The sequence below is a fragment of the Citrus clementina genome, unplaced genomic scaffold (genome assembly GCF_000493195.1).
Source record: "Citrus clementina cultivar Clemenules unplaced genomic scaffold, Citrus_clementina_v1.0 scaffold_5, whole genome shotgun sequence".
NCBI classification, from domain to species: domain Eukaryota; kingdom Viridiplantae; phylum Streptophyta; class Magnoliopsida; order Sapindales; family Rutaceae; genus Citrus; species Citrus x clementina.
In genome coordinates, this window is record NW_006262201.1 from 22,160,203 (window position 1) to 22,232,291 (window position 72,089).

Genomic DNA, 72,089 nt, shown 5'->3' on the forward strand with positions numbered 1-72,089 from the left:
GAAAAATGGCACTATTCACATGTACGGTACTATTCACGTATATGGTACTGTCTACGTTACTGTTCACGACACTGTTCACATAGACGGATGATGACGTGGCATTGACCGATGATGTGGCATTGACTGATGAGGTGTCACGATCCTGTTGGACTAAAATTCTTATGTACTGTTGATGGTGACGTGGCAGCATATCAGTGGACGAAAAATCTCGTGTACGGTGCATGCATCACACAGGATTATTTTCAACCAAACCGCGTTACTGTTCATCCGGGTCAAACCGCGTTACTGTTCAAAGTCAGGTCAAACCGTGTTACTGTTCATCCGCGTGGTCAAACCGTGGACTGTTGACTGATGACGTGGCGCAATCCTGAGCGTCCAAACTGTTTTTAATCCGATGGCTATGATTTACTCCATGTATCTATAAAAAGGGGGCCTCTCCCCCCTAATTTGATATCTCTGAATCCATTTTTGGGATCCATTTTCTGTAATTCCTTCTCCATCTTGTATTTTCTTCGTATTTTAATAAATTCCCATTTTGCCCCTAGTTCAATTATGAGTGGCTAATTTTCTTTCAAGCTTGGGTTGAAGGTGAAGTCTCAACATGTGTCATGGGCTTTATTTGGTAAATTTATTTTCTCTTCCCCTCTAGTTTTTGTGGATGTTTTGACTTTTCGTCGACAAATAATACTAATCTTGTCTAGTACCGCCTTGGTTTCACCGGCCCTCTGGTACAAGGTTATTATTATTTGGCACGATAAGCCCTTAGCACCATATTGATTAGAGCGTGGTTCATGAGGTGTGGATTCCCCCCTCATGATTTAATTGGCATTAATACGAATTATTTAGCCCATGATGCATGTTGATACGGATCCAGATACCCAAGTACATCAATTTAATAGATTTTCTCTTCAATTTATTCTCTCCATTGCAATTCCAATTTTAAAATTTATTCTCGCCATTTTAATTTAAGTCTTAGCATATTCCAAATCATTTCCACCATAAATCCAACAACCCATTTACAAAATTAATTCTATACACATAATTAAAATCCACCTCCTCGTGGGATCGACACTCGTCACCATTAGTCTATACTACAATAGATTCGTGCGCTTGCGAGTACATTAAAATTTGCACAACAGGAAGCCCTCGAACTATGACATATAACAATACTAACCTTTCTTGCGAAACTGTAGTAGTGTGAGTGGTGGGCATAAGCCTAGATTTTAGAAATTTCACCCACACCTTAGTAATAGGTTTCAAATCTATCCTATTAACTACACGCCCTTCCTCGTTAGCCTATGATGCCCCTTCGATTGTAAGAGTTGTAAAAATCGTGTTCCACGTTTTCGGGGTTAACTTATCAAGCAACTTAGCATACTCACAAGTAATTTCAGCAAGTAAGTTATAGAAAGCATTGATAACTGGGGAGTCTAATAGGACATGTGTATTTCTTACCCAAATGTTGTATTGATCAGGGCTTACCAAATTGGCTTAAAATTCTTTGACTACAGGCAGCACAAGATCTCGAGGGTGATTGCAAAACTCTAGCCATCCTTGCTTTGCTATAGCATTATGAATTATTTGCACAATTCCCGTGAGTTGGTCTGGAAATTGAAACCCTTTTTCTTCCAGAATCCAACGCGGCTCTATGAATTCTTTATATTTTTCTTCAGCGTGGTAACTCTGGAAGCATGATGGATCTTTGAGGCGGCTTGCTGTTTTCTTGTATCTCGGCATTGTTGTAGCAGTAACAAATTGAGGCTACTGTTCATGAGAGTAAAAAGAGAAGAAGAGGTTAAGAATTAGGAGAGTTGGATTTGTGAAGGAGATGGGGAATAGTGGCGTAGAGTACTAAGCATAGTGACTCCTTTTTATAGTGGACTTGTAATTGGAGATAAATACGGTAACTTGAAATAATTTAGGGAATAAAATATTTTGAATTAAATGTGCATATCCCAAAATCATCGCCCAGTGAATGTAAAACTTTAATTTCGGAGACTTTTTCCACAATTTCTATCCATATCCATGCGTCCATCTGTCACAATTTTATCTCCAATGGTAAGTGAAAGGCTCCAGCTTTTAATTTACTGTAACAGTAAAATTAGCTGTTGTAGCATCCATTCGCTTATTCTAACAACGGATACATACTTCCCACGAAAGCTTATGACACGTGGTTCACCTCTAAATTCTGCCACCATACACTCCCACGTGTCAATATGGAATTCAATTGTCACACTTACTAAAATTAAGTCTAAAGTTATTAAAAGAAATAGATATATCAAATTAAAGCGAAAATAAAGTATGCAATAATGGAAAAGGATAAAAATAAATGGTTAATATGGAAAAGCAGGATTAAATAAAATGTAAAAGAAGAAGAGCTGTCTACAAAACCAAAGGATATCAAAATTAGTTTGAAGTGGCTATCTCCTCAATGGGCTGCCTCTCATGAAGCGCTTGATTTAAGGTCCTTCAGCCTGACTTTCTTTCTTTATTCAATAGCTGGGTTCTTTAAGGAGTAACACCTCCTTTGAACATTCTGCTGCTAGATGTATGTAATGCTTAACCCTGTGTCCATTAACCTTGAACTCATGGCCTGTTTGTTCATCTAGAAGATCAACAGCTCCATGAGGGTAAGATTTTAACAACTTCAACGGGCCAGACCATCGTGACTTGAGCTTTCCCGGAAATAATCTTAGTCTTGTATTGTGGAGCAACACTAATTGACCAGGGGTGAATTTCCTATGTTGAATATGCTTGTCGTGCCAATGTTTTGTTCTCTCTTTATAGATTATTTCATTTTCATATGAAAATAGCTGTAATTCATCAAGCTCACAAAGTTGAAGTTTCCTTTGCTCTGCAGCAGCATGCATATCTCAGTTTAATTTCTTCAATGCCCAATGTGCTTTATGCTCTAACTCTAGTGGCAAATGACAAGCTTTGCCATAAATAATTCGGTAAGGAGACATGTCAAGTGGAGTTTTGTATGCTGTTCTGTAGGCCCAGAGAGAGTCATGCAAGTGTAAAGACCAATCCTTCCTTGTTGGATTCACCACTTTTTCCAAGATCTTTTTAATTTCTCTATTGGACACTTCAACCTAACCATTGGATTGTGGGTGATATGTTGTTGCTATCTTGTGTCTGACTCCATATTTCATCATTGCTGCAGCAAAGATTTTGTTCCAAAAATGTGTGCCCTCATCACTAATAATTGCTCTAGGAGTGCCAAACCTGGAAAAAAACATTTTTTTGAAGAAAAGTCACCACTGTTTTAGCACCATTGGTAGGTAATGCTGCAGCTTCTACCCACTTGGAGACATAATCCACAGCAACAAGGATATATAAGTTCCCAAAGGATGGGGAAAAAGGTCCCATGAAATCTATTCCCCAAACATAAAAAATTTCCACTTCCAGTATGTTAGTCAATGGCATCTCATGTCTGCTAGTTATGTTCCCTATCCTTTGACACCTGTCACAACATTTAACAAATTCATAAGCATCTTTAAAAATAGTGGGCTAATAATAACCTGATTGCATAACTTTGGCAGCTGTTCTGTGACCACCAAAATGTCCTCCATATGTTGTAGCATGACATGACTCCAGTATATGAGGTATTTCTTCTGCTGCAACACATCTTCTTATTACTTGATCTAAGCATAGCTTATATAAATGTGGGTCATCCCACTGATAACTTCTAACATCATGAAGAAATTTCTTTTTCTCTTGAAACTTCAGTTCAGGTGGTAGCAACCCAGTTACTAAGTAGTTAGCAAAGTCTACATACCATGGAGATTCTAACTGCTACAACATTTGTGCTTGCTGTACTACCAACAACTGTTCATCAAGAAACGTTTCGGTGATGCCCTTCCTTGTCAATGTACTAATGTCTGCTTCTAACCGTGACAAGTGGTTTGCCACTTAATTCTCAGTCCCCTTTCTAACTTTAATTTCCAGATCAAATTCTTGAAGCAGTAATATCCATTTGAGTAATCTTGGTTTGGCATCCCTTCTTTGAAAATTAAATATTTGATGGCTGATTGGTCTGTGTAAACAGTTACTTTAGTACCCACCAAGTAAGCTCTGAATTTTTCAAAAACAAAAACTACTGCTAGCAACTCTTTCTCTGTAGTGGTGTAATTGATCTGAGTTGGAATGAATGTTTTGCTTGCATAGTATATGGAATGAAAAACCTTATCCTTTCTTTGCCCTAATACTGCTCCCACAGAATGATCACTAGCATCACACATCAATTCAAATGGTAAAGTCCAATATGAAGATATAACTACTGCAGCAGTGATCAGAGCTTTCTTCAATTCTCCAAATGCTTGAAGACACTCTTTGTCAAAGTGAAATGGTTTGTCATGCTCCAGCAATGAATACAAAGGCTTAGCTACTTTGGAAAAATTCTTAATGAATCTTCTATAGAATCCATCATGACCCAAAAAACTCCTAATACCCTTTACTGAAGTTAGAGGTGGCAGTTTATCTATTACCTCTATCTTGGCTTTGTCTACTTCAATACCATCCTTGGATATCTTGTGACCCAGCACTACTCCTTCTTGCACCATGAAATGACACTTTTCTAAATTGAGTACTAAGTTGGTCATCTCACATCTTTTAAGAACTTCTTCCAAGTTGTGTAAACAATCATTGTATGTTTCCCCAAAAACTGAGAAGTCATCCATGAAAACTTCTAAGGTCTGCTCTACCATATTAGAAAATATAGACATCATGCATCTTTGAAAACTCGCTGGAGCATTGCATAGCCCAAATGGCATTCTTCTGAAGGCAAATGTCCCATAAGGACAAGTAAATATAGTCTTCTCTTGATCCTCTGGAGCTATAGCAATCTGGTTGTAGTCTGAATACCCATATAAGAAGCAGTAGTATTGTTTTCCAGCAAGTCTGTCCAACATCTGATCTATGAATGGAAGTGGGAAATAGTCTTTCCTTGTGGCTTTGTTGAGCTTCCTGTAATCCATACACACTCTCCATCCAATCACTGTCCTTGTAGGAATAAGTTCATTATTCTCATTCGCCATTACTGTTATCCCTCCTTTCTTTGGAACACATTAAACTGGGCTTACCCATGAACTGGCTGATATTGGGTATATGACTCCAGCATCTAACCATTTGATGATTTCCTTCTTCACCACTTCTCTCATAATAGGATTCAGCCTTCTCTGGTGCTCCACCGAATTGCTGGAATAATTCTCTAACAGGATTTTATGCATACATATGGATGGGCTTATCCCCTTTATACCTGCCATGGTCCATCCAATTGCTCTTCTGTATTTTCCCAGCAAATCTACTAAACTCTGTTCTTGACCTGCATTAAAAGTAGAAGAAATGATTACAGGGAGTGTGTTGTTTTGACCAAGATAAGCATACTTTAAATGTGAAGGTAACAATTTTAATTCAAAACTATGAGGTAATTCAATAGATGGTAAACTTGTTTTTACTTCCCTGTCTGAAAGATTCAGGTGTTCAATAAACCTATTGTGTCTATCAGATTGTTATTTGTCCATCTAATCTATTTAGATTACTACAACATCTTCCTCTTCAACATCCTCAAAGGTGGTGACTTTGTCAAATACATTATTGCAGCATCTGTTCATTCTGTCTGCTACAACAAGATCCATTACACTTAGGAAATTGTAATTTTCTACTTCATCAGGGTTCCCCATAGCCTCTAGTACATTAAATGTGACTTGTTGATCATTCACTCTCATGGTGAGCTCTCCTTTCGCACATCTATCAGAGTTTTTCCAGTTACTAGAAAAGGTCTTTCAAGTATAATGGGTACCTCTTTGTCAGCTTCAAAGTCCAGCACAATGAAATCCACTAGAAAGATGAATTTGTCAACCTTCACCAATACATCCTTTATCTTTCCTTCAGGGTATGCATGAGATCTGTCAGCTAATTGCAGAGTGACTGTTGTTGGTCTGTACTCCCCTACTCCCAGCTGCTTAAATACAGATAATGGCATCAAATTAATACTAGCTCCCAAGTCACAAAGTGCTCTGCCAGCATACCTAGTCCCTATAGAATAGGGTATTGTGAAACTCCCTGGAGCTTTCAATTTTGTGAGAATTTTATTCTGGAGCATATGACTGCTTTCCTGTGTTAAAGCAACAGTTTCAAACTCTCCCAGCCTTTTTTTTCGTGCCAAGATGTCTTTTAGAAATTTTACATAATTTGGCATTTGCTCCAAAGCTTCCACAAAAGGTATATTTATGTGCAGTTGCTTCAGCACTTTCAGGAATTTGCTAAACTGCTTGTCTTGTTTTTGCTTCTGGAACCTTTGTGGGAAAGGTGGTGGATGTCTAAACTGCTGGGTTGCTTCAGGAGATATCAAACTTTGTTTGTTTGATTTAGTGCAAGTTGTAATTACTGGTATTGTGACTTCTTTTTCAGCATGTTCTGGTTGAATTTCCTCTTCAGTTGCTGTAGCTTGGCCCATGTAACCAGTGTCTTGAAGAGGAGTTTGCTGTAGTAGGCTTCTCTTTTGAGTTGGTTTTTGTGCTGAATTGTATTCCATCCCATTTTTGGTCACCTCAACTGGGATATCAACATTCTTTCCGGATGTCAAACTAATTACTTTGCAGTGTTCTTTGCTCTCTCTCCTAGGGTCTTCTGTGTTGCTAGGTAGGTTTCCTTGAGTTCTACTGCTCATTACTGTAGCTAGTTGTCCCATTTGGTTCTCAAGGTTTCTCAAGGACACAGCTTGACTATGCACAATTGCTTCATTCTTTGCAATATACTCCTTGATCAGTGCTTCCAATGAAGTGATTGGATCCTGACTAATATGCTTTTGCCCTTGACTTTGTTGATGAAAACCAGGCGGTTGTGTGTTTCTACTCAGTCCATTCAATGCTGGAGCATTTCGATTCTGACTGCTCCATGAGAAATTTGGGTGTTGTTTCCAGCCTAGGTTGTAAGTATTTAAATATAGGTTGTTCTGAGGTTGTCGATTGAAGTTGCCCACATAGTTTACTGAAGCTGGATTTCCAGGACAATTATCAAAATCATGTTCTTCACCACAATAGATACAAGAAAGTTCAGTAACTTGCTTTACTGTTGCTGGAGCAACTGTCATGGCTTTTACCATGTTAGTCAATGAGGTTACTTGTGCTGATAAGGTTGTAATTGCATCAATGTTATGTACCCATGCTGATCCTCTTGCTGCTGGTTGCCTGGTTGAAGCCCACTGGTAATTATTTTTGGCAATTCTTTCTAGAATTTCATAAGCTTCAATGTAAGATTTGGATAATAGAGCTCCATTTGCTGAAGCATCCACCATTAACCTTGTACTCTGATTCAACCCATTGTAGAAAGTTTCCAATTGAATGGAACAAGGAATACCATGATAAGGACACCTTCTGAGCAATTCCTTGAATCTTTCCCACGCCTCGTACAAACTTTCATCTTCCAGTTGATGGAATGAAGTAATCTCATTCCGCAACTTTGCATTTTTTGTTGGTGGGAAATATTTCATTAGGAATTTATCAGCCAGTTCATTCCATGTAGTGATGGAATCAGATGGTAATGAATTTAACCATACTCTTGCTCGATCTCTTAAGGAATAAGGAAAGAGCCTCTGCCTTAAGGTATCTTGTATTGCTCCAGCAATCTTGAAAGCATCACTTACTTCCAAGAACAATTTAATATGGAGATGAGGATCTTCATTAGGCAATCCATTGAATTGTCCCACTGTTTGTAACATTTGAAACATCACTGGTTTTAACTCAAAATTTGCTGCTTCTACCTCAGGTATGATGATTCCATGGTGTACAACTTGCAGGGTTAGTACAGCGTAATCTCTTATAGCTTTGTCTCTATCATTAGCCATGTAAATAATATTGTTGTTGCCTGGCTGTCTCCTGTTGGCATGTTCATTCTGCTCTTCTTGAATGTTGACTGGTTGTAGGGGCCCGTGAGGATTCAAATTTTGCGCATCCTGTAAATTATTCATGCTTAAAGTAATTTCTGAATTCCTTTCAATCTCAGGATCGAATTAGAATGCGGTAAATCTGTCTTTGCGCATGCATGTACCAATCTGCTAATAAATAGTACAGCGTAATCTCTTATAGCTTTGTCTTTGTCATTAGCCATGTAAATAATATTGTTGTTGCCTGGCTGTCTCCTGTTGGCATGTTCATTCTGCTCTTCTTGAATATTGACTAGTTGTAGGGGCCCGTGAGGATTCAAATTTTGCGCATCCTGTAAATTATTCATGCTTAAAGTAATTTCTGAATTCCTTTGTTCTCTTCGTAGTCTCCTGATAGTCCTTTCAACCTCAGGATCGAATTAGAATGCGGTAAATCTGTCTTTGCGCATGCATGTACCAATCTGCTAATAAATAGAATGAATCAAATCAAATTTGGCACTATCAAGATTTACTTCACACTTAAAAAATAAACAATCAATCCCCGGCAACGGCACCAAAAACGTATTGATTGATTTCTATAATCAATTATCATCAATGCCAATGTGCAAGTATACACAACAAATAATAAAGTGATGAGTATTCAAGATCGTCTCCACAGGGATTGATGTTACTCAAAATGCTAAAGCAAACACGATAGTGCAAATAAACTAAAGACCTAAACAAACAATTGTCAAATAATTCTATCACAACTAATAATTGTGAGAGATGGAGATAAAACAATAATGTAATGGAATAAACTAAGTTAAATGTGTTTAAGATTCAATTGAGAATATAGTAGTTGAATTATCAAACTCTCCTAATGGGGTGATTGTTGTTTACCAAATTAGCACCAGTTGTTACAATAAGTGCTGCAGCAATGGGTAGAATAAATCTGTTTCCGCAGCTATCGCATATTGGAAATCTCATACCTTTAAATCTACTAACAATAACCAGTTACTCATATATTTATGGTACGACATTATAACATTTAATCTCTCCACCCTACAAGGTGAACACCTATGTCTAGAGTGTCACAAATCTTAACTTCAAGTATAGCCCTTATGGGATTCAAGGTAACCTAATCCAGGAAACTCGACTTAAGAACAAATAATACTCTAATAATGTCCGTTAAAACATGTCATTTTGCTGCTCTATCTTAACTGAAACTATTAAATGGGTGGTCAACCGAAATAACAGTTGTATTCATAAAAACTACTAGAGTATAATGCCACAACATTACCATAACAACATAAAAGAACAGCCAAGAACCCATTGGATTATTTATCACTCAACCACAAGTAATTTTAGTTCATAATCTGGATGAGAAAAGTAAACACAAATATATTAATCTCCGAATACATCAAAACAATCCAAGGGAGAAGAGAAAATATAAGTTGAGCACGATGAAAGACAAATAATTCTGCACGATTCTTTTCTTTGTTTCCGAATAGCACTCCTCAATCTTGATCTCCTTCTTCTTGCCTTTGTAATTATTTTTTATGATAATTCCTTGCCGTCTTTCTATGTGGTGCACGCCTCCTTTTATATTGAAAATTAGGGTAAAAGACCCAAAGTCCATGCGCGTGCATGCGTTTAAATTAGGAAACATGCAGATCGCGATTTTATAGCTGACCCACGCTTTAAGCTTTCTACCGCATTACTCTCTGATTGCTGCAGCACTGCATTATTCCCGATTGTGCTTGTCTTCTTTTGTGGCCAAATTCTTTCCTCCTCTTGCTCATCTAATGTCTCAGCATCCCCTTATGAATTTAAAACCTACAATTATGCACCTGTTTTTTAGCACAAATTACTTGATTTAAACAAAACTTATTAAAACCCAACTAAAATGAATGTTTATGTAAAAAGTAACCAAAATGTAATAAAAATACCTTATTTGCTCTCTAAATGATCTTGATTTAAGTTTAGAATTGATGTAATAACTCTCATTTCCTAGAGTTATGTGTCCAGGATTTATGGCACCTTATTTATGAGTTTTGTGATTGCCTTTTTCGGCCACCACCATCCAAGGTCCAAATTTATGGTTGGCTGATTGCACCGTTGCTTCAACTTCTTCCATTCGATCAAGAGAATTGTGTTTATCCTTTTTTATCACCTTATTTGCTATTTTCTTTGGGCAAGATGAATTAAGTTGACCGCAAGTGACACATTCAAAACATATGGTGGGTAAACTTTCATATTTAACTTGTTGAATCTTGCCATCAAGGAGGAACTGGGAGCATAATGGCTTATCTAAGGCAACTTCAACAGCGATCCAAGTGAATTTAGCCCTACTAAAGGTATTTTCTCATTACCACTGTCAAAATGAGGTGACCACGACTGTACCGTTAAATAGTGCCAAGCACAATCCATGATCCTTAAGTAAGCACATGCTATGCATCTGAATCCCTTTTAAACCCAGACAAGAAAATAATTATTCTCTAGATCTATCACAAAGAAATCGTGAGACATATACCATAAAGCCTCCAATCAATTGCACATAACCTTGTATCCAATAGATCATTAAAAAAAAGGATGGAACTTTATGGACACTGGCCTAGAAAAATCCTCTCCTCCTCTGATTGAAAACGACCAATCTACGAAGAAGGCGAAGTTTAAAACACAGGGTGTGGATGGGGATAACCCACCCTCTGGGTCTTTTAAAGACAAATTGTTGGAGACTCAAATGGCGGTGGAGAAAGAATTCATGAGTAAGGAAGAAGACATTGAAATTGATATGGGGGATGTGGTAGTTGAGACGAAAGGGCTTTTACTGGCTATATCTTTTTTTCTAGAAAGTTCATTCACAACTAGTGAAACCATGGCAAACAACAGTAGTTGTGAAATTACTAAGAAGATCTATAAGAACAAGGTTCTTTTAATAGAGAACTAATCTTTGATTAAAAAAACAATACCTTAAGATTAATAAAAGGGATTAGAATCATCCATGACATCAGTCAATAAGTTAGCACAAGGAATTGCTAACATGATTAAAAGAAGGGAAATTATCAGCCATATACCCTTAAATGACAGCCGTATCAAATTTGCTATAATATTTTTCAAGTGTATCACTCGTATACCCTAAGTTGACAAAACACTTCTGCCGTCCACCAATCCTTTAACGTCGGTTATAAAGTTAACAGAATTGTGGTAAATTGACTATTTCGCCCTTGAAACTCAAAATGAGGTAAAAAGATAAATTTACCCCAAAAATTAACGTAAATTTCAATACACAATTTTTTTATTTTGTTATTAATAATACATTTTTATTAAAAAATATGAATTATTAAGGGTACATATTATTAATAATTATCCGTAAAAAATATCCATATTATACCATAAAAAATTATTAACAATATATTATTTACAATTATACATATTATACCATAAAAAATTCCAGTTGGAACTTGGAGAAGTAGATCTTCAAAAATTTAGGTTAAATTTTGGAGAAGTACATTCAGTTGTAAAGTAGTAATTTTTTTTTATAGCAATTTTTAACAATTATTCTATAAATGAGATGACATGTCATTTTTATCAATATATATCATATGACATGTCATTTTTTACTAGGTAAATGGAATGACATGTCATTTTTTTAAAAAGACTAGATTACCCTTATGATGTCAGCGCTTGCAAACGGCAGTTAACGAATTGGTGGACGGCAGAAGTGTTTTGTCAACTTAGGATATACGAGTGATATACTTGAAAAGTGTTGTAGCACGTTTGATATTGGTGTCATTTAAGGGTATATGACTGATAATTTCCCTTAAGAAAAACCATAATGTATTTCAGTGCTACAATGCGATAAAAACCTAATGAAATTAGGTATGCTATGGGAAATACAAATATACTATTATTATTAGAGTCTAATATAGAAGATAAAACCAATAAGATAAAATCTACTGACAGACCTAAAATTGGATATGTTCATATTGGAGGAATCTACGTCATAATAAAAGCTCATTTTCGATAAGGCATAGATAGTCTACTAAATTTAGCAGTACTGGATAATAGAATAAAAGATCGAAAACATGCACTCCTTGAAGTAATATAAGAAAACTTGAGTTTAAAAAAATTAAAATTAAAGATATATCCCAAATATTCTATAAGTCTTAGAGACAAGAATATAAATAAAACATTAACCTTATGTCATGATTTTAAATACTTTGATATAATGCATGATGGATCTTATCCGTATAGCATAACATATGCTATAGAATATGCATTAACAAATTCAGCAAATAGTGAAATGTTTGTTGATAAAGATTTTATTGAAATTGATAAATTATTTAATAAAGTTAGAAAGATACAATCTCCTGATATTTTGAGAGAAACAGATTTACCAGAAGAATGAGAAATGGATCTAAGTAGTCAACCTACTTTGGTTGGGGGAAATACTAAACCCATAGAATATACTCCAGATGGAAAATCATCATAAGAAATAGGAGATCATTCTCTATACCCAAAAGAGAACTATAATTAAGTAGAACCCAAAGTTTTACTAGATGTAGCCATCTTGTGATACCATTATCGCATGAAATATTGGCCACAGTTAGAAATAATAATCAAAATCTACAAATTAAGATTGAATATAATAATGGAAAATCATGGCATGAGACGTTTACTATCCTTGATACAAGAGCAGCAAAATTTTATGCAGATGCCAAAATGATTAAATATTTAAAAAGATTATAATTGAACCTTATATATATGTAGGATTTAATGGAGAAAGAAAGACATTAAGTCAATATTGCGAAATACCATTAAGAATAAAAGGAATAGAATTTATCTCTCCTAATTGCATGGGAGATAGAGAAATAAGCATAACCATTGAAGGGATTAAGCAAATCATATCAAGATATATCTAATCCTTTTATAGTTTATATAAAGGTGATTATACCATATTATAAGCATAAGCTAGAATGGTTTAATGCTTTAATTGATATTGATTTAGGAGTTAGTTTAGTTAATTCCATGATTTATCCAAAATCATATTAGAAAGATTATAAGCCTTTAACAGGACAAAGGATAAATGGTGAATAGATCACCTTCAGGACATGTAGGATTAAGACTTTAATCCAAAAGGAAGGTTACATCCTAAGTATCCTTATATTATGGTCTTATGATCATATGGGTGCAGATATAGTTTTGGGAGTCAATTTCCTTCGTTAGTTCATTCATATAATGATTAATGAAATCATTACTCTCAAAACACCATGTAATCATTCCATTACTACACCAAGGATTTATAACCCTATTAGGCAAACAACTCAAAAATTACATTTTCGACACAACCAACGTGGTGATTACATTATAAAAATCAATCAAATCATATCAGATTATGACAAATTTTTAGAAAAACTTCATAAAATGTTTTGTGAAAACCCAATTCAATTATGGAAATTTGATCAAACGTATCCTAAGATCAAATTAAAAGATCCAAATGTTATGATAAGAGTTAAGCCTATGAGATATGGGTAAGAAGATAGACAAGAATTTGATAAACAAATTAAAGAGTTATTAGAACTTAAGATTATTCGAGAATCTAAACGTCCTCTTAGTAGTCCAACCTTTATGGTTAGGAATCATGTAGAGATTAAATGAGGAAAAGCTCGTATGGTTATTAACTACAAAGAATTAAAAAAAATACTAAATTCGATGGATACTTTTTACCTTATAAAGATACATTAATTACCTCTATAATTCATAAAAAGACATTTGGCAAGGTTGATTGCAAATCTGGATTTTGGTAAATTAAACTTGAAGAAGGGAGTATACCACTTACTGTCTTTAGTACACCTCAAGGACAGTATGAATAAATTGTGATGCCTTTTGGATTAAAAAATATACCACAAATATTTCAAAGAAGGATGGATAAATTTTTTAAAGAATTTCATGAATTCTGCATTGTTTAGGTAGATATGATATTCTAGTCTTTTCAGACAATGAAGTAGATCATATTAATCATCTCATATATATGTATATATATATATATTTACAGAAAAATGAAAGAAACCTGAAATACTACTTTCTAAAAAGAAAGTCGAGACAATGAAAACTAAAATAGAGTTTTTAGGGTTAATAATAGATGAAACAAGAATTGAAATGCAACCTCATATTTATGAAAAAATATATTTATTCCCAAATAAATTAGAATAAAAAAAAAATTCAAAGATTGTTAGGATGTCTCAATTATGTTGAATGTTTCATAGAAAACTTAACTAAAGAAAGACAACCTTTACGAGGATTATTAAAACAGAATGATACAAAATCATGGGAAGTTCTCCATACCAAAGTGGTAAAAAGATTAAAAGAAAAATATAAAAATCTACCAAGGTTAGGATTCCCTACCTCTAGTGATAATTTAATTCTTGAAACAAGTGCTTCAGATAATCACTAGGGTACAGTCTTAAAAACGAATCAAGAAAAGATTTGTAGATATGCCAGAGGAACATTTAAGCTCGTAGAAAAGAATTATCATAGTAATTAAAAGGAATTGTTAGCTATTAAAAATGGAATAGCTAAATTTACTTTCTTTTCGTTACCAAAGAAATTCAAGGTAAGATATGATCACACTCAGGTCAATGGATTTATATTTAATAAATTGCCTAATCCCCCTCAATATAAAAGATTAATTAGATGGCAGCAGTTCTTTACTGAATATGATTTTAAAATTGAACATATTAAAGGATCTAACAATTATATTGTAGATTTTCTAAGCCGATAACATAATGGAGAAGAGTTTTTACAAAATAATTAATGGCACAATGATGTGCTTGGAAGGTCAAGAGTTGCTTCTTAAAGGCAATAGTATGATTTATGATGAGCTTGCCATGATGGATGATGCCCATGGGAAATTGAGCACATTTTGCCCAGAAAAATCTTCGTAAAATCATTCAGAAGTCCAAATTTCAGGACAATATATTAGTAACATCCTAAAAAAAAATTATTTCAAGGATAAAACTGAGGGCCAGATCGCTCAAAGTTCCTCACAAAACTCAAAAATCACACATCTAAAGAAATTTCTCACAATTAATGATATCAAAGAAAAATATATGAAGAAAGAAGAATCTTAAAGGTCTTCATTGAGCCTATGGCCCCAATATGATAAAATCAGACAATCCATTTTTTTGGTTAAAATTTCATTAGGCAGCAGCTACACTTATGATTATAAAAGAATTGGTAAAATAGCCTATGAGATTTGTCTTAGCCAGGCAATAATACCAGATCATTCAAGGTTATTACCAAGGATTAACTTTGTTCCAGGAGCTGATCCAAAATTGATAAAAGATATGTTTGAATATGGTTTTCTTAACCCTGTTTGTGTCAGTGATGATTGTAGGGAATTAAAAGAGCTCTAAAAAAAATTACAAAGGTCGTCAATGACCTCAAAAGAATATCCAAAACAAAAGAAATTATTTTTATCAAGATACTCACTGCATGTTAGGCCTTGTTTGTTTTTTGAAGATTTTATGAGATAAAAAGTGATAAGAGTAGTTCAAATTCATAAAAATGGAAAGATCTATTAACAAATTTTTAGATTCAATTGATAATTTAAACTTTAGCCAAGAATATCAAATCATTTATATAATTTCAATTGTTAAAACTAGATTGAATGCAAGCAAGCGCTTATATGAAGAAATGAAAAGGATTAACATCAATAATGACCAAGAAGTATTTGATTCCTTTGAAAAAGAAAATAGGATGGCATTAATGGAGTCAATTTTATCTAGTCTTGAAATAATACAAGATGGGCACAGAACTAATAACATAACTCAAAACCAACCATAAATATGAATAATGATAATATGAATACGTTGATTCAGGAAGCTGAATTTAGATTACAACCTCTCAGTGAAAACCTTGATGATATAATCTTTAGTTGTGAAAATAGATTGATTATATATATATAGAGATGTTAAAAGAAAATTTTGGTCAATGTCCCAAAGGAGGCAAATAATCATAAATACAGGATCTCATCTAGAATTTATAGATCTATACGAGTTTGATAATCATTTAGAAATTTATAAAATAATAGTTAAACTTTAAAAGGTTTTAAGAATAGATGTAGGAGAAATGGAAGAAGATATGATTTATTAAGATTATAGGTCCCTAGGATGAATATAAAAATCTTTGAATAGTCAAAGGAATTAATAAAATTTAGCATATTTTGCAAAAAGATCCTTGTTATACTAGATGTTGTACACATTGTTGTAAGCATATTATTGTTGTATATTTTTTAAAAGAGTCCAGCTATGTTAGAACAACTTTAAGATAGAGCACGCCTTCATATCCACATAATCAAAGTTATAACATATTATTTATTATTTATTATTTTATATATATGATTGTGATTTGTAATGTACTTTAGAGCAGCTCTAAGATAACCATTACCTTGTGGAAATCACTCCTCTTTGTTTATGTATTTTGGATGGCAAAAAAATAAAAAATAAAAATCTGCTGAGATGAATTGAAAATATGTAGCATGCATGTTAAAATTTATTTATCCCATTGGGAAAAAATAAAATATAAAATATTTGCTTAGCCAGATTAACTGTCAGAGTTGACTAGAATACAATAATCATAATAATAATAATAATAATAATAATAAATGGATAGGGGACATTGCTATGTTACAGATTTTGTAACAAACAGACATTGAAAAAGACATGTACATTTATAAGATTTTGCCACGTGGTAAAGGAAATGAAAATTAACGGGTTTTGCCGGTTCCTATCCAGTTGCAAAATTTCACAAGGTCAAACGATTTGCAAAAATGAAACTCCCTCGTCGTTAATGCGTTAAAAGGGAAGAGGCCAAAAAATTTGAACTCTTCATCAACATATCTTTTTAATTATCTATGTCAAGATATTTATATTTTTTAAATTTGATAAAGAAGATGATTTATTTCAATTATTGACTATTTAATATGATTATTGAATAACTAATTATGATGTACATAGATATAATAGATGAAAAATAAAATTCCTTCTGTCGACATAGATATAATAATTAAGACTGTATAACTCTTATTAACTAGTTTATTCAATTTTATAAATTAACTTTAAAATAATTTTTAATTCATTTATAATTCTTTTTTTCTTATAAATGAGTAATGAAAATAAATATTTTTATGTAAATAAATATTTTATAGTGTAATATCAAGTAATTTTATTAGTAATCATCAGACAATTTATTTTATGATTTTTTTAGTACTATAATATTTTACATTGAGTCTATGGATATTTGCAATTAATATCTATTGAGACTAATCTAAATTAATTTTTATTGTAGTGCAGCTTAGATATCTACTTCCACTAATAATTAGGAGTATGTATCTGCTATGCTCTACCTATATTTGTAGGAAAAATAATTTATTCCTACCATTTTATACATGGGTTTGACTCCCATGGCATATCTATGAGACTCTAACCAACACCCTCATTCTAGTCTAGGAAACATGGTGGCAACTTATCTTATATGACCAGACCTAGGACTTTTTATTACATTGGGCTAAATTTATCGTAAATATTTGTATAAATACTGATTCATGTACAAAAGTAAAAACAACATATATATCAAGCAACACCATGTCAAAACTCTTAGTTAAACGCCTATATTTAATAAAAGAATGACAATAAATACAACAAATAAGCTTATAGTGTAAATTATTAAATTTAAAAAATTATTTTTGAATTTTTTATTTTAATGATAGAGAATGTGATATATTTGAGTAATTTGATTTAATGAAAAGAAAAAAATGATTATGAAGGAAATAAGCAATGAAATTATGAAAATATTATTAATTTTTAATATATTATTTTATAACTTTCTAATACTAGTGATAATGTTATAATGTATATATTGACATATATATATATATATTCAAGTAGGCAAAATCATAGCATTTTTTATAATAAATTAAAGTAGTACTAGGATTTTAGACCCCTAATTAATTCAATTTATTCCATAGATATATGACATAATTATTTTATAAAACAACTCCCTAATTCTAATTGAAAAAGAAATAGTTGAATTGGGGATATATTTGAAAATAAAATAAAAAATCTATTATTATATAAAAACAAAAAGGAGTATAAACGAAATTTTACAAGCTTAGGTCAGCCTCCGATCGTAGGAATTTGGAATAAATTCTTATTATTGGACAAGTAGGGATAAGCAATTAACAATCCGAACGTGGAAGTATTAGAGTAATAATCACACAATTTAGGGCCAGTTTGGTAATGCTGTAGCTTTTAAAATAATTGCTGTTAGCTGTGCTGTAGAAATAATCAGCTGTGAAGAGAATCAGTTTAGTGTTTGGTAAATTTTATTTTCAAAAGTACTGTGAATTTTGAAAGCAGTTATGGGTGTTTGGTAAATCTTATTGTTAAACTGCTGTAAAAAAATAAATGACTAAAATGTACATAATGTAAGATGAAATTTACTTATACCTATAAAAATGTACACGTATAATATCTCGTTGAATCAAACAATTTTTTTGAAATAATTGTGTATTATAATAATTTTAACTAAAAATAAAATTTATGCTATAGTGATTTTTTTAAATCTTAAAACAATTGATATTTAAAAAATCAACTACAATTTTCATTAAATAACATCAAGTAAAGTATAACTAGATATTCCAAGAATAAACATAAAAAAATGTAATGAGCTACAAACACTCAAAACGAAAACAAATAATAGATTGTCATGCAATATCATATTCGCATTAAACTTGCAGCAATATTATTTCTTAGAACTTCCATTTCCCGTGCTTCAGGTCCATTGTTGATATATTCTTCTTCTTGTCCTTCTTGTCCATCATTGACCTCTCTCCTTGTCTCTTCATCGGTGTAATCATTGTGTTCATTTTCTTCATTCTCAAAATGTTTGTCATGTCGTGCATGTCTTCTTATATAGTTATGTAATGCCATGGTTGCAATAATTATCTTTACTTGTTTATTGAATGGATAGCTAGGCATGTCCCTCAAAATCTTCATCGTTTTTTCATACACCAAAAGTGCGTTCTATTACACTTCTAGTGAGTACCTCTTGATAACCTGTTGGTTGGCTGCCTCTACGAAAATCTGGAAGGTGATATCTTTCACCTTTATATGGCCCCAAAAAACCTTTTATTTGTGGGTATCCCGCATCCACTAAATAATATTTTCCTAAACATTTAAAATATAATTTTAATAATATTATATAAAATTAAACTTAAGAAAGTTATTGGAAAAAAATTGATAAAAAAGAAAAAGAAAAATTATGTAAAAATGACAAACCTCTAGGTGGTTTAGGAAAATTTAAAGTAGGATTACGTAGAGTTGATAAAAATATCCTTGTATCATGAGCGCTTCCTTCCCAACCTGCAATTGCAAATATAAACTGCATATCAAAGTTGCATGCAGCCATTATGTTCTGAGTTGGTATGCCTTTCCGACCAATGTATGGTATTTGATCCTCAGGAGGTATGGAGACATGAACATGTGTGCCATCTATAGCACCGATACAATCCTAAAACAACAATATAAAATTATATATGTAAAAAATAATTACAACTTTATAAAGTGTAAAAGTTTAATTGATAATCATTTACCTTAAAGTGTGGCATATATCTAGAATCTCTCAAGATTTCTTCAGGAATATCTTTAAACTCAGGATCAAATGGCTTTATTAAATCTATAGATAAGCGACAGATAGCATCCAGTGCTTCACCAAAATATCTACTCACCGTCTCTCCAGAGTGTTGGAATCGTTCTTGTGCCAATCTATTACCCACACCATGTCCTATAGTATGCAAGAACATTCCTAATACCTCAGTAGTGCTCACTCTTCTTGAGCCTTTTAGCCCGTAATTTATTTCCAATTCATTACACGATCTAAAAAATACATCTTTCTCCATTCTAAACATCCTCTGACACCGAGTTTCATTCCCTTTTAATACTCGCATCAACCAGACATTACCTGTTTCTGAAGAATTCATGCAAGGTTGTTTATGAATATACGTCCTATAATAATAATCAACGGCAATCGTAAAAGTGGATATGATGCTATCAAACTCCTGCTTGTCATCTAGCATGTCCATATTATAAACAAAACCTGTAATCAATAATTTAAACCCATATTATCTAGCATGAACAAAAAAAGTAATAATAAAAAATAAAAAAATATATGACAAACATTCAAAATAACAACTAATTGTCATATATTCAAATAGCCAATTGTACCTTAAAATATTATATAAAAAAACAAAAAAAAGGATAATCCCTTATTAATACTAGAATAGAAGAGTAATAACAACGAAAAACTTAAGATTGCAAATATTGTGATTGCTCATAATAAAGCCAGTTAAGCATAATTTGAGGTTCTTTCATGGTTGCAAGCATCTCCCTTTTCTCTTTACGAATAAGAAGTTGAGTAGCAAACAGCCATATGTTGCCTCCAATCTCAACCCCAGGAATAGATTCAACTATCTTCATTGCTTCGGCAATACTGCAACCATTCATTTCTTTTTGTAAGTTTATTAATGTAGAACTTCTATTCTCAACTGCTTCAACAAGACGTTCAATTTGTTGTGATATTTTTGTAGCACCTCCAACCTTCCTCCCTGCGTGATCAACTTTTTTTCCTTTCTTAATTTTTTTGGCCTGTGTGCTATGTAGTCCAACTACTTTTTCATCTTTTTTCTCTTTAGCACATTGGTAAGTATATTGAACTTGCATATCCTTGTCAGAATCACTATTTTCTTCAACTGGAAATATTGTATCATTATTGGAATCCTCATAATCATCAAGTGGAATTACCCCAGAAGAAGGTGTCCAAGCTTTATTGCCAGTAGCTGTGATGTTCATGAACATCCTATCTAACTTCCCTTCTAATTCTTTATCAATGCCCTCTTTGCGGAATTTTTCTACTTTAGGATTTGCCTGCATGTAATAAATCATATTTAGATGAATTGCAAAAATATTAACCAAATTATATTAAAAGCTATCAACTAATGTACCATACCTTCAATTTACTCTGCCACCATTCTGGAGATGCATCGATTGTTTTCTTTTGTATATTCCATCCAAGACCAGTTTCCTTTCCAATAAGATCCTTCCATAATTTCCAGTCGTTTTTTAGTGCATCCCATTTATTTTTTAATTGTAATTTACTATACTCCCTTCCCGTTGCCTTACAAAAGTTTTTGACCAAATTTTCCCATCCTATTTTAGTAAAATGAGTCCCAGGTCGACGTCCTTCCTCTACCTCTACGATACATAAATTACAAAAGATTGAAACAGTCTCATTGTCCCACATAGCCTTACCTCGTGGTACATTATTAGTTTCAACTTGATTGACAATTTTCTTGTCTCTGTCCATCTACATCATTGTAAATATATTTTAATACAAGCACTGCTTTAAAAATTATAATGAACAAAAAAAAATAAAAGACGGAAAAATTGAAAATCACAGACATTCATACTACGCTATTGGCTTCATACTACGCCACTGGCAGTAAAGCTTGATGAACATCAACTGGCGGCATAAACAAATAATAAAGTTGGGCAATAAACTAGAATCCTCTTTTACTTGCATATCCATTAAATCTTTTAAAAACAAAAACATTGCAATTGCATATGCATGAAATTCTTTTTCCTTATTATGAGAAGTGAAATTACAAAAGCAAGGCAAGGGAATGCAAAAGAACTTTCATGGAGCATAGCATCACTACTGGCATATATTGCAAGTGAAGCAAAGTTGAAGTAATTGCATATACAAAAAGATAATCAAAAGTTGATGGTACCTGAAATGTGATCAAGCGAAGACCCTTCTCCTTCCCTTTCTCTGAACAAGTAATAATGCGAACTCTGAAGGGAGCTCACGTGAACATGTTCCTGTAAAATTTTCAAACAAATTCAACCCAAAAAAAGCCTCCATGAATCAATTCCAGGACGAAACTAATAATGCGATATTAATACATCAAAATATTTTTAGCAACATCCGCTTGTAAATGATTTTAAATGAAAAAACAAAACAGAGGAAGCATTCGAAACAAATTAAACAACTACACCACGTGAAAGATAGCATTTTCGTCTTTTTCATTATGCAACAAACTTTAAAAACTAACCAGCCACCGAAAATTATATGTAAACAAACGCAAGTAAGACAAATAACAAAGATTATAATAATAAAAATTGCATAGCCATAGAATCATTTATAATAAAAAATTTAAATAAGACAAACAATGAATATTATAATAAAAACATTGAATAGGCATGAAAAGGATGATGGAACACGTACTGGATGTTCAGTTCGTACTGTAAGACAAATAATAATCAACTAATTGACAAAACAGCAGCGGCGGCAGGGCATATGCCAGTGTCGTCTCGTGTTATTCAATATACTGTTATTGAATATGGTGATGGAACACGTACTGGATGTTGGTTTTTTGTAGTAGAGAAGTTTTGATAGAACACAAAATATGAAGAAATAGGGTAAACGAAAGGTGTGTGTTAATTATAATAAAAAATTATTAAAATATTGATTTTGTTTTCAATTTAAATAAGGATAATTTTGGGTTTAAGTAATAATTGTAAGGATATTTATGGAATTATATTAAATGATAAAATTGATTCTCAAAATCAGAATCTAAAAGCTACTTCTTCCCTGCTTTTCAAAATTAACTGTAGGAGGAGCTGATTCTGGCAAAAGTGATTTTAATTTTTTTTTACCAAACACCAAAATTAGCTTTTAGATTTTTAAAATCACTTTTAACCCTCCCAAAAGCAATCCCAAACGGGGCCTTAGTCTAGTTTGCCCCTTATTTTATCTTCCAAAGATAGCCACTTACCTTAATGTGCCTCACATTAGATAATACCATTGCTATAAGAAAAAAAAAATACACGAGTTATAATTAATTTTTCACTATTGAAATAAAAATTTATTAATTAAAAGTGTTCTCATATGTATGTGTAAAACACTTATATTTTTTAAGATATCTCACATAATAATATTGTTGTTATTAACAATACAAGTGTTAGGGAATTTTAATTCCATCCAAGATCAAGTAAGTGAAAATATCAAATAAATGATAAATAGAAAATAAATAAAGAATAAAATCAATTACACAACACGAGAATTTACGTAAAAAATTCCTATACTTAACAAAAATATGGTCGCTAAAGACGACGAGAGAAAGATTCACTATGTAAAAAGTTATTACAATTAGTGTAGTATTTTTCTCGTACCAAAAAACTCCAATATAACACAATCTCTTAATAGACATACTATTTCTCTCACATTAGAAACTATATATTTTGCAGAGAAATTAATTGTTATGTTATACCAAAAGTGAACCTAACCTACTTATATATAGTGATTATTTCTTATAGAAAAAATATTCATTTTCTTATGTAAGTTGTACTCTTTCTTGAATAAGTTGAGTCTCAGAGGAAAAATTACTTATTATTTAAATAGAAATTTTCCTAAAAAGAAAAATATCATAGGAAATCTTTATTAAAAAAAGATACATATTTCCTAATAACAAAAAGTTTAAAATAATTTTTTGGTACATTGAGAATTTGATACATGGAATTTTAATTTCAACATTGATAGTTTCTTGCATGAATTTTGCAAATACAATTTCGGTTGTAAAATTGCATCATTTCGATGGCCAAAGGAAAAAAATTGCCCACGATGAAAAGGTCGTTTTAGGGTGCCCATGGAGATGTTTGGTTTAACTTTTAATATGCATAATCTGGGTTGTCATAAGGAACTGCAAAATGAAGTAATGAGATTTAAAAAAAAAAAAAAAAAAAAAGCGTGGAGTAATAATAGAGAGGAAGAGAAAAGTAAGTTATTTCCTTTTATGAAACCTTTCCATCCGGTTGCACTTTTGCTCTGATAATTTATTACTAGCATTAGATTTCTGTCTCTAAATCCAACGGTTCAGCTAGTGGACTGTTACTGACAGAATCAGTAAATTAGCCGGACCCAATGGATAGGATATAGGCAGCGTGAGGTCTTTGAGTCCAAAGGCCAAAACCTCATCTTGAATCCAAATTCCCAACGGAGCCAATGCCCCTCTCTCTTTCATCTTCTTCTCTGCTCTTCCCTTCATTCACGATAAACTCAAAACCCCACGCTTCACATTCAATATACAAGCGTCGTCCTCAAGTTCTTCCAAGCAACTCTCTCTCAACAGCAAACTAGAACGAAAAGATAGAGTCATTGTGATTGGAGCTGGCCTTGCTGGCCTTGCCGCCGCAACCAGACTCCATTCTCAAGGCCGACCATTTGTCCTTTTAGAAGCTTCCGACGCTGTTGGCGGCCGCGTCCGTACTGACTCTGTCGACGGCTTTCTCTTGGATCGTGGTTTCCAAATATTTATTACAGCCTACCCAGAAGCCCAGAAGCTACTCGACTACAATGCTTTAAATCTTCAAAAATTCTATTCTGGTGCCAAAGTCTATTACAACGGCCAGTTCCACACTGTGGCCGACCCTTTTCGCCACTTCTGGGACTCCATAAAATCCCTAGCAAACCCCATTGGCTCAGTTCTTGATAAGCTGCTTATCGGTCTAACCAGAATTAGGGTTCTGATTAAAACGGATGAGCAAATCTTGACTTCCAGTGAAGTCCCCATTATAGAACTATTGCGGAATATTGGATTTTCAGATTCAATCATTGACTCATTTTTTAGACCCTTTTTTGGTGGCATCTTTTTTGACAAGGAGCTCGAAACTAGTTCAAGATTGTTTGATTTCATTTTCAAATGTCTTGCTCTTGGTGACAACACAATTCCCGCCAACGGAATTTGCCAAATTCCCAATCAGATTGCGTCTAAACTTCCTTTTGAATCCATCTTACTAAATACAAGAGTTCTCTCTATCGATTTTGATGAACAAAATATGCCCAACGTGAGATTAGCCAACGGCGAAACATTGAAAAGCGAAATAGGAGTAATATTGGCTGTTGAAGAACCGGAAGCGGATAAGCTTTTGAGACAACCAGTTAAATTTCAAAGAAAACCAGCTCGGAGTACAGTTTGTTTATACTTTTCAGCCGACAAGGATGAGATCCCAGTTCAGGAACCAGTTCTTTTTCTCAACGGTTCGGGCAAGGGTATTGTTAATAACATCTTTTTCGCCACAAATGTTGCTCCATCGTATGGCCCACCGGACAAGGCGTTGATATCTGTATCGTTGATCGGTTTGTTTGCGGATGTTATGGATGACAATCTAACGGCTGAGGTGATCCGAGAGTTGTCTGATTGGTTTGGTAAGTCAACGGTTGGTTCATGGAGACACTTGAGGACCTATCGGGTTCGGTTTGCTCAACCGAATCAAAGCCCACCAACTGATTTGATAAAAAATCCCAAAAGCGAGTTCAGTTTGGCTGTGTATTTGTGTGGTGATTATATGACTTCAGCTACTTTTGATGGTGCTTTGGTTTCGGGAAGGAAAGCCGTAGATGCTTTATTGAGAGATAGAGCCTTCTTAAATTCAGGTGTTTAAAAGTTTTCAATGTTTTGTGCTTCTTTTTCAATGTTTGGAACCGAAATTATTGATTGTTGTTTAACTTTATTGTGGTATCATCTCTCGGTGGTCGCTAGGGTCAGCAACGGGACGGGTCAGAATTTATTGATTTTGATCCATATGTTTTCAATCCGTCCTAAATAGTCAATTAGGACAAAAAATTTTAAATTGTCTCGAATGATACCAGTTTTTTATCATATGCTGCTGACGTTATCATATCCGATATGTCATATACCTATAACTAACATATCATATATATTATTTATAAAAATGACTAGTCATAAATATATGACCGACATGTCAGATTTATATGATTCATTAAACTGGCTTGTCATACATTTCGAAAAACCCAAATTTAGGTGCCCATGGGATCCCAATTTAGATAAATGTCCCAAATCTTGTCCTTAACTATGAATTAGGACAATTTGAGTCTTGAATCCTGACTCAAGTGGTAAATCAAACAAAATTTGAATCAATTCTTTTAAAAGGCAAATCACTTTTTTCACTCAAAAAAATGGAGAAACATTGTACTAATGTTGGGATAGATTTAAAGAATTGCTTAACATATGTCCACACCATGGTTTTGAAACTTGGCGATTGATCACTTATTTCTACGAGAACTTAACACCACAAATTAGACAAGTTGTAGAAATGATGTGTAATGGTGAATTTAGAGATAAAAATCCTGAAGATGCACTAGATTACTTTAACCAATTAGCTAAAAATGCACAACATTGAGATACTGTTGGAACTTTTGAATTGACTAATAAACGACAACCATCTCCATCTGGTGGAGGAATATACAACCTTAGGGAAGATCATGATTTACAAGCAAAATTTACATCCCTAGTTAGGAAGGTTGAAGCTTTGGAAAATAAAAAAAAAAGTGATCATGTAAAATTTGTTCAGGAAATTGCATGTGATGTTGTAGTTCTAATGATCATTTCACTCAAGATTGTCCCACTCTGCCTGCACTCAAAGAATATTTGCATGATTAAGCTCATGCCATAAACTCTTTTAACAAGCTAAACCCATATTCACAGACTTATAATCCTGGTTGGAGAAATCATCCAAATTTTAGTTGGAGGAATAATAATAATGCACAATCTTCACAAGTACCACCTCCACAAAATTTTCAAAATACTCAGCCTTATACACCATATGTTCCACCACCATGGAAAAATTTAGAAGATACAATACATTCATTCATTAGGAAGCAAGATGCTATTAACAATCAAAATGCACAAACCTTTTATGATATGAAAGAAACTCTTTCTAAAATTGCTTCTGCCCTCACAATTCAAGAAAAAAGAAAATTTTCAACTCAACCATAACCAAATCCTAAAATTCAAAATGCACCCATGGACCAAGTTAAGTCAGTTATAACTCTTCGTAGTGGTAAGGTTATTGATCGGCCTATTCCTAAACCTTGTGAAAATGAAAATTCAAAGGGTAAGGAAGAACTAGATAAACTTACACCTAGTGAAGAAATAACCATTGTTCCATCTGAACCACCATTTCTGCATGCATTGAATAAACCAAGGAAATTAAACCACTCTTCTAAAATTTATGAAATCTTTAAGCAAGTGAAAGTTAACATTCATTTGTTAGATGTAATCAAGCATGTACCTTCATATGCCAAATTTTAAAAGACTTATGCACTGTTAAGAGTAAATTGAAGGTAAAAAAGAGTGCTTTTATGACTGAATAGGTAAGTACCATTTTGTCTGCTAATAATAAGTTAAAATATAAAGATCTTGGTTGTCTTGCTATTTCTTGTATTATTGGAGATCACAAAATTGAGCATGCTTTGTTAGACTTTCGTGCTAGTTTTAATTTGCTTCCATATTCAGTTTATCTTTAACTTAATCTTGGTGAGTTAAAATCAACTTCAACTACACTTTTGCTTGCTGATAGACCAGTTAAAGTACCAAAAAGAATAGTTGAAGATGTTTTAGTACAAGTTGATAAATTCATATACCCTGTGGATTTTATTGTTTTAGAAACTGAACATGTTGTGAATAATTATAAACCAATTCCTGTAATTTTAGGTTGACCATTTCTAACAACTGCTAATGCTTTGATTAAATGTAGGAATGGTTTAATGAATTTGTCATTTGGAAATATGACTCTGGAATTGAATCTTTTCAACATGTGTAGACAACCTAATGAGAGAAATGAGAATGAAGATGAAATTGATGAACAAAAGGAATTGTTTGAATCTTGTATAGAGGAGAATATTCAAAAAGGGAGTTTTTCTGAACTTAGTGATATTTGTTTGGTTAATTCAATTAAATCAAATAAACAACTTGAATATGATACTTCTAATATAAATTTGTTATTTGATTCTTGTCAGACTTTACAAAGTGATGATGGGAAACCAAAAATTGAGGAGCTTGGAATCATTGAGAAACTGAACAACAAGAAGCACCTAAATTGGAATTGAAACCTTTGTCAGAGGGAATGAAGTATGCTCATCTTGGAAAAGAACAAACTTATCTTGTTGTGGTTTCTTCGACCTTATCAAGCGACCAAAAAGGTAAGTTACTGTTTGTTCTTAAAAAGTATAAAAACGCAATTGGATAGACTTTAAATGACATTAAAGGTATTAATCCTTTAATTTGCACACATAGAATCAATTTGGAAGAAAATGCTAAAATATGTCAACAACCTCAAAGAAGATTAAACCCACACATGAATGAAGTAGTAAAAATAGAAGTTTTTAAGTTACTTGATGTGAGAATTATCTACTCTATCTCTAATAGTAAGTGAGTAAATCCTACACAAGTAGTGCCTAAAAAATCTGGAATCACTATTGTTAAAAATGAAAAAGGTGAATTAATTCCAACACGAATTACATCGAACTAGCGCATGTGCATTGATTATATGAAATTAAATGAAGCCACTAGAAAAGATCATTTTTTATTACCATTTCTTGACCAAATCTTAGAAAGAGTAGTTGGACATTCCTACTACTGCTTTTTAGATGGATATTCAAGTTATTACCAAATTCCTATAGCACTTAAAGACCAAGAAAAAACCACATTTACATGTCCCTTTGGAACATTTGCATTTAAAAGAATGTCATTTGAACTTTGTAATGCTCCTGCAACATTTCAAATATGCATGCTAAGTATTTTCACTGATATGATTGAACATTGTTTAGAGGTCTTTATGGATGATTTGACTGTATTTGGGAATTCTTTTGATGATTGCCTTGATAATTTGGAAAAATTTTTAAAAAGATGTGTTGAAAAAGAACTCGTTTTAAATTGGAAAAAAATGCCATTACTTGGTTACTTATGGAATTATTTTGGGTAAAGCAAAATTTGAAATCATATCTAAATTGCCACAACAAAAAATAGTTAGAGATGTGCGATCATTTTTAAGACATGCATGATTTTATAGGAGGTTTATAAAAAACTTTAGTGTTATATCTAAACCACTTTGTAATCTCTTATTAAAAGATCCACTTTTTGAATGGACTGATGATTGCCAAAAATCTTTTGAGAAAATAATTTGCCTTTTGACATCTGCACCTATTATGCAATCTCCTAATTGGTCTTTGCCTTTTGAATTAATGTATGATGCAAGTGACTTTGTTGTTGGTGCTGTTTTAGGACAAAGAAAGGATGCTAAGCAATTTGTAATTTATTATGCAAGTAAGATTTTGGATGGTACTCAAATGAATTATTCGACAACTGAAAAAAAAATTACTTCATATGGTGTTTACATTAAACAAATTTCGCTCACATTTTCTTGGTTCTAAAACTGTTTTTTTTTACTGATCACGCTGTTGTGAGATATTTGATGACTAAACAGGATGCCAAACCTAGACTAATTCGTTGGATTTTGTTACTTCAAGAATTTGACCTCACCGTCAAAGATAAAAGGGGTGTCGAAAATGTCGTTGTTGATCATTTATGAAGACTCACATATGAAATCTGCACTGATATAACACCCATCAATGATTCCTTTCCCGATGAATTTTTATTATCTGTTACTTCAATACCATGGTATGCTAACATTGTTAATTTCCTTATTACAGGTAAAATGCATTCGCAATGGAATACTCAGGAGAAGAAGAAATTTTTGATTGAAGTAAAGAAATTTTATTGGGATGATCTTTACTTATTCAAATATTACCCTGCTCAGATTTTTTAACGATGCATTCCTGATAATGAGGTAAGTAGTGTCATTAATTTTTTTCATCTAAAGCATGTGGTGGACACTTTTCTTCAAGAAAAACTATGGCTAAAATTTTGTAATATGGATTTTATTGGCCTACTGTTGAGTGTTAGAAAATGTATATTTATAAATGAGAAAATCATCATTTTACACTTCAAGTTTCACTAACATTCACACTTTTCTATTTTAATTAATTATTTTATGTATTTTAGGGGCATCATGGTTATTTCACAATGAACGAGAGATCAGACAGCAAAACAAACATCACTTTTGAACTCAGGACAGTTGAAACCCTTAAGAGGAGCATAAAAGAAAAAATGACACTGTTCACATGTACGGTACTGTCCATGTTACTGTTAACAACACTGTTCACATATACGGAACGATAACGTGGCATTGACCGATGATGTGGCATTGACTGATGAGGTGTTACGATTCTATTGGACTAAAATTCTTATTTACTGTTGATTGGTGACGTGGCAGCATGTCAGTGGACCAAAAATCTTGTGTACGGTACATGCATATAAACGAGATTATTTACAACCAAATGGCGCCTTATTCAAGCCACCTGACTGTTCAAACCGCGTACTGTTGACTGATGACGTGGCGCAATCTTGAGCATCTAAAATGTTTTTAGTCCGATGGCCATGATTTACTCAGTGTATCTATAAAAAGGGGGTTCTTCCGCCTAATTTGGCATCCCTGAATTCATTTTTGAGTTCCATTTTCTATAATTCCTTCTTAATCTTGTATTTTCTACATAATTTAATAAATTCACATTTTACCCATAGTTCAAATATGAGTAGCTAATTTTCTTTCAAGCATAGGTTGAAGGTGAAGTCTCAACATGTGCCATGAGCTTTATTTGGTAAATTTATTTTCTCTTCCCCTCTAATTATTGTGGATATTTTGACTTTTCGTCGACAAATAGTAATAATCTTTTTTAGATACCATACTGGTTTAATCGGCTCCCTAGTACAAGGTTATTATAATTTGGCACGATAAACCCTTAGCACCATATTGATTAGAGTGTGGTTCATAAGGAGTGGAAATCCTCCTCCTGATTTAATTGGCATTAATAAGGAATATTTAGCCCATGGTGCATGTTGATGCAGATCTAGATACCTAAGTACGTCATTTTAACAGATTTTCACTTCAATTTATTCCCACCATTTTAATTTGAATTTTATGATGATTTAAATCACTTCCACCACAAATCCAATCACCCACACCTAGAAAATTAATTCTACACACAATTAAAATCCACCTCCTCGTGGAATCGACACTTGCGAGTTCAATAAAATTTGCACAACAAGTTTTTGGCGCCGTTGCCGGGGAGGTAAGTTATTTTAATTTGTATAATTAATTTTTGTAAATAATTTATTTTCATTATTTTCTTATAATTTTTTTCTTATTAAAAAAAATGAATCTACATTTTGAGATAAGAATTTCTTTTCTTTTTCTCTTCTTTAAAATTCTGTAATTTAATTTTCAAGTTATTTTTTCTTTGTAATTTTTTGTTTATCTTACTAATTTATTTTTAGTTAATTTATTTCACTTTTTTTTAGTGTGTTAGAGTAAGGTTGTAACAACGTAATAATGTTATTATCGTAATTTCTCCTTCTTTATTTTTATTTATTTTGTTCCCATTGTTTGTGTTCTTTACATGCATGGTCGAAGGTCATTATTACCTAATTTTGAGCATGTGGACCTTTAACTTGAAAAAATACTGCGCACACACAAACACGTTAAAAATAAAATTGAAATGGATTTGCAACAACAACAACAACAAGCACCACATGAGAGGCCATTTAAGGACTACTTCAGTCCCTTAGCTAACTAGAGCACATCTTGCATAAGATACCCAAATGTAGTTGCTAGGAGTTTTGAGTTAAAACCTAGTGTGCTAAATTATCTCCCAACATTCTAAGGCCTAGAAAATGAAGACCCATATAATCATCTAAATGATTTTCATGCTGTTTGTCAAACTTTTAAATATGAGAATTTTTCAGACGATGATGTTAAACTCAGATTATAGAGCTCGTTTATGGCTTAATACATTGCCTACTAATAGCATTACATAATGAGAACAAATTGTAACAAAATTTTTCAATAAATATTTCCCAGTACATAAAACAAATGTTATTCATAGGGAAATTTTAGAGTGTACCCAAAGAGAAGACGAGCAATTTTTCGAAACATGGGGGCGATTCAATAGGCTACTTTTAAAGTGTCCACATCATGGTTACGAGAAATGATACCAATGGCAATACTTTTTGGAGGGATTATTGCTGCATGTGCAAAAATGACTAATGGCAACAAGTGGAGGAGAGCTAATGTCAAAAAATGCATCAGAGATTTGGGATTTCTTCCAGCGACAAACAAATAATTTCCAACAACGGAGTCGATCACTCAGGAATACTAAAGGAATTAAAGGAGTGAATGAGGTTCACATTGGCGAGTCAAGTTCAAAAATTAAAGAAGTCAAAGCGATAATTGAAGGTCTTTCTCGACAAATAGCATCGTTAACGACTGTTAAATCAACAGAACCACATGACCATGACTTATACTCAGATTAAGCCAATGCCATAGGTGTAATGAGAAAGCCATCAAATTACAACCCATACTCCAGCATATATAATCCTGGAAGGATAGACCATCCCAATTTTTCATGGTCTCAAGGATTCCAACAGAATGGACCAGTAGCTCCAGCTCCACTAATGCAACTAATTCTTCAAGTTCCTCAAGCCTCTCAGTCACTATTTAGACTACATAATCAGAACCAGAACTACTCTCAACCCAGACTATGGGAGGATGCATTTCAGAATTTCAAGAATGTTACTCACTCCATGATTAAGCAACAGAATCGCACCATTGATGAAATACAAAATGAGATGAGAACAACCTTCAACTCACAAGCCCAATCCATTTCAAACCTCGAGAAGATGGTGGGACAACTTGCCTCTTCAGTTCAAACCTTGGCAATGATTGTTGAGAAAGGCAAGTTTCCAAGTCAACCAGTGCCTAATCCTAAAGGAGTGCATGAAGCAAGTATCAGTTCACCACAGTAGCATGAAGAGGTTAAAGCTGTCATGACCTTGCACAAAGGGAAAGAAGTCGACATCAAAGTGGAGATGTCGGTGACAAAAATAAATCAAATTGTACTTGTAAATGTTGAGTAATCATCATCGGAGGAAAAAAAAGAAACCAACCCACGAGAATGCGTTTTCAAAGCTCATTTTCCTCAGAAGTTAGCTAAAGAAAAGAAGGAAAAATCTACAGGTGAGATTCTGGAAATCTTCAAACAGGTAAGTGTTAACATCTATTTGCTTGACGCTATAAAACAAGTGCCATCTTATTCCAAGTTTCTTAAAGACCTTTGTACTAAAAAGAGAAACATTCATGTTCAAAATAAGGCATTTTTAATAGAAAATGTTAGTTCTATACTCCAACACAAAATTCCTCTAAAATGCAAAGACCCAAGCTCCCCCACTATCTCAAGTAGTATAGGGAACAACACAATTAAGAATGTTTTGTTGGATTTAAGAGCTAGTGTATATCTTTTGCCTTACTCAGTATTCATGAAACTTGGACTGAGAGAATTACAACGTCGATTAAATCCTAACATGAAAGAAGTTGTTAGAACTGAAGTCTTTAAGCTATTAGATGCATGTATCATTTACCCTATTTCTGATAGTTCATGGGTTAGTCCTATGCAAGTTGTTCCTAAAAAGTCAGGAGTCACAGTAGTTATAAATGTTGATAATGAATTGATACCCACTAGAGTGACTACAGGATGGCGTGTATGCATTGATTATAGAAAGTTAAATTCTGTCACACGTAAAGACCATTTTCCTTTACCATTTATCGATCAAATGCTTGATAGATTAGCAGGCCATGAATTTTATTACTTTCTAGATGGCTACTCATGATACAATCAGATCCCCATAGTACCAAAAGATCAAGAGAATACTATTTTCACTTGCCCTTTTGGCACTTTTGCTTATAGGAAGATGCCATTTGGATTATGTAATGCACCTTCTACATTTGAATGAAGCATGGTTAAGTATTTTTTCTATTATAGTTAAACGATTCCTTAAAGTCTTTATGGATGATTTTTCAGTTTTTGGTGACTTATTTGATCAATGTTTACATCATCTAACACTAGTTCGGCAGAGATGTATCGAGAAAAACTTGGTTTTAAATTGGGAGAAGTGTCATTTTATGGTAAAACAAGATATTGTTCTTGGTCACATCATTTTGAGCAAAGGTATTGAGGTTGACAAAGCCAAGATAGATCTCATTTCCAATCTTCTTTCACCTAAAACAGTCAGAGAAGTAAGATCTTTCCTTGGCCATGCTGGTTTTTATAGACGTTTCATTAAAGATTTTAGCAATGTTTCTAGACCCTCATGCAATTTACTTGCTAAGGATGTACCTTTTGTCTTTGATGATTCATGTCTTGTGGCATTTGAAAAATTAAAGCAGTTGTTGACAACATCACCCATCATTCAGCCCCCAAACTAGAACTTACCATTTGAGCCCATGTGTGATGCATTTGATTATGCAGTAGGAGTAGTATTAGGACAAAGAGTTGATCGAATTCCCCATGTTATTTACTATGCTAGTATGACATTGAATTATGCACAGTTAAACTATTCAACCACTGAAAAAGAAATGCTAGCATTAGTGTTTGCATTAGAAAATTTTCGATCTTATCTCATTGGTTGTAAAATAATTGTATTCACCGATCATACTGCTCTTAAATATCTTTTCACAAAGAAATATGCAAAAACTAGGCTAATTCGTTGGGTGTTACTTTTGCAGGAATTTGACTTAGAATTCAAAGATAAGAAAGACACAGAAAATGTTGTGGCTGACCATCTCTATCGTCTCAATTTTGACACAATTACCATTAACATTAAATGAGTAATTTCCAAATGAAAAATTAATGAGTGTGGAAGTATTACCTTGGTATGCTGATATCGTTAATTATCTTGTTACAGGTCAACTTCCAAAGCATTGGACCAAGCAAGACAAAGCCAATTTTTTTACAGAAATAAAGAATTTCTTGTGGGATAACCCTTATCTGTTCAAGTATTGTACAGATCAAATTGTTAGACAATGTGTCCTAGAAAGTGGAATTCAGAATATTCTTTCATTCTGTCATGAACAAGCTTGTAGAAGTCATTTCAGCGCTAAGAAAACAGCTGCTAAAGTTTTACAATGTGGTTTCTATTGGTCAACTATATTTCGAGATGCTTACACTTTCTGTTCTTCATGTGATAGGTGTCAACGAATGAGGAACATTACATAAAGGAATATGATGCAACTAAATCCAATTTTAGTGGTTGAGATTTTTTATGTATGAGGTATCGACTTTATGAGACCATTTTCCCCTTCTTTCGGCCATCAATATAAATTGGTTGCTGTTGACTATGTATCGAGATAGGTAGAAGTAATTTCATGTAGAACCAATGATCACAAAGTAGTGATAGAATTTTTGAAAAGCAACATTGTTTCACACTTTGGATTTCCTCGAGCAATAATCAGTGATAGTGGTGTCAACTTTTGTAACAAAACATTCAAAGCACTTTTGATAAAGTATTCCATCACTCACAAAGTAGCGACCTCATATCATCCGCAAACCAGTGGCCAAGTTGAGATCTCCAATCGAGAAATAAAGCACATATTAGAAACGACGGTGAGGCCAGACAGAAAAAATTGGTCATTAAGACTTGATGATGCATTATGGGCATATAGAACGACTTTCAAGACCCCGATGGGATGTCATCCTACAGGCTAGTGTATGGAAAAACTTGCCACATACCTGTAGAACTCGAGCATTATGCGTACTGGGCCATCAAGAAATTCAACTTTGACATGCAACACGCTAGCTCAGAAAGAAGATTACAGCTGGTAGAACTTGAAGAAATTCGCAATGATGCATACAAAAATGTCAAGATTTACAAGCAGGGAATGAAAGTCTTTCATGACAAGCAAATTATGAGAAAATCTTTCACTTCAGGTCAGAAACTACTTTTAATCAATTCTCACTTGCACCTATTCCCAGGTAAGTTACGCTCTCGATGGTCTGGCCTCTTTATTGTTCACACTATTATTCCACATGAAGCAATTGAAATTAAGGACCCAAAGAACGATGTCACTTTTAAAGTTAATGGTCAAATATTAAAGTCTTATCTAGAGTACCAACCACATGGAGAGGACACCAAAATAAATTTGAGTGACCCACCAGATTTGAATTGAGATTTTTCTTTATTTTCGGTGATTTGATTTGTTTTTTTTTCTTTTTATTATTCTTTTGATAATTGAAATTATTTTTGCATAAGTGTGTTTGTTTAACCATTAAGTTTTCTTTTATCATCGTTAATCATGAGTGCCTCAGCTAAACAGCTCCTCCTGGACATTCTTAGATGACTTCAACGTGTAAAATCTCATCTCAAAAGGCAGATTTGATTTTGTAAAACACATCATATTTGGGCTCTACAACCACCAGAGTTAGTATCCCATGTTGGGGATTTAGAAAGTCAACTCAGAGACATTAAGGGAGGTGTCTACAACATCCAGTTGGAGCTTAAGGTAAATTCAATAAGAGGACGATTGTAATTTTCTTTGTGTGTTTTAGTTTGTTACTTTGTTTGTGTGCTTTAGTTTGTTACCCCGGTTAAGTGGCAGATAATGGTACTCCGTGACAATCAAGTTGGTTACTTCAGTTTCCCATAATAACTGATATTCTGAGGTAAAGGTATGGACAGAAACGAGATTTTAGCAAAGTTTCAGAATCGATTCCCTTCACTTCCTCAGAATGCCCTCCTTACAATTTATAAAACTCGGATCGAACGCATGCGATTGCTCATGAGGAATAACATACCTGCTGACATCCGCTAGTTAATCGAGGTCAAAGTACGATTGGTAGGTGACTTGCCTACTAAATTTATTGCATAAATACTTGGTTATGGTAAAGGAAATTATTCAAGAAAATGAAGAACTCGAAGAATTTCTGTTGCTTGTCATAAGTGTGCCAAAATGAGATGCGATAAAAAATCATGTTCTTTAGGAATGATGTCTGATAACAGGGAAGATAAGATTAATTTCATTAGGGATGGCTTGAATAAGGAGTTATTGGATGATATCCTTTTGTCTCTTGAAACGCATCCCAGTGGATATATATAAGGAGCAATTCTCTAGTTACGGCCATTATTCCAGAAAAAGCATGCACGATATAGTCTCGGGAATCTGACTATAAACGACCATATTTGTCAGTTTATAAGAAAACTGGATGGGAAGCCTATCCTCAACCCATAAAGGGTGTTCAAGCTGTTTCTGGACGTAAAACCAAAGGAAGATGTGAGCCACAATTGCAACTACCTCTAAATATCCTTTTACTTCACTGTTGTTTTATTTCACTGTTGTTTTATCATTTTCATTATTATTTTTAATTATTTTATTTTATCATTTTTTTCCTTTTTACTATTTACTTTTTAACTCTCAAGCCATGTGCTTTACGCGTTAATTGACACGGACATGCTGTCTCATACACAACTGTGACCCATTGTCACCAAGATTCTTAAATATGATTTGTTTTGTTAAGCACTCACAAATTATTTTTGAGAAGTGTCCCAATGACAGCTACTCCAAACAAACAATTCAAGAACATTTGTGTGCTTTCTGGATTTAACTATAGAAAACATAAAGAGTTCATTGAGGCAGCCATAGATCTTGGTTGAAGTATAGTAGAGAGAAAATTACACTTGGTGTATAGAGGAGGTAATCGAAAGTTATCAAAATTGGTCTCAGAAGCTGCTTTTGTCAGAGGAAGCCAAGTGTTAGGTGTTGAGTGTTAGAAAATGTATATTTATAAAGGAGAAAATTGTCATTTTACACTCTAAGTTTTACTAACATCCTTACTTTTATGTATTTAAGTTTCTTGTCATTTAATTATGTGTGTTACAGCTTACAGATCGGTCAATGAAAATACCTCGTGGTATTATGGAGGATGTGCTTATCCAAGTAGACAAGTTTTATTTTTCTGTTGATTTCATTGTAATTGACACTCAACCAATACAGGATTCAAGGAAGCACATCCCCATTATTCTAGGCCGACCTTTCTTGGCAACTGCAGGACTGGAAATATACAGTTGTTCTTCGGCAACATGACTATGGAGCTGAACATCTTCAACATTGCCAAGCAACCTCATAATGCAGATGATGAAATTGTTGATGTGGATTTCATAGAAACAATAGTTGATAATACTTTTCTTTCAAACCTTAGTGATGACCCTTTACAAACATGTTTAACTCACTTTGGTTTGGATTTTGATATTGACAGATCGGTCAATGCGGTCAACGCTCTACTTGACTCAGCACCATCCATGGACACTAATAAATGGAAGTCAAGAGTTGAACAACTAGCACCATGAGAGAAGAAACTCATCCCATCATTAGAATCACCACTGAAACTCGAGCTCAAACCATTACCCAACACATTGGAACATGCGTTTTTAGGAGAAGAAAGTACTTTGCCGGTAATCATCTGATCATCCCTCAATGACGAACAAAAAAGTAAGTTGTTGGATGTTTTAAAAGAGCACAAAGGAGCATTAGGGTGGATCATAGCGGACATAAAATGTATAAACCCAGTAGACTGCATGCATTACATTCACCTTGATGAAAATGCTAAATCTATTAGAGAAATGCAACATCGATTAAATCCTAACATGAAAGAAGTTGTTAGAACTGAAGTCTTTAAGCTATTAGATGCATGTATCATTTACCCTATTTCTGATAGTTCATGGGTCAGTCCTATGCAAGTTGTCCCTAAAAAGTCAGGAGTCACAGTAGTTATAAATGTTGATAATGAATTGATACCCACTAGAGTGACTACAGGATGGCGTGTATGCATTGATTATAGAAAGTTGAATTCTGTCACACGTAAAGACCATTTTCCTTTACCATTTATCGATCAAATGCTCGATAGATTAGCAGGCCATGAATTTTATTGCTTTCTAGATGGCTACTCAGGATACAATCAGATCCCCATAGCACCAAAAGATCAGGAGAAGACTACTTTCACTTACCCTTTTGGCACTTTTTCATACAAGAGGATGCCATTTGGATTATGTAATGCACCTGCTACATTTCAACGATGCATGTTGAGTATTTTTTCTGATATGGTTGAACGATTTCTTGAAGTCTTTATGGATGACTTTTCTGTATTTGGTGATTCATTTAATCAATGTTTACATCATCTAACACTAGTTCTGCAGAGATATATCGAGAAGAATTTATTCTTAAATTGAGAAAAGTGTCATTTTATAGTAAAACAATATATTGTTCTTGGTCACATCTTTTCGAACAAAGGTATTGAGGTTGACAAAGCCAAGGTGGATCTCATTTCTAATCTTCCTCCGCCCAAAACAGTCAAAGAAGTAAGATCTTTCTTTGGGCATGCTAGTTTTTATAGACGTTTTATTAAAGATTTTAGCAAAGTTTCTAGACCCTTATGTAATCTACTTACTAATGATGTATCTTTTATCTTTAATAATTCATGTCTTGTGGCTTTTGAAAAATTAAAGCAATTGTTGACATCATCACCTATCGTGTGGCCCCCAAACTGGAGCTTACCATTTGAGTTCATATGTGATGCATATGATTATGCAATAGGAACAGTATTAGGACAAAGAGTTGATCAAATTCCCCATGCTATTTACTATGCTAGTATGACATTGAATGATGCTGATGCAGCGGAAGTTTAATGTTCAAAATATTCCGTTGATTCTAGAGAATACCAGAACAAAAGAACAACTAAATTCACGTTGATTCAAAAGAATACCGCGAATTTAGGGGTTAAGACTCGTTGATTCCGTAGAATACCGAGAATTAACTAAACTCAAATACTCACAAAGAGATTTGAAAATTGAAAATATTATTGAAATCGAACATATATGCTCCAAAAGATACAAAAGACACTCATTTATACTAACTAAGAGACTTATCCTAATTTGATTAGAAAACCTATTTTAATAAGACTTATACCTAAATTAGGAATATTACTCAAATAAGCAATGCCTAAACAATAAAACTCTAAATAGGAAACCAAATTAAAGTAGAATACAAATTAATTAAAATATTCCTAAATATTATAAATTTAAATCTAATTAAGATTTCTTCAATTTCTTGCTCTGCATCAAATGCTAGCAGTAGTGTTTGCATTGGAAACATTTAAATCTTATCTTCTCGGTTGTAAAATAATTGTGTTCACAGATCATGCTACTCTTAAATATCTTCTCACAAAGAGAGATGCAAAAGCTAGACTAATTCGTTGAGTGTTACTTTTGTAGGAATTCGACTTGGAATAGAAAGATAAGAAAGGCATAGAAAATGTTGTGGCAGACCATCTCTCTTGTCTCTATTTTTACACAATTGCAGAGCCATTAACATTGAATGAGTTATTTTCAGATGAACAATTAATGAGTGTGGAAGTAGTACCTTGGTATACTGATATAGTTAATTATCTTGTTACAGGTCAACTTCCAGAGTATTGGACCAAGCAAGACAGCCAATTTTTTTACGAAAATAAAGAATTTCTTTTGGAATGACTCATATTTGTTCAAGTATTGTGCAGATCAGATTATTAGACGATGTGTCCCAGAAAGTGAAATTCAAAATATCCTTTCATTCTGCCATAAACAAGCTTGTGGAAGCCATTTCAGCGCTAAGAAAACAGCGACTAAAGTTTTACAATATGGTTTTTATTGGCCAACTATATTTCGAGATGCTTACACTTTCTGTTTTTTATGTGATAGGTGTCAACGAATAGGGAGCATTACACGAAGGAATATGATGCCACTAAATCCAATTTTAGTAGTTGCGATTTTTTATGTATGGGGTATCGACTTCATGAGACCCTTTCCCCCTTCTTTTGGCCATCAATACATATTAGTTGCTGTTGACTACATATTGAAATTGGTAGAAGCAATTCCATGTAGAACGAATGATCACAAGGTGGTGATAGGATTTTTTAAAAGCAACATTGTTTCACGCTTTGAATTCAATCGAGTGATAATCAGTGATGGTGGTGCCCACTTTTGTAACAAAGCATTCAAACCTCTTTTGACAAAATATTCAATCACTCACAAAGTGGCGACCCCATCTCATCCACAAACCAGTGGCCAAGTTGAGATCTCCAATCGAGAAATAAAGCACATATTAGAAAAGACGGTGAGGCCAGACAGAAAAGATTGGTCATTAAGACTTGATGATGCATTATGGGCATATAGAACAGCTTTCAAGACCCCGATTGGGATGTCACCCTACAGGTTGGTGTATGGAAAAGCTTGTCACCTACCTGTGGAACTCGAGCATCGTGCATATTGGGCCATCAAGAAATTAAACTTTGACATGCAGCAAGCTAGCTCAGAAAGAAGATTGCAACTGGCAGAACTTGAAGAAATTTGCAATGATGTATACGAAAATGCCAAGATTTATAAGCAGCGGATGAAAGTCTTTCATGACAAGCAAACTATGAGAAAATCTTTCACTCTAGGTCAAAAAGTACTTTTATTCAATTCTCGTTTGCACCTATTCCCAGGTAAGTTATGCTCTCGATGGTTTGGCCGCTTTATTGTTCATACTGGTTTTCCACATGGGGCAATTGAAATTAATGACCCAAAGAACGGTGTCACGTTTAAAGTTAATGGTCAAAGATTAAAGCCATATCTAGAGTACCAACCACATGGAGAGGACATCAAAATAAATTTGAGTGACCCACCAGATTTGAATTGAATATTTTGTTTCTTTTTCTTTCTTTTCAGTGATTTGATTTTTTTTCCTTTCTTTTTATTATTCTTTTGCTAATTGAAATTATTTTTGCATAAGCGTGTTTGTTTAACCATTAAGTTTTCTCTTATCATTGTTAATCATGAGTGCCATAGCTAAACAGTTCCTCCTAGACATTCTTAAACCACTTCAACGTGTAAAATCTCATCTCAAAAGGCAGATTCGATTTTGTAAAACACATCATATTTGGGCTTTGCAACCACCAGAGTTAGTATCCTATGTTGAGGATTTAGAAATCCAACTTAGAGACATTGAGAGAAGTGTCTATAATATCCAGTTGAAGCTTGAGGTAAATTCAATAAGAGAACTATTTTAATTTTCTTTGTGTGTTTTAGTTTGTTTTTCTTTGTTTGTGTGCTTTAGTTTATTACCCCGGTGAAGTGGCGGATAACGGTACTCCGTGACAATCAAGTCGATTACTTTAGTTTCCCATAATAACTGATATTATGAGGCGAAGGTATGGACAGAAACGAGATTTTAGCACAGCTTCACAATCGATTCCCTTCACTTCCTCAGAATGCCCTCCTTACAATCTATAAAACTCGGTCCAAACGCATGCGAAATAACATACCTGCTGACATCCGTTGGTTAATCGAGGCTAAAGTACGATTGGCAGGTGAGTTACCTCCAAAATTTATTGCATACATGCCTGGTTGTGGTAAAGGAAATTATGCAAGAAAACGAAGAGCTCAAAGAATTTTTGTTACTTGTCATAAGTGTGCCAGAATGAGTTGCAACAAAAACCCATGTTCTTTAGGAATGGTGTCTGATAACAGGGAAGATAAGATTCAATTCATTAGGGATGGCTTGAATAAGGAGTCATTGGATGATATCCTTCTGTCTTTTGAAACGCATCCCAGTGGATATGTGCAAGGAACAATTCTCCAGTTATGGCCATTATTCCAGAAAGAGCATGCACGATATAGTCTAGGGAATCTGACTATAAACGACCTTGTTTGCCAGTTTATAAGAAAACTGAATGGAAAGCCTATCTTCGACCCATAGAGGGCGTTCAAGCCGTTTTTGAACGTTAAACTAGAGGAAAATGTGAGGCATAGTCTCAACTGCCTGTAAATATCATTTACTTCACTGTTATTTTATTTCACTGTTGTTTTATCATTTGCATTATTGTCTTTAATAATTTTATTTCATCATTGTTTTTTTTCTTTTTACTGTTTTCCTTTTGACTCGCGAGCCATGTGCCTTACGCGTTATTTGACACTGACATGCCACCTCATACACAGTTGTGACCCATTGTCACCAAGATTCTTAAATATGACTTTTTGTTAAGCACTCACAAATTGTTTTTGAGAAATATTCTAATGACAGCTACTCCCAATAGACAATTCAAGAATATTTGTGTGCTTTCTGGATTTAACTATGGCAAACATAAAGAGTTCGTTGAGGCAGCCATATATCTTGGTCGAAGCATAGTTGAAAGAAAACTACACTTGGTGTATGGAGGAGGTAACCGAGGGTTATCAACATTGGTCTCAGAAGCTGCTTTTGTCAGAGGAAGCCAAGTGTTGGGCATCATCCCAAGAGCCCTAAAACCTTTAGGCAGTTTTTCTGACTCACTGACTGGAGAAGAGTTAGTCGTCTCAGGTATGCAAGAAAGAATAACTGAAATGCTTAATCATGTTGATGCTTTTATTTTCCTTCCAGGAGATCTTGTAACACTAGAGGCACTTATCACACTAGCATCTTGGGCCCATCTGTACATTCACCAGAAGCCTATCGGTTTGTTAAATGTCAATAACTTTTATGATGGCTTCATCGCATTTCTTAACCATGCAATAAAAAAACTATTTCATTCCTTCCAATGCGAAAAAGTTTTTTATTTGTGCTCACACTGCTAATGAGCTACTTGATATGTTACAAGCTTATAGACCAGAGCTAGACTCATGGACCTTTGTGTTGGAGCGTCCAAATAATGATGGTAACAGTAGCCGCAGTAAGAACTACAAATTAGATTTAACTCTCCGCTTGTAAATATTTTCTTCTGTGTTGCACCACCTAGGTGATGTCTTCTAAACTCTACTTCTTTCCTTTAAAACATTGAGGACAATGTTTCGTTCTGGTTGGGGGGAGGGAATAGTCCATAATTGTGGAATCTTGGTTAAGTTTTTACTAATTTTTTGTTGTAGAAACTAATTGTTGCTAACTTTTTGTGTTGAAGATGGCTAAATTTGGAGTGTAGTTACTCTAGAAACACATCTTCTTCGTTAAAAAAAAAAAATTCAGATATTTTCTTTTTCTTTATTAATTTTTTTTACAATCATTTTCTTCTTCTTTCTAATTACTCCTTTATAAATATACACTTTCAAATTTTTATTTTTTTAGTCGAAGATGGCTGAATATGGAGTGTAGTGCCTCAAGAAACACATCTTCTTAGTTAAAAAAAAAATTCTATCATTTTAAGTGTAATTTTTCTAATTAGTTTTTCTACATCATTTCACATTTCTGCATGCATATTTTCCTTTCATATTTAGAATAGGTTGGGAGATAGAATGTTGTTTAAAAAATAAAATTGTGTGATTTGTTTTAATATTGGATGACATGATGAATTTCAAATTTTAGTATTTGTATTATCTTTAGTCTTAAGTGATGTTACACTATATTTGCTACTCTATATGTTGATGTCGGAAACAAATATGAGTTGTTTGAATGAATGAACATGTCATAATAAGTAACAAGTGAGTTTTTCAGTCTATCATTTTTCGTGGAGAGTAACCCGTTTGCCCATTCTTTATATAACTTAGCAGTTTATTATTTTATACACGATCTCTAGATTTCTTTGAGTTAACCCTAAAAAAATTGTAAAATTAATAAAAAAATGTGTGTTGCTACATTTGGAGGCCTATCTAACTAGTAGATATGAAAAATTATTTAGAGCCCTAAAAGAAGATGGAAAGGCCATCTTTGATCCGTTTGAGTCTTTCTAGTCATCCCTTTTGTGAAATATCCATAGTTAACCATTTTGAGCCTTAAAAAAAAATATTTTCTTTATCAAACTTATCATCTTAACCCACTCCGATTTGGAATATTACTCAATATCTTACAAGTTCCATCACCTATTATGTTTGAGAAAAATGTAAATAATTTTTTGTTCAGTGAAGTTATGCCAAACAAAAGAAAAAAATTGTTGTTAAAAAAAAATAACAATAATAGGTGAAATCCACCATGCAATTTTCAAAAAACAAATCTCTACATTTTTCTCAAACATACACTTTATTTTCCTTATTTCCCCTCCTTTGTTAGCCATGTCCCTAACCTACGTTACGTCCTAATAAAAGTCCTTCTTGATTTTAGGGAACTATAGTCTGAAGTAGAAGCTAGTTATATGGGCTAAAAAAATGTAATCGTATATAAAAGAAAAATAATAAATCAATAAATTGGGTTGACTAGCATTTTTATTTGACTTGAGATCGTATTATTTCTAAGCTGATGGCATATTTTTTTCATCTTGGTGAGAGCATGTGATATCACTTCTTTATTATTTTCTCTCAATTACCATTCATTGGAGTGACTATTTTTATTGAGTTTAATTTTTTTGTGAGAGTGTCACTACTTTTAGTGAGATTTTGGTGTTTGACATGTCATTCTTGAAAGTAGCTATGACAAAGTCCACTGGGCTGATTCATGTGGATGGTTGATGTGGGTGTGATGTTTCTTTAGACTGGAGATAACGCTTATACTTTTATTTGCTTATTATCATTAGTCTGATTGAATAAACATGATTGTTAAAAAAAAAAATCATTTTGGATTTGAATTTTGTTTTCGCTTTATTTGCTAGGGACTAGCAATAAGCTGGTTGGGGGGTGTGTTGAGTGCTAGAAAATGTATATTTATAAAGGAGAAAATGATCATTTTACACTTCAAGTTTTACTAACACCCTTACTTTTATGTATTTAAGCTTCTTGTCATTTAATTATGTGTATTGTATTATAATTAAGTATTTTATGTATTTTAGGGGCATCATAGTCATTTTACAATGAACAAGAGATCAGACGGCAAAACGAACATCACTTTTGAACTCAGGACGGTCGAAAACCTTAGAAGGAGCATAAAAGGAAAAATGGCACTGTTCACATGTACAGTACTATTCACATGTACGGTACTGTCTACGTTACTGTTCACGACACTGTTCACATAGACGGATTGATGATGTGGCATTGACCGATGATGTGACATTGACTGATGAGATGTCACGATCCTGTTAGACTAAAATTCTTATGCACTGTTGATTGGTGACGCGGCAGCATGTTAATGGACCAAAAATTACGCGTACGGTACATGCATATACACAGGATTATTTTCAACCAAACCGCGTTACTGTTCAAGCCGGGTCAAACCGTGTCACTGTTCAAACCACATGGTCAAACTGCGTACTATTGACTGATGACGTGGCGCAATCCTGAGTGTCCAAACTGTTTTTAATCTGATGGTCATGATTTACTCAATGTATCTATAAAAAGGGGGTCTCCCCCCCCGAATTTGATATCTCTGAATCCATTTTTGGACTCCATTTACTGTAATTTCTTCTCCATCTTGTATTTTCTATGTATTTTAATAAATTCTCATTTTGCCCCTAGTTCAATTATGAGTAGCTAATTTTCTTTCAAGCTTAGGTTAAAGGTAAAGTTTCAACATGTGTCATGGGCTTTATTTGGTAAATTTATTTTTTTTCCCCTCTACTTTTTGTGGATGATTTGACTTTTCGTCGACAAATAATAATAATCTTGTCTAGATACCGCCCTAGTATCGATAAGCCCTTAGCATCATATTGATTAGAGTGTGGTTCATGAGGTGTGGATTCCCCCCTCATGATTTAATTGGCATTAATAAAGAGTATTTAGCCCATGGTGCATGTTGATACGGATCCAGATACCCAAGTACGTCATTTCATTAGATTTCTCTTCAATTTATTCTCGCCATTTCAATTCTAATTTTAGGATAATCTACTTCACTTTCACCACAAATCCAACCACCCTCATACAAAATTAATTCTACATATAATTAAAATCCACCTCCTCGTGGGATCGACACTTGTCACCATTAATCTATTCTACAATAGATTTGTGCACTTGCGAGTTCAATAAAATTTGCATAACATTAGGCATCATCCCAAGAGCCCTAAAACCTTTGGGTAGTTTGTCCGACTCACCAACTGGAGAAGAGTTAGTCGTTTCAGGTATGCAAGAAAAAATAACTTAAATGCTTACACATACTAATGCTTTTATTTTCCTACCAGGAGATCTTGCGACTCTAGAGGCACTTATCACATTAGCATCTTGGGCCCATCTGCACATTCACCAGAAACTCTCCGCTTGTAAATATTTTCTTCTGTGTTGCACCACCCAGGTTATGTCTTCTAAACTCTACTTTTTTCCTTTAAAACATTGAGGACAATGTTTCGTTCTAATTGGGTTGAGGGAATAGTTGACAATTGTGAAATCTTGGTTAAGTTTTTACTGATTTTTTGTTGTAGAGACTAAATGTGGCTAACTTTTTGTGTTAAAGATGGTTGAATATGGAGTGTAGTTACTCTAGAAACGCGTTTTCTTTGTTTAAAAAAAAATTCAGATATTTTCTTTTTCTTTATTAAGCTTTGACAATTACTTTTTTTTCTTTCTTCCTAATTTCTCCCTTATAAATATACATTTTCAAATTTTGGAGTTAAAGATGGCTGAATATGGAGTGTAGTGACTCTAGAAACGCATCTTCTTAGTTAAAAAAATCATTTTCTTTTTCTATCATTTTAAGTGTAACTTTTCTAATTAGTTTTTCTGCATCATTGTCGCCTTTCTGAATGCATATTTTCTTTTCATATTTAGAATAGGTTGGGGGGTAGAATGTTGTTTGAAAAAAAAATTTGTGTGATTTTTTAGATGACATGATGACTTTCAAATTTTAGTATTTGTATTATTTTTGTTCTTAAGTGATGTTATGCCATGTTTGCTACTCTACATGTTGATGTCGGAGACAAATATGAGTAGCTTGAAGGAATGCACATGTCATAATGAATACCAAGTGAGTTTTTAAGCTTGTCATTTTTCTTGGAGAGTAACCCTTTTTGCCCATTCTTCATACAACTGAGTAGTTTATTATTTTATACATAATCTCTAGATTTCCTTTGAGTCAACCCTTCAAAAAAACGTTAAATAAAATAAAAAAAGAAAAAATGTGTGTTGCTACATCTTGAGGTCCATCTAACTAGTAAATATGAAAGATTATTTAGAGCCCTAAAAGATGATGGAAATGCTATCTTTGACCGGTTTGAGCCTTTCTAGCTATCCCTTTTGTGAAAAATTCATAGTTAACCATTTTGAGCCTTTAGAAAAAAAAAATTATTAACTTATCTTCTTGACCTACTCCGATTTAGAGTATTACCCAATATCTTACAAGTTCCAACACCTATTTATGTTTGAGAAAAATAAATAAATAATTATTTTGTTCAGTGAAGTTGTGTCAAACAAAAGCAAAAAAAAACAACAAAAAACAAAAAAAATTGTTATTTTAAAAAAAGAAAAAAATAATAATAAATAAGCAAAAGGCGCCTTGTAAATTCCAAAATATCTCTATTTTTCTCAAATATATATTTTGTTTTTCCCATTTTCCTTCATTTGTTAGCCATGTCTCTAGCCTATGCTACATCTTAATAAAAGTTCTTCCTGATTTTAGGGAGCTATAATATGAAGTAGAAGCTAGTTATATGGGCTAAAAAGATGTAGTAGTGCATAAAAAAAAGAAAAAAAGAAAAAAGAAAATAAATAAATAAATTGGGTTGACTAGCATTTTTGTTTGACTTAAGATCGTATTATTTCTAAGCTGTGGGCATATTTCTTTCATCTTGGTGAGAGCGTGTGCTATTACTTCTTTATTATTTTCTCTCAAATTTAGCATTTATTGGAGTGACTACTTTTATTGGGTTTAATTTTCTTGTGAGAGTGTCACTACTTCTAGTGAGATTTTGGGATTTGACATGTCATTCTTAAAAGTAGCTGTGACAAAGTCTACTAGGCTGATTCATGTAGATGGTTGATATGGGTGTGATGTTTCTTTAGACTGGAGATAATACTTATACTTTTATTTGATTGCTATCATTAGTCTGATTGAATAAACACGAGTGTTTTAAAAAAAAACTTCATTTTGGGTTTGAATTTTGTTTTTGCTTTATTTGCTAGGGACAAGCAATAAGTTGGTTGGGGGGTGTGTTGAGTGTTAGAAAATGTATATTTATAAAGGAGAAAATCGTCATTTTACACTTCAAGTTTCACTAACATTCATACTTTTATGTATTTAAGTCTCTTTTGATTTAATTATGTGTGTTTTATTTTAATTAATTATTTTATGTATTTTAGGGGCATCATGGTCATTTCACAATGAACAAGAGATCAAACAGCAAAACGAACATCACTTTTGAACTCAGGACAGTCGAAAACCTTAGGAGGAGCATAAAAGGAAAAATGTTATTGTTCACATGTACGGTACTATTCATATGTACGGTACTGTCCATGTTACTGTTAACGACATTATTTACATATACGGAACGATCATGTGGCATTGACAGATGATGTGGCATTGATTGATGAGTTGTCACGATCCTATCGGACTAAAATTCTTATGAACTGTTGATCGATGACGTGGCAGCATGTCAGTGGACCAAAAATCGTGTGTACGGTACATGATTATTTACAACCAAACCGCGTCACTATTCAAGCCACCTCACTATTCAAACCACGTGGTCAAACCGCGTACTGTTGATTGATGACGTGGCGCAATCCTGAACGTCTAAAATGTTTTTAGTCCGATGGCCACGATTTACTTAATGTATCTATAAAAAAAGGACTCTCTCCCCCTAATTTGGCATCCCTGAATTCATTTTTGAGTTATATTTTCTGTAATTCCTTCTCCATCTTGTATTTTCTACATAATTTAATAAATTTCCATTTTACCCCTAGTTCAGATATAAATAGCTAATTTTCTTTCAAGCTTGGGTTGAAGGTGAAGTCTCAACATGTGCCATGGGCTTTATTTGGTAAATTTACTTTCTCTTCCCCTCTAATTATTGTGGATATTTTGACTTTTCGTCGATAAATAGTAATAATCTTGTCTAGATACCGCACTGGTTTAACAAGCTCCCTAGTACAAGGTTATTATTATTTGGCACATAAGCCCTTAGCACTATATTGATTAGAGTGTGGTTCATGAGGAGTTGAAATCCCTCTTATGATTTAATCGGCATTAATAAGAGATATTTAGCCCATAGTGCATGTTGATGCAAATCCAGATACCCAAGTACGTCATTTTAATAGATTTTCACTTCAATTTATTCCCGCCATTTTAATTTGAATTTTAGGATAATTTAAATCACTTCCACCAAAAATCCAATCACCCACACCTAGAAAATTAATTCTACACAAATTAATTCTATACACAATTAAAATCCACCTCCTTGTGGGATCGACACTCATCACCATTAATCTATTCTACAATAGATTCGTGCACTTGCGAGTCCAATAAAATTTGCACAACACATACCATATTTAAAGACACATATGAATTTTGCAAAACTTGTGAAAACTATCAAAAATTAGGATCAATTACTAAAAAATAACATGATGTCTTTAAATCTCATACTTGATATTGAAATATTTGACTATTGGGGAATTGATTTCATGGGTCCATTTCTACCATCTTTTGGATTTGTGTACATATTAGTTGCAATTGATTATGTCTCAAAATGGATTGAAACAATGTCTTGTCAAAATAATGATAGTAAAACTGTTGTTAAATTTTTAAAAGAAAACGTTTTAAGTCGATTTGGAATCTCTCGAGCCATTAACGGTTTAGTGGTCAGCTGATACATTTTGTCAACTTAGGGTAGACGATTGATACACCCTCAAAGTGTTGTAGTATTTTTTATAATGGAGTAAACTAAGGGTATACAAATGATAATTTCCCTTTTATTTGTGTAGTGTGGATTTACCATGTATTAGTATAAATAGAAAAAGGGGTGAACACACCTCTTCACACCTTCTTTTCTCTTCTTTTCCCCCCAAATTCTCCTTCTCATCTCTCTTTGTAATATATTTTCAATCAATAAAATTAGTTTTATTTCAATTTTCAAATTCTATTTTTTTAATTATGTGTTTTTCAATTTTAATAATTTCTTTTATTTAAAAAATGTTTAACTAAATATTCATAGTTAGGGGAAAGTGAAACTCTTAGTAAAAAAATATGGTTTAATCAAATTCTATTTTTAATTTTATAAATTAAAATATTTTCTATTTAATTTAATCCATATTTTATATTTTGAAAATTTGATTTAGTGTAGACAAAAATAGGAATTTGGCACAATGAATTCTTAATATCTTAGTATAAAATATGGAAAATTAGTATTTTGATTTAGTGTGGACAAATTAAGTTTTGGCACATTAAATTCTTAATCCACAATAAAATAAATGGGAAAATAATTTTAATTTATACAATTAATGTTTTGGGAAATAAAATAAATGGGAAATAAAATAAAAATAAAAAGAATTTGTTAAATTGTATTTATTACTAAGAGTGAATGCATAACCTTTACTAATTCAATTTTATATTTTTTCTTAAATAAATTACATATTTTTAAATTTTATTCTTATTTGGATAAATTTAAGTAAACAAATTAAATTTTTTTCTTATGGATCGACCTCCAACTCACCGAGATATATTATAACTAGGCGCTCTTATACTTAGGAGAAAATCAAACACTTTAAGTCGTGTCAAATTTTTTATCTCAACTTGGCCACTAATTTGTGAATGATATGGGGTCACCGGTTTGTGAGTGATGGAATACTGTGTCAAAAGAGTTTTGAATGATTTGTTACAAAAGTAGACATCACCATCACTGATTATTGCTCGAGAAAATCCAAAGCGTAAAACAATGTTGCTTTTCAAAAATCCTATTACCACCTTGTGATCATTGGTTCTACATGGAATTGCTTCTCTTATTTCGATACATAATTAACAGCAACCAATATGTATTGATGGCCAAAAAAAGGGGGAAAGGGTCCCATAAAGTCGATACCCCATACATCACAAATCTCGACCACTAAAATTGGGTCTAGTGGCAAAACATTCCTTCGTGTAATGCTCCCCAAGAGCAAAAAGTATAAGCATCTTGAAATACAGTTGGCCAATAGAAATCACATTGTGCAACTTTAGTAGTTGTTTTCTCAGAGCTGAAATGGCCTCCACAAGCTTGTTCATGGCAAAATAAAAAGATATTTTGAAATTCATTTTCTGGGACACATTGTCTGACAATTTGATCTGCATAATACTTGAATAGATAAGGGTCATTCCAAAAGAAATTCTTTATTTCCACAAAAAAAAATTTAGCTTTGTCCTGCTTAGTCCAATGCTCTGGAAGTTGACCGGTAACAAGATAATTAACTATATCAATATACCATGGTAATACTTCCACACTCATCAATTATTCATCTAGAAATGATTCATTCAATGGTAATTGTTCCATAATTGTGTCAAAATGGAGACGAGAGAGATGGTTAGCCATAATGTTTTCTATGCCTTTCTTATCTTTGAATTCCAAGTCAAATTCCTGCAAAAGTAACACCCAACGAATTAGTCTAACTTTTGCATCTTTCTTTGTGAGAAGATATTTGAGAGCAGCATGATCTGTGAGTATAATTATTTTACAACTAATGAGATAAGATCGAAATTTCTCTAATGCAAACACTATTAATAGCATTTTTTTCAGTGGTTGAATAGTTCAACTGTGCATCATTCAATGTCATACTAATATAGTAAATTACATGGGAAATTCGATCAATTTTTTGTCCTAATACTGCTCCTATTGTATAATCAGATGCATCACACATGAGCTCAAATGGTAAGTTCTAGTTTGGGGACTGAATGATGGGTGATGATGTCAACAACTACTTTAATTATTCAAATACCGCAAGACATGAATCATCAAAGACAAAAGGTACATCCTTAGCAAGTAGATTGCATAAGGGTCTAGAAATTTTGCTAAAATCTTTAATGAAACATCTATTAAAACCAATATGCTTAAGGAAAGATCTTACTTCTCTGACTGTTTTAAGTGGAGGAACATCGTAAATGAGATCCACCTTGGCTTTATTAACCTCAATACCTTTACTCGAATTGATGTGACTAAGAACAATACCTTATTTTACCATAAAATGACACTTCTCCCAATTTAAGACCAAATTCTTCTCGATACATCTCTACAGAACTAGTGTTAAATGATGGAAACATTAATCAAATGAATCACTAAAAACAAAAAAATCATCTATAAAGACCTCAAGGAATCGCTTAACCATATCAGAAAAAATGCTTAACATGTATTGTTGAAATATAGCACGTGTATTACATAATCCAAATGACATTCTTCTATATGCAAAAGTACTTAAAGGACAAGCGAAAATGATCTTCTCTTCATCTTTTGGTGCTATAGAAATCTGATTATATCCTGAGTAGTCATCTAAAAAGCAATAAAATTCATAACTTGCCAATCTATCAAGCATTTGATCGATAAATGATAAAGGAAAATGGTATTTACGTGTGACAGAATTTAACTTTCTATAATCAATGCATATGCGCCACCCTGTACTCACTCTAGTAGGTATCAATTCATTACCAGTAGTGGTAACTACCGTGACTCCTGACTTTTTGGGGACAACTTGCATAGGACAAACCCATGAACTATTAGAAATGGGGTAATTAATACATGCATCTAATCGTTTAAGAACTTCAGTTCTACCTTCTTTCATGTTAGAGTTTAACCGACGTTGCATTTCCCTGGTAGGTTTAACATTTTCATCAAGGTGAATGTAAGGCATGCAGTCTACTGGGTTTATAAATTTTATGTCGGTTATGGTCCATCCTAATGCTCTTTTATGTTTTTTTAAAACTTCCAACAACTTATCTTTTTGTTTGTCATTAGGGATGATGAGATGATTACTAGTAGAGTGATTTCTTCTCCCAAGAATGCATATTCCAAAGTGTTGGGTAACGGATTGAGCTCAAGTTTTGGTGGTGATTTTGATGATGGGCTGAGTTTCTTCTCTGATGGTGCTAATTGTTCAACTCTTGACTTTCATTTATTAGTGTCCATGGATGTTGTTGAATTAAGTAGGGCATTGACCTCATCAATTGATATGTCAATAACAAAATCCAAACCAAAGTGAGTTAGACATGTTTGTAAATGATCGTCACTAAGGTTTGAAAACAAAGTATTATCAACTAATGCTTCTATAAAATCTACATCAACAATTCCATCATTTGCATTGTGAGGTTGTTTGACAATGTTAAAGATGCTTAGCTTTATAGTCATATTGCCAAAGGACAATCGCGTATTTCCAATCCTGCATTGAATGTGAGCATCGGCAGTTGCCAAGAAAGGTGAGCCTAGGATAATGGGGATGTGCTTCCTTGAATCTTGGACTAGTTAAGTGTCAATTATAATGAAATCAATAGAAAAATAAAACTTATCTATCTGGATAACTACGTCCTTAATAATACAATGAGGTATTTTCATGGACCAATCTGCAAGTTGTAACACCACCAGAGTTGGGTGTAATTCTCTCAATCTAAGTTTCACAAATACTAAGTAAGGCAACATATTTGCACTAGCTATTAAGTACAACAAAGAATTCTCAATTATGTGGTTCCCTAAACTACATGAGATAGTGGGGGAACATGTGTCCTTATATTTTAGAGAAATTTTGTGTTAGAGTATAGAGCTAACATTTTCTGTTTAAAAAATCTTCTTTTGAATATGAATGTTTCTCTTTTTAGTACAAAAGTCATTAAGAAACTTGGCATAAGATAACACTTGTTTTATAGCATTAAGTAAAGGGATGTTAACACTTACTTATTTGAAGATTTCAAAATCTCACCTGTGGATTTTCCCTTCTTTTCTTTAGCTAACCCTTGAGGAAATGGAGGGTTAGGAAAGTATTCTCGTGGGTTAGTTTCTTCTTTTTCCTCCGATGATGAGTCCTTAGCATTTACGAGTACAATTTGAGTTGTTTTTGTCACCGTCATCTTCACTTTGTTGTCGACTTCTTTTTCTTTTCACAAGATTATGACGGCTTTGACCTCTCCATGCTACTGATGTGAACTAATACTTGTTTCATGTACTCTTTTAGGATTAGACACTGGTTAACTAGGGAATTTATCTTTCTCAATAGTCATTGCCAAAGTTTGAATTGAAGAGGCAAGTTGTCCCACCATCTTTTCGAGGTTTGAAACTGAGTTTATGAGTTGAAGCCTGCTCTCATCTCATTTCATAATTCATCAATGGTGCGATTTTGTTTCTCGATCATTGAATGAGTAAAGTTCTTGTAATTCTGGAATGCATCCTCTCATGGTCTAGGTTAAGAGTAATTATAGTTCTGATTGTATGGTCTATATGGTGGCTGAGAGGCTTGAGGAATTGGTTGCATTGATGGAGGTTGAGTTGTTGGTCCATTCTGCTGGAACGGTTGAGACTATGAAAACTTAGGGTGGTCTCTTTGTTCAGGATTATATGTGTTAAAATAAGGGTTGTACTTTGATGGTTTTCTCATTGCACTTATGGCATTGGCTTGATCTGGGTAGGAGTCATGGATATGTGGCTATGTTGATTTAGCAACCATTAAAGATGTTATTTGTCGGGAAAGACCTTCAACCATCTGTTTGACTTCTTTAATTTCTGAACTTGACTCCCTAATATGAACCTTATTCACTCCATTAATTCTTTTAATATTTCTGAGTGATCAACTTCGTTATTGGGAATTATCTGCTTGTCGCTGGAAGAAATCCCAAATCTCTGATGCACTTTTTGACATTAGCACTCCTCCACTTATTGCCATTAGCCATTCTTGCACATACGGAATAATTCTTATCATCTTTAAGGAAAGAATTAAATGGCTAGTAATCAATGACTAACCGTTTTTTACCACGAACTAATTCAAATCTTTTCTCAACATAGAAGGCTTGACAAGCCCAATCTGAATCAGTTGGTTCGATCAGACCTTGCTGAAGCAAATGAGAACATTCTTGCTTAGCAAGTAAAAGGTTTGAAGGAGACATACCCAAGTGAGAGGCTTTTGTAGGGTTTATGTCTTCGTTGAGTTTGAAAGGAAGGTGAATGAAGAACTGTTTATTTTTCCAGAAAGGGGAAGGATGATGAAATTAAGAATGATTTTCTGGACAAAACTTAAGAAGTTTTAGTGAAATATGACTGTATAGAGTTGGGACATCAGAAAGTGTATACAGACGAAGCATGTCTGTATAAGGCAAGAACATTTATTTGTAGCGAATTCCAAAACTAGTAATGAATAGATTTTTGACTAAATGGAGGATGTCAAAACCTATGAGCAAGTCTTTATCTGGAAGAGTGGAAGCTACTATCATTTTCCAAATAATGCAATTCGGAAAGAACTGAATACCAATGAGTTTTTTTGGTAATCAGAGTTGTTTCAAATGTTTTGCCATTGACTGCTCTGAATAATTTGGAATGGTTTTCCCAACAGTCTGAGGGAAGAACAGAGGGATCAATCATACTGGTATCTACACCAGTATCGATAAACCCGATAACAGTGACAGATTTATGGAACTTTAAAGGAAGAATGGACATTTTGAGAGAATGTCTGGGAATGGTTGAAACCTGGTTGACATTTTAAACTATAAAAATGACTGAAATATCATCAGAATCAGATGATTCTGCGAGGATGAAAGCAGGCTGATCATCTTGTTCTGATAGTTCTGAGAAGTTGGATTCAACATCTTTGTTTTCAGATAACAAAGAAGAATGATGGAGATGTTGGATGAGACGAACAGCTTTGGCAAATTTATGAGGACTGTTTCGAGCAAAGTGATCGCGTTTCTTGCAGATGAAACAATGGCGATGCTTCTTTTTTCTATACTGAGAAACATCTTTTTTCTTGAAATACCGGAAAGGCTTTTTGGAGGATGATTTTTTGTGGAAGTGTTTCTAAAAGTGTTTTTTCTTCTTTGTTGGACAAAAACATTTCTTCTCATCTTTGCACTCAATTTGGAGATAGGGTTTTTTGCAAGCTTCAGAAAAGGGTTTCTTATCTGCCATGAGATCTTTGAAGAACTCTTTCTGTTCATAGATTTTGTCAAGGCATAACATCGTTGTTTGAAAAATCATTCCAAGAGAGATTTCAGCTATGCTGAGATTAGTGGCAGTGAGTTGTCTTTGAAGATCAGGTTGAAATTCTGAAGGAAGTGAAGCAATGAAGACATGCTTGAGGGATGGTTCATTAAAACCGTTCAGTTTGTAAAATAGAATACTCATTCGTTTGTAATGAGATTCTAAAAGATATCTTTTGAAAGAACAACATTTCATCTGGTGATATTCTTTTCGATCTGCTTCTTTGGAAGCTGTGCGTTCACCTATGAACTGTTCATGGATGATGTTAAGGGCTGTGCCAATGGGGGATTGCATGAATTGAAGTTGTCTGTATTCTTCCAAGCTTTCTAACCAATCTCGTAAAGAACCCGTTGAGCGGGCCATGAATTCACGGAGGACATTTTCTGGATGGGCATTGGGTTTGGTTCCTTGGAGATCAATCCATGCAGTAAATTCTTGTAGACGAGAAGGCCATTTGTGACGTGGAATGTCATCAAATGTAAACCAAGATGCTGAGGAAGGTTTGGTAGAATAGTCAGTAACCGGCGGAGGCATTTGTGGAACCGGTTCTGTTGTAGCTTCCTTTTGATCATCAGAAGAACTGTCTTCTACAATAGGCATTGTAGTTGAGGCACTTGGGTCTTCAGTTTTGGTTGCCATTAATATGCTTGTAAGATCAGCATATTCAGATTCAGAATCAGTAGAAGTATGGTCTGTGTTCAGGGATGAGGAAGAGGAAAATAAAGTGGAGTCTGATGGGTTAGAGTCATATATTGGTTCGGACTCAGCTGTAGAGGAAAAGGACTCTTGGGTTCGAACTGTATGGTAATGATATTGATCCATTGGACCTTTGTCCTTTATAGGAGGTTCTAAAGTGGCTTCTAGTGAATCTTTTGGAGGTACAGGAGAAAAATGAGAGGCCTTTGATTGTGGTTCTGAGATTTTGACCTTGGATTTTGATTTTTTGGGTGAAGATGGTTTAGGTTGAGGGGTTGGTTGGAGATGTGAGAATCCAAAGAGCCAGTTGTAAACAGGCAGTTGAGGCCTGGATAGTATGTAGAAAGGTGCATAAGTGTCAAATATCGAAGTGGGAGCGGGTGTGGACGATGTCTGGGTGAAAAGTGATGGCCGGATTTTTTCAGTATCAATTCTGCCTATCTCAGCTTTGAGTCTTCTTATCTCTGCTTCTTTTTTGTTGAATTCTGGACCCAAATGTGATTGTTTATCATTCGTCTGAGATCTGTATCTAGCTCAGAGATTATGTCCTAAAGATGTATGTACATCTGATCAAGACGATTGCTAATGGAATCCACCTTGTTTTCAGTCTGGGAGATTTGACTCGCTACTTGGTCAATTTTCTTTCCAAGTTAGTAGAGGGTTTGATTCTGAGCACTGACGTTTTTGGTTTGCCAGTTGAGAACAGCTTCATACTATTTTGGCTCTTCAAGTTGGCCAGAAGCAGTAACTGGAGATTGGACATAAGGTTTTGAGATGACTCTGGTTTGTGTATCTTTTACGCTCCAGTGGTAAAAGTGACATTTTATGAATTTTTCGTTACATATTAACTAAGTTTTAACGGAATTGTGGGAAAATACTAACAGTTTAAACGTTTGGTGGTAAATTGATGGTTTTACCAAATCGTAATACTGACATGATGTGTCAGAATACCTTTGGTGGGAAAATGATAATATCCCAAAAATAAATTCTAAAATTTAGCACAATCCAATGAAAACTTTCTTACAAAAAAATAAGTCATATAGAGATTTTTTAGTTTATTTAAAAACTCAATTATTACATAAAGCCAATATACTTATTTTAATTAACACAAAGCTGAGTCCATCATAAAATCCCAAGGTCGTTTATGCCAATATGCACTTCGTCTTGGTCAGGACTTGGCGCCAGCTTGCCCTACTCATCATTACATGCAATGTAAGGACTTAGTGAGCTAATGCCCAGTAAGATAACACTTGATGCAAGTATAAATTATGATGCATATGGATGACCATATTAAGCTCTTAAAATGAACTTAGAAAATACAAAACAACTTTGTTTGGGCCCTAGGTATGTTGCACTACAAGGTTAGCACTTTTACTCTTTAAACAATATGCCATTGGGCCTCATTAGTTGATATTTTGGGCGTTACGTATCGCCATCCCCAAAAGATTTTTTTCAACTTAGCTTTGACGGCTTGCCCTCCTTAGAACTTTGCCACCTGGTAGTACAACCACCTATTTTTCATAAATTCATTTTCTAAAACGTCTTCTTCATAATGTAGTCCATGATATGCATGCATCTAATGCGACTTACAACATTTGTAATTCCTCGATGCATAAAAAAATCAACACACAACATTATTTAAAAACAAGAGTCTTTAGTATAGGCGGCATAGCCAACCATAGCATAATTAAATATCACATATTAGGCGGCAAAGCCGACCATGACATCACATATTAGATGGCAAAGCCGACCATAGCATCACATATTAGGCGGCAAAGTCGACCATGGCATCATATATTAGGCGGCAGAGCGGACCATAGCATCACAAATTAGATGGCAGGGTCGATCATATAAAGATTTAGAATATAACTAATCACACTATAATAGCCATCATAATATAAAAGGGATTGTTAAAATTGAACTTAAGTATAAAAATAATTTTGTCCTTAAATTGCAATTGAAGTGTTACTTACCTCTTGATCTTGACTTCTTTAAACCTTTCTAAGTTAAAGATTCTTCTACTCTTGTTATTATGACTTAGAATATAAGGGAATGAAATTTCTAGGTTGCATTGCAAATGAGAGGTGGTGGGGGGTATTTATAAGATTTCTTAAGGCTAATGGATGGTTAGGATTTTGCCACCATAACTCTTGATCAATGGTTGAGATTAACCTTCATAAATAACTTACTAAATTCTAGAATTCTTTAACTTTCTCTACACTTCTTCTTACATCATCGCTTATGTCACCACTTACGTCATCATTTCTTATGTCATTACTTATGTCATCATTCCTTAAAATTAAATATTATAAATCAAGGGGCTTGTTAGCTTAAAAATAAAATCTACTATATTTAAGAAAATTGTACCTCACAAGTGAGGTTAGGATATTTCCACATTATTTCTAACTTTCTTTTTCAGATGTTAGCCATGTCTCACAATCTAAGATGAAACACAAATGAAGAAGATCAGTCCGCAACTACTCAGAATTTGTAAATTCAAATATTGATGGGAGAGATGAGAAGGATGATGAGGGCTGAATTAGATCTCATACACGAGCATTTGGATCAGGTAGAGAACACACGTTCAAGGTAGCCACAACCCATTCCCCAAGCACATAGAAAAGAAAAAGCTCTAGTTAGAGGAGAGATTGATGACTATTATAGGGATGAGTACGATGAAGGGGGGGACTTAGGAGGTAGCTATAGGAGGGATGGACGAGGTATGGGAACTAAAAATAGAGATGATGGATTAAATGGCATAAAGATGAAGATTATATCTTTTCAAGGAAAATCCGACCTGAAAGTATACCTCGAATGGGAGAAGAAAATGGAATTCATATTTGACTACCACAATTATTCAGAGGCAAAAAAGTAAAATTAGTTGTGATTGAATTTTCTGACAATGCTATTACTTGGTGGGATTAACTTGTTATAAGTAGGAGGCGAAATAGGGAATGTCTAGTTGAGATATGGGATGAAATGAAATCATTGATGAGAAAGCGTTTTGTACTTAATCACTATTATCGAGACTTATACCAAAAAATTCAAAGTCTTACACAAGGTAGCCGAAGCATGGAGGACTATTATAAAGAAATGGAGATTACCATGATTAGAGCAAATGTGAAGGAAGACAAAGAAGTTACCATGGCACGATTCTTGAATGGTTTTAATCGGGAGATTATAACTAAGGTTGGGTTACAACATTATATGGAGATTGAGGAGATAGTTCACAAAGCTATCAAGATTGAGCAGGAACTCAAGAGGTGGGGTAACACCCGTGCAGCCCCAAGCTCGAGTTCCACTTATTGGAAGCCGAGCTATGTAAAACGAGATGAAAGGGCACAAGCATCTACTGCACCTAAACCAAGATCTGAGCCCTCCAAGCACAATTCACAAGGTAACACCGTGACTCCTACTATTAGGAATCGTGACATTAAGTGTTTTAAATGTCAATGTATGGGGCATATCGCAAGTGATTGCATGAATAAAAGAGTTATGGTATTGCGGGACAATGGTGAGATTGTAACTGAAGATGAAACGAAATAAAATATAATGTCACCATTAGAGGATGTTGAAGATGAAGAGTATATAGCCGCTGGGGAATTGAGTTTAGTAGCTAAGAGAACTTTGAATATGCAAGTAAAGGAAGACGAAACAGTGCAACGGGAAAATATTTTCCATACTATGTGCTATGTTTAAGACAAAGTATGTAGTATGATTATTGATGAAGGCATTTGTACTAATATTGCTAGTATTATCATAGTAGAGAAGTTAGGGCTTACAACACTTAAACACCCACGGCCATACAAACTATAATTGTTAAATGACAATAGTGAGTTGAAAGTGAGCAAATAGGTACTAGTGACTTTTCATATTGGCAAGTATAAAGATAAGGTGCTATGTGATGTAATACCAATGCAGGCTAGACACTTGTTTCTTGATCGGCATTGGATATTCAATAGACGTGTGAAGCATAATGGCTTCACCAACAAATATTCATTTATATTTAATCAACGCAACATCACTCTTGTTCCATTGACATCAAAGCAGGTTTATGGAGACCAAGTGAGCCTACAGAAAGAGAGTAAGTAAAAGAAAAAGAGAGAAAAAGAGAGTGAAGTTCAAAAAGAGGTCGAGGAAGATGTGAGAGAAAAATCAAAGAAAAATGTGCCCATTGAGAAAAAATCATAATGAAAACAAAAGAATTTCTACTCGAGAGTGAGTGAGATAAAAAATACATTATTTTCACATCAGTCAATAACTATACTTTTGTACAAAGAGACATTTTTAAATACTAACGAATTTGACACTACTTTACCTAGTTCTATTACTTCTCTTTTGCAGGAATATGAGGATGTCTTTCTTAAGGAAGCACCACACGATTTACCTCCAATCTGAAGGATTGACCATCAGATTGATTTTGTGTCTGGTGCAACCATTCCAAATAGACCAGCCTGTAGAAGCAACTCGGAGGAGACCAAGGAACTTCAAAGGTAGGTTAATGAATTGATGGAAAAAGTGTACATGAGAGAAAACATGAATCCATGTGTAGTTCTAGTTTTATTAATTCCCAAGAAAGATGGGATGTGGAGGATGTGTGTTGATTGTCAAGCCATCAACAACATAATAATAAAGTATCGATAATCCATTCCTAGGCTAGATAATATGCTTGAAAAATTATATGAGTCTTGTGTATTTTCTAAAATTGATCTGAAAAGTGAATATCATCATATTAGAATGAAAGAAACAGATGAATGAAAAACTGCCTTTAAAACAAAATATGACTTGTATGAATGATCAGTCATGCCTTTTGGTCTAACCAATGCCCTGAGCATTTTTATGAGACTTATTAATCATGTTTTGTAATCTTTTATTGGCAAGTTTATTATTTTTTACTTTGATAATATCCTCATTTATAGTAAAAACACAGACGATCATGTAGTAAATTTGAAATTTGTTTTAGATCTGCTTATAAAAGAAAAGTTGTTTGCTAATCTAAAGAAGTGTACCTTTTGCACCGATAAACTTATGTTTTTAAGATTTATTGTGAGTGCATATGGTATACAGGCTGATGAGGAAAATGTACATGCAATCCAAGAGTGGCCGAATCTCACAAGTATAAGTAATGTGAGAAGCTTTCATAGGCTCAGTAGTTTCTACTAACGATTTGTGAAAGACTTTAACACATTAGTCACATCGCTTACTGAAGTAATAAAAAAAGATGTTGGATTCAAGTGGGGAGAAGCGTAAGAGAATGCATTTCAAATTATTAAGCAAAAGCTAACTAATTCCCCCTTATTGTTTTTACCTAACTATTAATAAAACTTTTGAAATTGAATACGAAGCATTGAGTATTGGTATTGACGCAATCCTAATGTAGAAGGGATGACCAATTGCTTATTTTAGTGAGAAACTGAGTGGGACAACCTTAAACTATCCTACTTATGATAAGGAGTTGTATGCATTGGTTCGAGCATTAGAATCATGGTAACAGTACCTATAGCCTAAGGAATTTGTGACTCACACTGATCACGAGTCCTTGAAACACCTTAAAGGCCAATAGAAGTTGAATAAGAGGCATGCTCGATAGGTAGAATTCATTGAGACGTTTTCATCTGTCATTCGTTACAAGTAATGTAAGGAAAACATTGTTGCAGAGGTGCTTTCCCTCAGGTATGTCTTAATCTCAATATTTAATGCTAAACTACTTGGTTTGGAACATATTAAGGAATTGTATGCTAATGATCGTGATTTTAGTATTGAATATCAAGCTTGTGAAAACACCGCAATTGGTAAATACTTTAGGCATGATGGCTACTTATTTCGGGAAAATAAACTATGTGTGCCCAACTGTTCTTTGAGAGATTTGTTAATGAGAGAATCCATGGAGGAAGGTTGATGGGGTATTTTGGAGTTATAAAGACTTTAGCAATTTTACAGGAACACTTTTATTGGCCACATATGAAACGAGATGTTGAGAAACTTTATGATAGACGTGTCACTTGTAGGCAAGTTAAATCGAAAGTGCAACCTTATGGCTTATACACCTCTTTGCTAATACCTAGTACACCTCTAAACTAGGGAAAGACTCAATTTTTATGGGTGTAGATAGATTTTCAAAGATGGCACATTTTATTCAATGTCACAAAATGGATAATGCTTCTAATATCACTAATCTATTCTTTAGGGAGATTGTGAGGTTGCATGGTATGCCCAGGACAATTGTTTCTGACAAGGATGTTAAGTTTTTAAGTTACTTTTGAAAAACATTATGGGCTAAGTTAAGAACTAAGTTGTTGTTTTCAATTACTTGTCACCCTCAAACTGATGGTCAAATAAAAGTTGAGAATAAAACTTTATCTACTCTATTGCGATGTATTATTAAAAAGAACATAAAAACTTGGGATGATTGTTTACCACATGTTGAGTTTGCTTATAATCATTTTATTCATTCTTCTACTAAATATTCACCGTTTGAAATTGTTTATGGGTTTAATCCTTTAACCCTATTAGATTTAACTCCATTACCTATTTCTGAGCGTGTTAACTTCAATGGCAAGTAAAATGCTAAAATTGTTAAACACGTACATGAGAGGGCGAAGCTCAACATTGAGCAGAGAACTGGACAATATGCTAAACAAGCCAACAAAGGGTGACATAAGCTAGTCTTTAAACCCGATAATTGGGTGTGGCTACACATGCGCAAGGAACGATTTCCAGAACGAAGGAAAGCTAAATTATTACCTCGAGGGGAGGTCCATTCCAAGTTTTGGAACAAATTAATGACAATGCATACAAGTTGGATTTTCCTGGTGAGTACAATGTAAGTGCTATTTTTAATGTTTCTTATTTGAATCCTTTTGATATAGGTGATGATTTGAGGATAAATCCTCTTCAAGAGGAAGGGAATGATGAGATTGATGATAAAACTATTACAAGCACGGGGGATGAGGCATATTCAGATCTTATTCAAGATCTCGTCAGACCTGTTACAAGAGCTCAAACAAAGAAATTCAAAGAAGCACTTTAATGGATTGATTCAAGCAACTTGGGCTCAATCAAATTTGTGGAGGCTCATTGAAGGAATTACACATGATAATAAATACATGATTCAGGCTCTTAAAGTTTCTAAATAATCACTTCCATGAAATTGGAAGTTGGCTTGCACATTATGGTGGAAAAATATATTATTTTCCTTTTTCGGATACTTTCCCATTTCTTGAGGAGGCTATTAGAGAATCAAATTAGTTACTTCTATTTTAATCGCCTAGTTTCTATTTTAATTGATATAAGACATTTAAGCCAATTAGGATCTTGATTTGATATAGATTTTTTCTCATTTACTTAGATTATGATTCTAATTTGATTTAGATTCCTTCCTATTTACTTAGATTAGGATTCTCATTTAATTCAGATTCTTTCCTATTTGTTTAGATTTAGATTCTGATTTGATTTTTAGTTTCAGATTTATTTTCAAAAATTTTTGTAACCAACCCTATATAATGTACTCGTATCCAATAAACAGATATCAGTTTTGATGCAATTAGTGAGAGAGTTAATTCTCTTTGGTTCTTATATAAACTCTTTGAGCTTATCGAATTTCTGTGACATTAAAACTCTTGACTTATCAATCAGACCATCCATAACTGATTGTGGCGTCCTCACATACCAAGGTTCGTGCTTTCATTAAACATTAGGTCACAATTCCATTCAATTCCTAGTTTAGATTCGATTTTAAGGATTAAATTGATTAGAGTTGCCTCAGTTCTTGACGGTGGTTTGTATCACATCCACACCTCTTAGAACCAGTAGTCCTTGGTTGCTTTTCTTTTTTGTTCTCTTCATTTAATTCTCATGTTTTTGTACCATTCACTTCTCTCACAACAAAAGGTAATCCTTGCTTTTTAGCACCATTACTAGAATTAGATCTCTTGAACACAATTACTAAACTATTCTTCCTCCCAGCCTCCAATGAATTAACACATCCTTACTTTTAAATATCTACATATGAAATAAAATAAATATTAATAGATGAACATTAGCGAATAATAATGAGTTACAAAAAGAAACTGACCTTATGATTGATAAATTTGTTAGAGCATCACCAAAAGGCTCTTCAAATAAGATTTTATTATTTATTTGAAGAGCCATATCAATATTTAAAACTCCAAAAGACACTCCAATTAAGATTCTTCAAATAAGAATTGATTATCTCTCTTCAAATTTGGAGAGTTGATTTCTCACTCTTCAATTTATATTTTATTACTTTTCATTGAAGAAAAAGAGAGAAGTGCTTTAATTGCTATTGACTTTCCTTTAAAAAAATAATGACTTGACTAAAATAATATTAACTTATTTCTATTTGAAGATTCTTTTGGAGAATATCATATTTTTTCACCCTTCTATTTGCCACATAAGTAAGCAAATGAGTATTTGAAGAGTAAAATTTATAAAGTCTTTTGGAGATGCTCTTAGTATGATGCATTACACATTCTGAGTCAACATTAAAAGTTTGAGTTGAAGTCATGTCCTGCAAATAACAAGTCGATTGTCGTGCCTTTTAATCATTAATGAATCTTTTTATTGTAAACTAGAATATCAAATGGATAACACATACCTCATTAAAATTAAAATATTTTGACATATTGATTTTCCTTTGCAAATATTTAAGGTAGTAAGAAGAAAAAATTTAGGGTTTAAAAGGGTAAGAAAATTGAACTTTGATTTCAATATCCTAAATGCGTACTCAAAGTAATAATCTTATATATGTTTGCAGTAAAGTATTCTTAATAGTAATTTAGGTAGTGTTTATTTTCTGGAGTGGGAGTGTGAAGTGTGGATTCCTCCCACTCCAGTGTTTACTTACCTTAAAAAAGGGGGAGTGGGAGTGGGAATCCGTGGGTCCCACCCAATTTTGGAGTGGGGAGTGGGATTCCCACTCCCATGGGGAGAGGTGGGAGTGGGAATCCACTCCCCCCTCTTCCCATTTTATCCTTATAAAAATAAAATAAATAAATAATATTTAATAAAATAAATAATATCATATTTAATAAAATAAATAATATCATATTTAATAAAATAAATAATATCATATTTATTAAAAATAATAATTATATCATATTTATTTTATTAAATTTAATAAAATAAAAATAAATAAATATTATATTTAAATTAATAATATTAAACATTAATTTTAATAAATATTAATTATTTATTTAATAATAATAAATATTTTATTCTAAAAAAATATTAATTTTGTACTATATTATCAATAATAATATTTCATTTGTGTTGCTATTATTAATAATTTTTATTCACATAATTTAAATTAAAATTAATAAAAAATTATGATTTACATAATTAAGAATATTAGTAATTATTATTAATTTATAAATATAATAAAATATTTATTTTATTTTCCAAATATATTTTTTATTAATTTTTTAATTACAAATTATAATTCTATACATAAGGATAAAATTATAATTTAAAACAATTTACTCCCAATCCAAGACAAAATAAACAAATAATTAAGATTCTGATTGACAATCCATATTTTTATTTAGTCTAAGTAAACACCCTACTCTCACTCCCACTCCACACTTCTAATCCAAAGATTTCCACTCTTCAAGATTCCCACTCCAATTCAAAAAGTAAATGCAGCATTATATCATTTAGTGCTTTTATAATGGAAATTTTTAAAAAAATATGAGTATTTAAAGAATGTTTTAAAATGTAAATAATCCCACCCTTAAATTGGGCAATGGCGTATCAAGCGAATTGTCGAATACAGAGAGAATGTGTGGTAGCGGGCAACATTTGCACCGCAGCTGCGGAACTGATTTTTTTTTCTTTTTTAAATTTTTAAAAGAAGAGATTAGCACTCACTAGCATGGGTACATAATTTATCTGACCAAAAAAAAGATAGAAAAGCTGCACATTATGGAGAGAGGGGAAGAGGCCAAATGCAACGATATGCATAGTCTGTACGAAGCTTACAACGAACTACATGGCTTAGCCCAAGAGCTGCAGACGCCATTCGACGCACCAGCAGTGCTTGTTGTGGGTCACCAAACTGACGGCAAAAGCGCTCTTGTAGAAGCCCTTATGGGCTTTCAATTTAACCACGTCGGCGGTGGCACCAAGACCCGTCGTCCAATTACTCTTCACATGAAGTACAATCCTCTCTGTGAGCTTCCTTTGTGCCATCTCGCCTCCTCCGATGTGGACCCCACCCTCGCTCAAGAAAAGTCCCTCCAAGAAATTCAGTCATTTATTGAAGCGGAGAACATGAGGTTGGAGCGTGAATCTAATAGTAATCAATTCTCGGCTAAGGAAATTATTATTAAGGTGGAATTTAAATATTGTCCAAATCTTACTATAATAGACACTCCTGGACTTATTGCTCCGGCCCCAGGTCGAAAAAATCGAGCATTACAGGTCTACTCCCAGATCCCATTTAAAAATATTTTCAAAATTCCTTTTAATTTCCCTAGTAACAATGTTGCATGAGACTTTGATGCTGATTGTTGCGGCATTTATGATCCATGCAAGGATCAAGCTCGTGCAGTGGAGTCCCTTGTGCGGGCCAAAATGCAGCATCGAGAGTTCATTATATTATGTCTTGAAGATTGCAGTGATTGGAGCAATGCCACTACGAGGCGGGTGGTAATGCAAGTATGTGTCTTACTATTAATTTCATTCTAGGCAAGAAATTGCTTCTCATATTTTGTGTGGTAGATGGTAGATGTGGTTAAAACTTTTGTCTGATGTCCAAAAGAATTCACTTTTGTTGACCATATATATGTATGTAATGCAGATCGATCCTGAGCTAAAGAGAACTATCATTGTCTCAACCAAGCTTGACACTAAAATTCCCCAGTTTGCACGTGCATCAGATGTGGAAGTTTTCCTTTCACCGCCTGCATGTACCCTTGATGGCTTCATATTGGGTGGCTCTCCTTTTTTTACATCAGTGCCTTCTGGAAGAGTTGGCACTGGGCATGATTCAGTGTACAGTTCAAATGAAGAGTTCAAGCAGGTTTAGTCCTCTAAACAATCCTTATTCACACAATGTGCTTAATTTTGGTTATGGTCATTATTTATGCTATGTTTGGTGAGAGGAATTGGAGAATTAAAAAAAAAAAGTTCAACTGCTGAGAATAGTTACATTGTATATACACTCAACAGATCTGTGCTCATTAGCGGTAAAATCTACCTCATAGATATATTTACTCCCACTAATATTGAGGAAGATATATCTACTTCCAACATAGTTTATGGACGGGGATTAAGTTGAGACACCACATAGGCAATTGGACAATCATCTAGGGGAGTTATCTTATCATGTTTGAGTAACATGCCAATCTTTGATTTTTTTATAAGGAGGAGGTTGTAACTCTTTTATTCAAGGGTTGTATATCTTGCGAATGTTCTAAAATAGAAACCTTTTGAATATTGATGAAAAGAAGGCCAAGAAGAAGTGGAAGCAAGTTATAGATTCTAGAGAAAGTGATATGGCTGAAAAAGTTTGTGATCTTGGTAGCAAAACTGAAAATCTTGTTATCAAACAAACATTGACAGCAACAAGTCATATGAGTAGACATTTGGCTATGAACCAATTTTTTCAACCTCATAATGCCTACCATGAAAAGTGTGTTGAATAACTTTTGAAGCTGCAAAAACGTGATAGCTGGGAAGGAAAAAAAAAAGCTACAGTTGACGTAAGAAAAGCACCTCCAACCCTATAAAAGTCATTCAGTAAAGGCTGTGAAACTCCAATCAAATAAAGGTTCTTGATGCAATATTTAATTGATAAGTACGAAGATAAGATTGGTGTGGTGAATATTCTTCTAAGGGATGCTTATCACAATCTGCTCAGATAAACCTGCAATTATGATTGCAATGCTGTCAGAATGGCCTCAACTAAACATTTCCTCTTCAATTTAATGGAAGAAATATGTTTTTTACTCGTTTGATATAATTTCAAACTAAAGCGAAAATGGACATGTCCTCAGATATATTATCCTTGCAGTAATTAGAAAAGGTACATGGGAATTAGAAAACATTTCAAGTTTATTTGAAGAATATGTTAATGTGATGTCTGAAGAGTTACCAGATGGATTATGACTACTAAGTTTAACATGTATTGATTTGTTGAAAGGAACCTATAAAATTTTTAGAACCCCAAAAGAACCTTGCCATTCAGAACCAATAAAACCCCGAATAGTCAAAAGTCCTTGTTCTCTTGCTGATCTTTTCAGCTAGAAAAAGATGAGAGGTACTCAAGGCATTAATAAGCTAATTGATTAAGTGCCTATATTTACAATGGTTAATAGAATGCTAGATACTCTTCATACTGCAAAATTGTTCTTTCAATTTGATCTTTAGAAGTGGTATTGTTTGTTAAGGGCTAAAATTTGGAAGATTACATGCCACTTTCTATGTTACTGAGATCTAGTTTTATTCTTAGTGCTGCCACATGACTTTAAGCACTGTAGTATATCAATTTTAATACATTACTGTCCCTCCTTCCTAACGCCCCCTCCCCTTTCCCCCACCTTTTTCCTCTTCTAGATTTTTGTACTACTGATATGATTTTTTATAACTGCTGCTTTTGGAACATTTTGCAATCAAAGTGCATGGAAGAAGTTAACTTGTCTACTCAAATTTTTTTTTCTTTCCCCCTTCTTTAATTTTGACGATGCCGAAACTGCTAAAATTTTCATGGCATGAAATTAAAGAAACATTAGCTATTTTTCTTCTTTTTTTTTCATTTTCTCTTCTACAGCTTTTATTTCAATTTTTTAATTCATTTGGATGTTTATGTTGGTTTGTGTTCTTTAGCTGAAGCATGATTGTATGATACTTACACGCATACATGAAAATTTATGTTTTCTAACTTTTATATGAGTCCATAATTTTATGTATCCAAAATGCTATTTTTAAATTCATTTATTTCATGTTGTATAAAACCTAATTCCTTTATTTTTTACAAAATTTCTTAGCTGATATAATAAATTTTTAAACTTTATGCATTTAGAACAAAGTAACAACAATTTTTTTTTTCAGTTATTTATTAATGTACCATATTATTCAAAAACATTTGTTCACATCTTCTCAAGAGCCTAACTTAAGCTCACTTCTAACACAAATCCAAGTATATTAATTACTATTTTAAGATGCTCTTGATTTTTAAAGATAAACATCTGAACACTTAATAGTCAGATATTACAAAAAGAAAAACAAAAATACATTAAGATGTTTGCTTTTTGAGCTATTCAAACGTATTTATATTTCAGATACAAGCACACAGGCTGCATTAGCTATCTGAAAGTGTTTATTTATGTTGGCCTTGCATTTATGAATTTATGGTATTTAGGATTTGGGATGTTAGACTTTGTTAATGGTCGATTTTCTTGATTTAATTATTTCTACACCCCTAAATTTTTAAGCGTACTTTGGAGAACAGGCTATATTCATAAGAGAGATGGAAGACATAACATCGTTGGAAGAGAAGTTAGGTCGGTCATTGTCAAAGCAAGAAAGGAGCCGAATAGGTGTAAGCAAACTGAGATCGTTTTTGGAAGAACTGCTCCAGAAAAGGTATGCATCTCTCTGTCTTTTAATCTGATCACACTATTTTCAGCTCATTTAACCTGCTGATCCTAGAACTAAATGCTTTAGAACTTTACACTTGCAAGGTATATGGACAGTGTTCCTATGATCATTCCACTTCTTGAAAAGGAATACTGCAGCACAACAAGAAAACTGAATGAAATAAATAAAGAACTCAGGTATGTGATTGAAATTATTTTTTTTTTCCCCTTGAGGTAAATTTTTCATGAATGCATATTATATGGCCTTTTAGCTTCTAAGTCCAATGGCGTAGTAGTGGCCAAAATCATTAATTTTAGTTTGAACTTTATCTTTTATTTTTCTAGTGTTACATTAGTTTTTCTTTCATCATAATTAACTGTATTTCATGCTTTCTTTTTACACAGCACCTTGGATGAAGTAAAATTGAAGGAGAAAGGGAGAGTTTTTCATGATCTATTCTTGACCAAGGTTTCAACTAAGGATTTAATTGATTTGGAGTTTTCTAACATTGCTGTCAATATCTTCCCCCTCGCTTCTTCTCGCCATGTTGGCTTATTGTAACTTAGCAGAGGATGGAGTAAAAGAAGTTAGACATATGGATGTGTATATGGTCTTTTGATTACTGCTTCAAAATTGTTGTTCATGTTATTTGTTCTGACTGAAATATGCTTTTTTGCTCAGTTGTCGTTGCTACTTAAAGGGACAGTTGTTGCACCTCCAGATAAATTTGGTAAATAATCTTGATGTCATTACATCTTCACCATGTGGTACATAGTTTCTTATCTTGTTACTCTTTCTTGGATACCTACATACTCAGTTTCTTTAAATTGTATAACTGATGTTATAAATAATTCCTGCATTGGACATGAATGGTTTTAGTATGTTTTTCGCAGGTGAAACACTACAAAATGAGAGAATTAATGGAGGGGCATTTGTTGGTACCGATGGTCTTCAGTTTCCACACAAGCTAATACCTGTAAGCAAGAATATTTCTGCTATAAGTTTTTTTTTTTTTTGGTGCAGTGAATTTCTTTATGTATTTGCTTGTCTCGCGTATAGCGCAAAAATTAATTGGATTGCAGTCTCTCCTAATCTGGAAAGTTTC

The 72,089-nt window shown here is 33.5% G+C and overlaps 3 protein-coding genes, 2 non-coding genes and 1 pseudogene across 7 annotated transcripts in view; 4 read left to right on the forward strand and 2 right to left on the reverse strand.

Moving 5' to 3' along the window:
* Window positions 1-5,725: 5,725 nt before the first annotated feature.
* On the reverse strand, window positions 5,726-7,495 carry LOC112098028. The gene is made up of 2 exons (XM_024183629.1): window positions 6,392-7,495; window positions 5,726-5,962 (listed from the first exon to the last, which is right to left on the reverse strand). Exons 1-2 carry the CDS (start codon window positions 7,493-7,495, stop codon window positions 5,726-5,728), a joined length of 1,341 nt encoding a protein of 446 aa, XP_024039397.1.
* Window positions 7,359-7,465, forward strand: LOC112098765. Its single transcript, XR_002905873.1, has one exon. It is a non-coding gene; the product is annotated as a small nucleolar RNA R71 (small nucleolar RNA).
* Window positions 7,496-23,963: 16,468 nt separating the features above from the next.
* LOC18043039 (phytoene dehydrogenase, chloroplastic/chromoplastic) lies at window positions 23,964-25,538 on the forward strand. Its single transcript, XM_006432396.2, is given in 2 exon segments — window positions 23,964-24,053; window positions 24,056-25,538. Coding segments are annotated over 2 exon segments (1,437 nt in total). The 5' UTR covers window positions 23,964-23,989; the 3' UTR covers window positions 25,429-25,538.
* Window positions 25,539-25,924: 386 nt separating this feature from the next.
* Window positions 25,925-26,033, reverse strand: LOC112098653. Its single transcript, XR_002905763.1, has one exon. It is a non-coding gene; the product is annotated as a small nucleolar RNA R71 (small nucleolar RNA).
* A 140-nt stretch (window positions 26,034-26,173) lies between these two features.
* LOC112098029 lies at window positions 26,174-57,615 on the forward strand (annotated as a pseudogene).
* A 9,546-nt stretch (window positions 57,616-67,161) lies between these two features.
* The window catches only part of LOC18043040 (dynamin-like protein ARC5), a 10,208-nt gene continuing 5,280 nt past the window's right edge, over window positions 67,162-72,089 (forward strand). For 2 of the 3 annotated variants that reach the window (XM_006432398.2, XM_024184323.1), the window contains exons 1-8: window positions 67,162-67,825; window positions 67,940-68,062; window positions 68,205-68,426; window positions 70,857-70,990; window positions 71,089-71,181; window positions 71,389-71,452; window positions 71,666-71,714; window positions 71,878-71,960. In XM_006432398.2, the coding sequence (XP_006432461.1) occupies window positions 67,328-67,825; window positions 67,940-68,062; window positions 68,205-68,426; window positions 70,857-70,990; window positions 71,089-71,181; window positions 71,389-71,452; window positions 71,666-71,714; window positions 71,878-71,960 (1,266 nt within the window). In that variant the 5' untranslated portion in view covers window positions 67,162-67,327. The remainder of the gene's footprint in view (window positions 67,826-67,939; window positions 68,063-68,204; window positions 68,427-70,856; window positions 70,991-71,088; window positions 71,182-71,388; window positions 71,453-71,665; window positions 71,715-71,877; window positions 71,961-72,089) is intronic. The other variant, XM_024184322.1, reaches the window with a different exon arrangement.

Excerpts from the sequence above, each read along its gene's own strand:
- LOC112098028 (XM_024183629.1), bottom strand. The coding sequence starts at position 7,495 with ATGAAATATTTCCCACCAACAAAAAATGCAAAGTTGCGGAATGAGATT. Across the intron at positions 5,963-6,391 it reads AAAAAGAAGTCACAATACCA|CTGGGAGTAGGGGAGTACAG; the intron begins GTAATTACAACT and ends GTATTTAAGCAG.